At 40.9% G+C, this 72,089-nt stretch overlaps 1 protein-coding gene across 2 annotated transcripts; it reads right to left on the bottom strand.

Annotated features, from left to right (window-relative positions):
• Positions 1 to 15,521: 15,521 nt before the first annotated feature.
• MYL10 (myosin light chain 10) lies at positions 15,522 to 66,500 on the bottom strand. Of its 2 annotated transcripts, XM_056326480.1 has the most exons (8): positions 66,353 to 66,500; positions 48,438 to 48,618; positions 29,605 to 29,691; positions 26,782 to 26,857; positions 25,200 to 25,304; positions 21,588 to 21,666; positions 16,514 to 16,562; positions 15,522 to 15,761 (listed from the first exon to the last, which is right to left on the bottom strand). In XM_056326480.1, the coding sequence occupies exons 3-8, from the start codon at positions 29,638 to 29,640 to the stop codon at positions 15,663 to 15,665; spliced, it is 444 nt and encodes a 147-aa protein (XP_056182455.1). In that variant the 5' UTR covers positions 29,641 to 29,691; positions 48,438 to 48,618; positions 66,353 to 66,500; the 3' UTR covers positions 15,522 to 15,662. The 2 variants fall into 2 exon arrangements, with proteins under 2 accessions (XP_056182455.1, XP_056182454.1); XM_056326479.1 differs by lacking the exons at positions 48,438 to 48,618; positions 66,353 to 66,500 and adding an exon at positions 37,550 to 37,596.
• Between the last annotated feature and the right edge of the window lie 5,589 nt (positions 66,501 to 72,089).

The following is a 72,089-nucleotide window of genomic DNA, read 5'->3' as shown; positions in this document are numbered from 1 at the left end:
CTACTGAAACACTGCACAACTTAAGTTTAAAAAGTTTAAAATTTCCTTTTTTTTTTAAAAAAAAAACCTGAAGTTAGGCAGGTCAGGCCTGGAACATTAGCTACGCAAAGATTTTTAGAGGGTCTTTTTTTAAATGCTTTAATTGTAAAAATGTGTCAGTTCAAGCAGCCTTTCCAAGACATACATGCAAAGTACAGTAGGAGATACCTCTTATTTGATTAACTTCATACAGGAAAGCTTTTGAAACTTATACTTTCTTCATCAGACTAGTGGATAAAAGCTAAGCTAGGCAACTGATACAGCACTTCAGAAGTTTATTAAATTAACCAATTAAACTGAGGCAGTATACAACACACAGAGGCCAAGGTAAACAATAGAAGGTGGAACGCACTCCTGGGGCTGAGACAATAGTGTTGTGTCAGCATTTCCATTATGAAGTTACTTCAGTTATCGTAGGAGGTGTGCAATAATAAAAAAAAAGCTTAAACCACTGATTTCAGTCATTCTAAGGGATTCCCAAACATGTCCAGGCAGATGGAAGAGCAAGGCACAAACCAGTTTTTCACTAATTTTGTCACTTGAATTAGAAAGCAGGTTTGGCCTGGAGAAACAGGTTGGCACATTAAACAGGAAACAAGGCAAGGCTGGGTCGCTGGAGCTGCACAGTGCCCAGCACATGGGAGCCCTGGGTTTGGTTGCTTGAAAATATGACCATAATGAACATGATTAATCAAGTACAGCATGTTTGCATGGGCTGAAACACAGAGCTTACTCAGTAACAGAAGGTCTTTGCAGCAAGGCTGGCACCTTGTGTAGCATCTTACCCTCAATCACAGCGGCCCTACACTGCAACATAACACAAATTGTAAACCAAGACAAATCACAAATACAGCAAAGCTGTTTGTATCGACAGAGTTGAATCACAGAAGCATACCTGACTTGAAGATTTGTCAACTATTCAGTGCTATAAAGAAGAACCAAAGTGAATAGTTTTCACAATACGGAGACTCGAGTGTGAGCTGAATTCCCACAAAATTTTGGGCGTTCAGCATCAGGTTCAGATCCAAATTTTGAAGGTTGCTCCTTCTTTGGGCAACAGATTCAGTGATTTCATGTTACATTTCTCAGCACATGAAAACCTCCCCATGAGGTACAAACCTTTTCACAAACTCACTGGTGGGGGGGCAGGGGGAGGAGAGACCAATATGATGGAAACACTGACACATTTACTATAACAGCATGATCAGCAGCAACTATAATTCTCTTTCAGAAAGTTACACCCATAATGCTTTCTTTGGCCTCTATACCTTGTATATTGCCTTGTTCTAACTGGTTAACTTAATAAGCTTCAGAAATATTTAGTTGCCTGACTCAAAGTTGGACACTATTTAAAACTGGGTAGCCTGGTTTGTAACCACAAGTTGTTCTTGGGATGGCATATCATCATGGTTCAGCACAGCACCCCAGCTCTGCTCTAAGGGTAGTTCTGCTGTGCTCCATTTAGTCTCCGGAAACTAAACAAATCCAGCTCGGTTCCCAGCTCTGGATATGAAATCAGCTTGACAAACAAAAGTTCAAACCCACTCAGTCCTCCAGCTCTGCAACAGAGTTTAAGAGAGGCTAGGGAGCACTGGGAAAGCACATGGGTGTTCTAGAAGAGACAGGATTCCATGGCAGGTAAGGACCAGAAGACCCACTGCTACTCCTGCCTTTGCCAGTGACCTACCACATGACACTGAAGAAGCCACTCCATGTGTTTTTCTTTCCCCTCTTGCCCTTTTTCTGCTTTGATTATAAAGTTTTCAAAGTGATTGCATCATCCTGTTTGCACAAAATATGCATTTGCATAACATCTCGTACAACAAGGCCCTGATCACAGCTGGGGCTTCTAGACACTAGAGTTATAAAGAAAAATATTAGCACATTCAATGTGTTTAAATGCCCATTATGGGTATTTTGTAACCAGCATTTCTTCATTAAAGATTCTACTGTGTTGTTTTGCCAGACGACAAAGAATAGAGTCCTGCATGGAAGATTTTGGCTAATGCTATTCCTTGCAGGCAGAACCTGAGGGGCATCCTAGAGATGGAAAAGGGATGGACTATTTGCAGGCTAACAGCAAAAATCTAGAACAGCTGCATAGCTCCGACAACCTGACAAAGTTGTTTCTTTTCTCTATCCTGCGCTCCAGTTTCACTAGCTCTCTTCATAGGATGTTGGTGCTTTCAAACCAAAATTCATTGGTTTGGCTTCGTGTGGACACACAACTCAGTCCTAATCTAAGACTGTGATCCAAAAAATGTTTTTTTGGATTTCTGGGTGGACGCAGAAATCTGGCCTTACAAAGTGAAGCGGGGAAGAAAACCAGCCATAACCTTGATCCCCTTCCAAAGCATCACAAATGTCCTGAAAACAGAGGCAGGAAAATGAGACTGGCAGTACATGCCATTTAACAGCAGGAAACAAGCATCAATGTAAATGCTGCTTTCCTACACTCATTCCCAAAGCTTGGATTTTTGATATTTGTCTTGTAAACTTATGCCAACTGGGTTTGAAGGAGATGACTGCACACAGCCCAAGAAACAATAATGGATACTCAAGTTATCATCATCTACCTTGTAATTCCTGTGGGTCTTGAAGACTCCTTCTGCAAAGTACCCACCCATACAGTGCCAAGCATCCTAACAAAGTGCCAGGACTAATCCAAAGCAAATGGAGATGGGCAAGTGCAAAGCAACTTGTTCAAGAATTCTTTAAGCCAGTGACCAAATTTGGCTTTCTTAATCTTCACTGGGTGTCCTGCCTCCCCACATTTGATTCCTCAGTGCGTCCTGTGGCACAATGCCAGACAGCACGATTCAGCTGAGAGTCAGTACTGACCAGCTCCTGCAAAGCTCGATGGAAATTCCGTCACAGTTTCTGCCAAACTTCCAATTTAGGTTCTTGCCAGCCAAAGCCGTCACATTTCCTACACAAGTGTCATAGCACAACTGCTGCATCAATAGCACTCAGTCTGAGAGTTGGAGTTGTAACACATAACGCTGTGCAACACACAGGTACTCCAGCCGCCTGGAATAAACCCGTTCACATTGAACAGACCTTCTCTACATGCTTTAGCTGAAGTTGGATGTTCTCTTCTTGATCTCAGGACCAGGGTTTGGTTTGGGTTTTTTTCCTTTTTCTTTTTCTATTCTGAAATTCTTGGAATTAAAATGCAAGTGTTTGCCCTTTTAAAAGGGAATACAGGCTGGAATGAGCAAAATACCCGTTCCCTTTAATGATCTGCTGCACAGCCGGCTATGACGTCAGATTCCTGGTGCTTTAACACAACAGGGCCGTTTTCCCTAACTATTTCTCTAACTAAGCAGAACTCAAAGATTTCCTTCTCCAGCAAACACCTGAGCAGAAATGACTCACCCACTGTGTCGGCAACTGGCACAGATCTCTCAGCCGTAGTGCCAAGCCTACTTATATTGTTGAAATACTGAGAGGGGAATTTTCCTTCTGTGACTTCCAAAAAGGTTTGTCCATCTATATTTTGCACAAATAGCAGCCCTATGCCCGTTTTTTTCAAGGGAGGGGAGATAAGTTGGGGAAAAGCATATTTGTAAGACCAGCCATACAGCAAAGTCATTTTTTCAAGCTCATGAAGCATTAAAATGCATCTATCTCTAATCAAATCACTTTTTATTTTTTCTGCCTGACTTCCCTCAAAAATAATGCATATATGATCATGGTGTGCATGAGCATGCATCTCTAATATGTTTTGAATGAGTTGGTTGCTTTCAGCTCAATTTGATAGAGACACAGGAGTTTCAGAGCTGTCACGTTGCTACAAGTTTCATGAAAACAGGCAACTGCATAGAAAAGAGAGATCCAGAGGCTGGAAAGCTGTAGCATGAGTTCACTTAAGTGTCAGGCACCAGAAAATGACATTGTCAAGGCACTGACGTGTGGAATAGCCTCAATGGAAGGTTACAACTGGCCAAAGAGATAGAAAGCAGCAGTATGCCAAGTATTACCTGAATATTTAGAAGGACATTGTAACAAAATTCACCAGTCAAAAAATTAATGGCCTTCAAGATACAGCACTCAAGAGCTGACAAGACAGCCAAATACTTCAAAGGAAGCCTACAAGCAAAAGTACTATTAATTTTAGCTAAATCCTGGGCTGGACACTCCTCTTACACCCATATAATCATTAATTTCAGAAGAGTGACTTCTGATATACCTCGCGGTAAGCCCCAGATCATACAAATCCACTCTTTATTGCCTGAGTAGTGCTGTTTAAAATCAATAGGATTACTCATAGTGGTAAAGTTAAGCACCTGTGAAAGTGTTTGCAAGACTGAGGCCTAAGGCCTGGTCTAGGCACAGCTTTTGTACTTGAAAAACTGGTTCACTTTGTTTGTTTTGTTTTTGGTTTTATTTTTAAAGAAAACAACAGAATAATTAAAGCCATACAACCACTTTAGAATGGACGCATTTTTATTACTATAACGGGAACTTCCAACAGCACAGCCATTCCCAGGTCAGTTACCCTGCTCCAACTGTACTCACTTTGTAGGGAGTTGCATCCATGCTGTTAAGAGCAGCCCCAAGTTTTGAACTTTGAGCAGCTCAACAAGGAGATGCCAGCCCACCATGTCTACTCAAAGCTCTCCAGGTAACTCATCCACAGAAAACACCTGATGGAACAAGCAACATGGGTAAACCCAAGCTGAAAAACATTTGGTCTGGAGTTCAATCAAAAAGCAGGATTTTTCCTCCCCTCCCAATAATTTTCTTCCTATCCCACAGGAGGAAAAAAAAACCCCCAAACTAACCCAAAAAACATGATACCACCATGTACCTAAAAAAATTTTGGAGCTTAGAATTTCACATTTGCAGATTAAGGAAGCTGAAAGAGGTCAAGATTGCCTCACAAGAGGACAACAAAAAGGAGCATCCATTCTAACAAAAACACCCCAAACTTTAGGAGATGCTAGCAGAAAGAGCGGGTGGAACAGTGAACTAACATGTTTGGACTGGGAAGAGGTTAAAAAAATTGTCACACTTTCAAAGAAGAAGAAAAAGACAAAAGACATTAAGAGTAAACAGGAAATTCGGGAAATCTATTTCACTCAAAGTAGCAAACATCTGGAATAAATTGTCAAGAATTTAAGACCATCAAAGCAAAGTATTAATGAGGTTAAGAGGCAGCTAGACTGGAGGAGGAGACTGAAGAATACAGTTGCAAAGGAGAGAGGTGGAGCTGAGATAAACCTAGAGGCAACAGGCTGATTACCCTGAAGGGCTTTGTTTCTCTCTCTGCCTAATACTTCCTTATCTTCTCATTGCTGCAGGCTTAAAATGCTTTTTTTTTAAAAAAAAAAAATGCTTTTTGGTTTATGGAAAGGAAACAATACTTTTTTTCCCCCCCCTAGGAATTCCATGCTGGGATCTGTGACATAGTACTTCATTGTTGAGCCTCCAAATTTCCAAGTTTAACTCAGAAAAGTACAGCTGAATACACGCGACTCCTTCCACCAAGTGGAGCCTTCTGAAGTCTGGAGTATTCATTCCTCCCTTTCACACTTCAAATTAAGAATAATTCTTACTTTTGTTACTGAATGTTTCTTAAAGAAGAAAAACCTCATCCCTTTAATCAAAAGGATTTAGTAAACATCTCCATGGCTTCAAGAGCTGTTTTTTAAAAGACTCATTTGTTTTAAAGTAATTCAAACCAGGCTAAACAACACCTTTAAAGATGACAAAAAACAGTAGGCATAAATTAATAAGGAGTCTAAGAAGGAAATACTTAGCATGACTTACCCCTTAATATCCAGATCCCTCTCTAGAAGGGATAATCAGAAAGCTATGTTGGCCTTTATTCAAAAGAAGAGAACGGTCTTCCATCTCTGCCTGGACTGTTACTAACTATATTGGTTACATTCATGGTCATTAACATCCTTTAAAAGATGATCTTGGGATTTCATTTTCCACCTCCCGTTATTGAGCAATGGAATATTCATAAAACAGTAGACAGAAACAACTCAGAAGAAAGAGAAAAGAAAGCCTCCCAAGTTCCCAGCTCTGCCAGTTAAATTAAACTAAACTGAGGATTCAACATGAAATTGATTCAGGAGTGGCAGTATATATGCACACACATTAAAAAGCACACTGGGGGGGATACAGAATAATAAAACATGCGCTTGCCTGTCCTCTGCTCTAATAACCACATGCAAACTTCAGCCAAGCCTGACAGTGGGAGAGGTTTCAAAGATACGAAGTTCCTGTGGGTTTCACAGTATAGGCAGCTGGGTAGAGGATGAAGATGCACTTAAGAGCCCCACTGAAGTGCTTATTAGACATAAGAGAATCCACACCAGTCTTCATTACTCATTTAATAGCACAGGGCCCACTCATGCTGTTTCTTATCAGCCAAGCACCCACATCTAAGGAGTCAAAGTTTTACTGGGAACATCTGCTCTTGTCTTTGCAAGAGGCAGCTGAGGCTCTGCTTCAGCCTCAACCGCTTCTCCATTAGCTGTTCTCAAACCCCTATGTGCACCTCTCCGGCCCAAGAGGAGCCCACCAGGGCGGTCAAGGGGCCACCCAACACTGGGGGGGGGATAGGCAGGGGGATGGGGGACTGACTGGCACTCACTCACAGAGAGCCCCATGCTGCCCCACAGCACCGGAGTTGTTTTTTTTTTTTAATCCAAAGCAAAAGAAACACACCTCAGCAATTGCAAAGAGCAATGAGGTAGATCAGAAGAGTTTTGAATGAGTGTATGCATTCAAGTTACCCACATCTGCTGGTGAATCTAGCCACCAACTAACACAACACTCACGAGGGGAGGGTTGCCTTCTTCAGGAGCCAGTTCAGACCCAGTCCCTCACTTCACAGGCCTGAAGTGTCCTCTGGGCCATCCCTCACCAGACTGACCCTCAAGAAAGCACCAACCCCCTTGTTCCTCACTTCAGCACTTCAACAAGACTCCACTGATACCCACAGCAGTTAAACTGGCCAAGGCCTCTTATTTTTCTCCCAGTTCTAACACAGAGAAACAATGATAGAGGGGCTTCAAGGCACTCTGCTCCGTTTTTCTCCGCTATGTTTACCTTGCCATTAAAACACAACTTTTAAAAGAGAAAGCCATCAGGGGGTGAGGGAGGTAAGAAAAAAAAGGAATTTTTTTGCTCCATCAGCCAGACCCGGCCAGAATGCTGCCCAGCACCTCAGTCCCCAGGGCTTAACCGACACCAGCCTGACACACACAGGCACAAAACACAGGAGATCTTTAATACTAAAAGCAGGCAGTTGTTTTTCCAGTGACTGAGGGGTGCTTTAATGAGCACACTGCGTTGTAGTGGCTGGAAAAAGGTGATAAGCTTTATATGTTATATGAAAAGCCAGGGGGTTACTTTATATAATCAGACACAGCTGACTAAACAGGGCACTGAAAAGTCAGTCACAGCCAAGGTAAGACACAACAACAAAACCCCCACAACCTTCCCAACCCACCTCTCCCACAGAACCAGCTCCCCAAGGACAGACCTGGGGCTGATCCGAGGCCCCAAACACCCTAATTAACACACCGCTTGGAAAAAACCACGCGCTTACCTTGGCACACCAAGGCCTTGCCTCCATGTTGGCTGGGCAGGAGAACGAGGGCTGCCTGTGGACATGGAGCAGCCTCAGTGACTGAGCCCAACAGCCTCCCCTCACGTCCTTCATCTGTGGTTCCTGGGGGGGCAGGGGGAACCCGTTAGTGTTACTGCCCACACCTGTGTGGCTGGAGCACCCGGCTGCCCTGCCGGCCCCACACAGGTGTGGGAAGGGCCCAGGTGCCGCCATCTTGGGGAAGGGCCAAGCTCGGCCTGATGTGGGATGGCAGGGCCACGGCCGGGGGACAGCTTGGCTCCCGGTGCCTGGGGGTTTGCTCCACTCCAGCTGGCTCGCTTGCCCATCTGCGTTTAACCCAGCAAAAACCTAAACTTTTCTATCTTTTCCAGGAGAAACAGGGCAGAGCACAGTATTTCAGTGTTACCTGTGTGCTGCTGTTTGTACAAACTTGGGTGAACTGTAACAGCAATTTAAAAAGAAATCACCAATATTTCCTAAAGGAATTTCACAATTCCAGACAAAATATGGATACTTGTACTGCTTCAGCACTTGATTCACACCAGTATTATTTTTCCAAGCATTAAATTCTGTCACGGCCTTTATACTCCTGGCCCAGGTTGGGAGGGCAGAGATCCTTACTGGAACCAGCTAATTCCTGTTCTACAAATAACTTTCTGGCTGCTATTTAAACTGCATCCTTTTTACATGCGATAGCTTAAAGGCACTAGCTTACTAGTAACTTGTGGAGATTTATCTTTCTGGCCTGTTAGAGGAAGCCCCCCGCCCCGGCCCCGCTCTCTCTGGTAATTAACTTTCTACTCACCACCACTGTGGGGGTCCTTGCTGCTTGCAAAACTTGGAGGGATGAGGTAGGATAAGTGAAGTTACCTGCCGTCCTCTTCCATTTTCTTTAAAGCAGCTCCTTTTGGAGCCCTGCCAGCCCGTGACATGAGCAACACCAGTGTTCAGTGCAGTGCAGTTCATGCAGGAGGGCACAAGCCATGCAAAGCAGCGACCAAAAGGGTTTCAGCAGCACTGTGCAAGCCAGCTGAAGGAGAACCAGCTTCCCCCCTTCCCGAGCGAGCAGCGGGACGCGGTTTATCTGTGCTGTACAGGTACGTACAAACCAGCTGCTTGAGCTTGCTGAGTAGCACTCACTGCTATCCAAATAACCACATTTCTTCTCCAGGGACAGCTTTTTGTGCTGCTCTCTGGTAATGAAAAAGAGAAAATCTGTAACACCTGCAGCAAATACCTGACCAACCCCATCAGGAGATTTGTTGGGAGTAAGCTTGCACATACAGTTTTGCAGGATCAGCATCTGGAAATGCAACGTAGCTTGTGGATACTGGTCAGCAAAGACACGGCTGATCGTGACTACCCACTTGCTATGTGACCTCAGCCAAGATGGTTCATACCTTACTTTTTTCCACCAGTCTTGTAGGTGTTTGGATCTCCCTTTATTTGCATACATAAGATCTCTTAACCCATGAAAGGGCAGCTGCTGTAATCGTTGTAACAAAAAATTCCTGCCTGGCCTAGCATCTGAGCTCTGTATTCCTGCTGAAGCAGCTGACCAAACACCAAGCTTGCTAGTATATTTTGAAAAAAAAAAAAATTCAAAAAAATTACCTTCCTCAGGTCAAAAGGCACATTAAACAACCATTTAAACTGAAAGGGACAGTAACAAATGGCAACATTTCCCCAGATAAGGACTCAAGGAGGTATTGCCACGCTTGACCTTAAATACCTGAGCTAACATTCCTAGGCCCCTGCTTTAAAATTAAGCAGAGTCAGACAGATGTTTGCAGAGGCTGAATCAGAGGAGAAATGAACTTAAGTGCCCTGAAATGCCTATTCAAAGACCTCTCTCCCTTCAGTCACTGAAGAGGAGTCCTGCAGAGATAAGCCTCCTTGAATATACACTAGATTTAAGTGGCCAAAGTTAAGTCAATACACAAGAATCCCCCAAGTTATCTAACTCTAACAAAAGGTTCCAGGTTTGCATGTTAGAAAACTAATATTTCAAATACTGTGCCCACATGTGCTTCAAGGATCCAAAGTCTGGCTACTTCAACGTGAAACCCTTCTTAGGCCTTTTGAAGTCTCAAATCTGGAAAAGGGCATAACAACCCATTGAAAGACAAGTGACCTTGGATAGTGCAGCTGTACGGACAGCATCGACATGCCCAGAAGTGTTCCTCTGCAAGCTGTGAACCCCAGCCATATAATCAGAACTGTGGGAGTTGGAGTCTTTTTTTGGTACAAACCATGGGCTCACCTTCAGGAATCCAAGTGGATTTGTGCTTGCATATAAACCAGCTTTGTTGAAGTTGGTTTTCCCCTGTTCACAGTGGGAAGTCCATTCTCATTGGATATAAGCATTACCATAGGATGACTTAAAGAGATATGGCTGGCTGTGGTTCATAGATAACAGCTTGCTGATAACCACAGGAATGTAAACAGACTGATGGGGCAAGGCCCCAATATTTGCTGTATTGTTGCCTACAGGCAGGTTAAAGACCAGTGACCTAGCGTACAGTTAAAAAACATGTCCAACATAACTTACCACTGCTAAAATCAGAAGGCATTTCAAGGATGACAAGGGAGGAGGAAGAGGAGGAGACTGTCCTAGGGTCAGATATTGTTCAATATTGACTATTTGGAGGGCAAAACAGAGAACACTTATACAGAACTTGTGGATGATGGACAGTAAGCTAAGGCAAATTATGTGGAGTTTGGAGGACAGGGATAGAATTCAGAACAGCCTTAAATTTAAGGTAGAAAATCAACAAGAAGGAATTAAAGATCAGTACAGACCATTACATGTTAGAACAACGGCACCAGTAAAATTTGGAGAATAACTGGTTAGGCTGCTCAGGAAAGGATCTGAGGTTCAGAGTGCAGCACAGATTGATCATATGCCAACCCAGTAAAAGGCAAGTATCATTGGAGCTGTTTTAACAAGGCTGACATATGTAACATCACAGAGTCACAGATTTATTGAAGTTGGAAGGAACCTCTGGAGATAGTCTAGACCGAACCTCCTGCTCACAGCAGCAGTAGCTAAAGCAAATTTTCCAGGACCGTATCCAGTTGGGTTTGGGATATCTGCAGTGATAGAGACTCCACAACCTGTCTGGGCAACCTGTTCCAATATTTGACCACCATCACAATGAAAAAGTTTAAACGGAATTTCCTTCATTTCAATTTGTGCCCATTGCCTCTCATCCTGTCAATGGACACCACAAGGAAGATTATGGATTTGTTGTACTCAGACCCATCATCCAGGTCATCAATGAAAATGTTAAACAGTACTGACATTGTATTTTCAGATAATCTACAGCATTTTAACATTAGTAAAAATACAAGGTATGTCCTCAGCTAACCCATGCTGGCACGTTACCAATGTAACAGAGGCAGAGGGGAATCAGATCTAAGAAACTTTCTGGGATAGAACAGGCTACAGGGGGATCAGAAGCAAGCACTTACTAATAAAGAGAGTTCTGGAATAAACTTTTACCCACATTGCCTAGAAACATACATAAACTTGCCTGCTGCTGAATCACAGGGAAGGTGGGGCTGGGGGCTGAGGAGGGGGGAGGTTATTTGGTTTTTTACAGACAACCAACCCCTGAAATAATTATTCCATTCTGGCTGGTGCTAGAATTTTGTGTCCAAGCTGGCATACCATTTTTTAAGAAAAATACGCACAAATTTAAGGTAATCCTAAAGAGAGCAAGAAGAATTAGAAGCGTAGAAAAGATCACTGAGAGAAAAAGTTGGCAAAAGAATGTTGGAAAAAAAGAAAACTAAACAGTCTTCCAGTGTGCTAATGTTCATTACAAAGAGGATGCAAGGGATGAAATTGGCTTAATCTGCAGACAGAAAGATTTAGCTTAGATGGTAGAGAAAAGAAAAAATGCATAAATATAAGGCTAGCTTTGGACTTGAGGCTACCTAGAAAGTTTAGGCAGGTCAGACAAACATTTCTAACAACAATCCTGCCTCCAAGCAGAACAACAAGCCAGGGAAAACTCATAAGAACCTTTCTCTGACTTTTATAACAGTATATTTCAAAAGCTGCTCTACCCATTCACAAGGTTTCAGAAAGGTTTACAGGATTAAATGTTTAAGAGTTAATAAAAGACATTATCAATTCTACACTGTTTCTTTGTTTTTTCCCATCCAAATAGTAATTGTTTGTGAAAGGGCTGATGCTAAAGAGCAACTGCCAGGGTTCATGCAAGTTCAGTTCCCAATCTGATCATTTTAATGATGCTTGGTAAGAATCTCTTTTTGTGGAATTAATCTCAGCTCTTTGTCCCCTTTAGTTATTTGAATATGCATCCAAAACCTGCAAGAACAGCCCTACATCCACAAGTGAAAATGGAGATTGACGCAAAATTGGGATTGATACAGGCTCATTCTAAGAATCTTTAATATTTTCATTATATTTATCTGAACATCTATCCTTTCTCCTTTTAGAAGGGGAGGATTACAGCTCCAAATTCTCTTGCTTGATGGTCCAAGAACCCAAGGTGCAGAGGTCCAAATGAGCAACAAGCTTGGTAGCGCAGCCCAACCGGAAGATCTCTTCAAGTAGTCCGTAACAGGTACACCTGCTGTGCTACCCTTGAAATGCAGTAATTCTGGGGAAACAGACAGGGAAAAAAGGGAGAAATTTATTTTGACCAATGAGGAAAGTGCAGCAGAACTGCAAAAAACCTGAAAAGCAGTAGGTAGGGGCACATAGGAACTGGGGCCTTATGTAGCCCATGAGCCATTTCAGAGTGTCATGAGAGCTCTGGGTGGTTGAGAGCACTCTAGTAGTGCACGAATGTTTTGTAGCTACGGGAGGACCTCACAGCCTGCGCCCGTTTGGTTCCCATCAGGATCTGGTGGGAATTTCGGCTGAATTTCAAGCAGAGCCTCTGGTTCAGCTTCCTCCAAGAAAACCTACCTCGGTTGCTCAAGGTAAGTAGGGGCAATCAAGTGATTTGCTTCAAAACTGCACTGCTCCAAAACAAATTGCTCATCTAGACAAAACTTAGCTCAACCTAGACTGCACCAAAGTGATCCTGTTTTCCATCCTCCCCACAGCTCCATGCTTCTACCCCATCTGCAGCTGCTAGGGAGCAGCTGCTCCCTAAAGAACAGGGAGCCTGCAGCAGTGTGTGGTAACATGTCCAGCAGGAAAACAGCCTCACCAATGTCCCAACAAGGAAAGCACAAAGATGGTAGTCAGGTTCAAGAGTCCAGATCACCAGGCAAGTCTATAATGATGAGGCAGGTTCAAGATCAAGCTGAAAAATCAAGCTGCAGGTCAGGGTTACAGCCAAGGACAGTTACTGGAGCCGTACACTGTCAGTGATCGCTAGGCAGGTTCTCAGTGATATGGAAGACCCAAGAAGTAGCGCAGGTCCAAGAGTGTAGCTCAAGAAACATTTGAAGGCCATGGGCTGAGCTTGAATGGGGCCCTTGGACCCACAGAGAGCAGGTGTGAGTGGAGTTTCCAGGTGATGCTTGTCAACATCATTAAGGCTTATTAGTACACTCAGGGCCCTAGCAGCTGCAGACAGACAAGGAAATTTAGGGAGCCAGGTGAAAGGAGAATGTGGAATGGCTCAGACCAGGCCTTCATCAGCATAAGATGCCATAGAGCTGCAATTGTGACCAGGCAGTAACTGTTGAAAAAGGCCCCACCAGAAAGTGTGCAAGCTTTGATGGAAAAATGTGACCTCATCTTTCAAAAGCATTATCCTCAAAGTTTTTGCTTACTAGCTTGCATGAGGAAAAATAAACTTCTCTAGACTGAAGGCCAAAAGTAAGCATGTATGTCATTTTATGTAGTCTTCAGTCTCATTCTGAAATCTTTAAATGGTGCAAAAGCTGTAAACAACATCTGATGCGTGAATGACTTCATCTCATGCTAGTGGAAGAGTCAGTACTCGTTTGGTTGGGTATGTGCTTTTGTGGAGTTCATACAAGGTAGTGTTAGACTTTGCATGTGTGTTTGCCATCATACAAGATCATTTTCTGGACCCACCACTTGAGCAATTCAAAATGAAATCTGTAAAGAAACATCCATTTTGCAGCCTGCTCCCATAAGCAGCTCCTTCCTTTGCTGGGAAGTGCTGTTGCTTGTTTGGGTCTGCATAAGAGCCTAAAGCAGAAGTTCATAAATCATCTTTTCCACTGTGCCACCAAAAATCCTCTGCCTCTGTGACCTCCCATTGCCTATCTACAACTCCATCCCATAAGCAGTGGTCATACACCTATGAAGATGACAACATTCTGGGGAGAAAAGAGCTATCGTGTGAAATAGAGGTAAGAACTGTGCTTGAATGGGAAAGCTCAGCCTCTGGTGAAAAAGCCATGAGGTGGGAAAAAAGAGTCATGTAGACTGTTGCGTTGCATGAAGTATGACTAGTCCCCAAAGCCCAGTCAAGCTGCATACCTTGTAGGGAGGGAGGGTGGAGGTGACAATACCATTTTTTCAAACGTTACAGGAACATATGGCAAGAAGTGCTAAAGCCTTTCTGTATCTTTAGCAAGATTTGTGCAGGAAAGGGCTGAATTTTGCTTCTAGCTGTGTCCACTAATATTTTTAAGTGAGATAATTATGGGTAGATACAATTGGGAATCACCTACTTACACTAGAAAAAGCATTGCTGATACAGGAATATGCACAATGTTTCTGGACATAGGTGGTTCCACCTATGTGGACAAGAGGTGAGATTTATTATATCAATTTTGTGTCTGCTAAAAGCCTTCTCATTTCAATTGTGCTACATTACTGAAGTGCCCCCAGTGCAGGGTTTTGCTGGAACAACAAAAAATGCAGGTGGGGATGAATGTCATGTCCCCAGGTCATGCAGATGCTAAAGCTTTTTCATGTGATTCCTGCCCCTCCTGACGAGGGCAGAATTTGACACCTTGCCCTCAAGTTCTCTTTCTACAAAGACCAAGATGGAAACAGAAAATAAGCGACTTGTCACTTCCTCTCAGTGCCAACAACACTGATGCAAAAGGAAACCATTTTCATTAGTTGTTAAAACAGCAGAAACTTGTTTTACTTTGGCTGCAAGATCCTTCTGACTCCCACGCAGGAGGTATTCATGCCATATTCCACATAGGCAGAATAAGTCCAGTTCCTAGAAGTCCAAATACAAGAAACTGTAGCCTGTTTTAGAAACCAGGCTGATCTTGGACTATAAAAGTGAGAGGCAGCCTGTTTTCATGTGTAACCCTGGTTACCCCGTGTGCAATCCTGAGTTTTTTTCTTGTCTTTGTCCCTAGACCTTTGATGATTTTTGACAAACATCCTTCCAGTGTGCACCTCACCTGTAAAACAATGCTAATTATCAACAGGCGAAAGACTAGGTGTTATTGTTATTTCATGGACAACTTCCTACACATAATAATGGTACCCTTGAAGGGGGAAAGTCGTTATTACTGGGGTCTAAGTGCACCTAGGTGAATTTTACTATGAGGAAAATAGCCACTGTTCCACTATTTCTGTTCTTTTGCACCAAAGCAAATGAGTCAAGTGGCTTATGATACTGGCCACACCACTGAGACAGAAAGGGCATATTGCATATTCACAAGAGCTTAAGACTGTTTTATTTACACTTTCATTGCTAGGGGCTGTCAAACGGAACAGAATTCTATTTACCAAATACTCTTCCTGGTGCAATAAGTTAGAGGATTTCTCAATTAATACACGGAGCTTATGTATAAAGAGGTTAAGCAACACTGCAGTGCGCAGTGGACCATCTGGTGAACATTAGGATTGTCAATAAATCATGAAAGCACCAGTTCATCAAGAAAATTCCATTTCAAACCACTGACAGAAAAAAATGGTATTTTCATCTTTTATAAAAACAGGAGCATTAAACAACTTTAATCTAATTTCAATTGTTTTATTGGTTCTCTTCTGATGACCACATGGCTTCACATACTGAATGTTTAGCCCTTCGTCTTGCACACAAAAGCATTATGAAGTAACTTGGTGCACCATCACAGGAGGAGCTCATCTCTTTCCTCTTTAGTCTTTTTCCTCACCATGGGTGATAACGTAACAGAGGTTCTTATAGTCAAGATTACCAGAGACATCTGGAGGGAAAGCAGCAAACATCTGCTTGATCTGCCAAGCAAAGAGGAGACAAGTGTTACAAACGTAGGACCGTGGGACAGCGACATATACTGCTTTTCATTTTCAACCCAGTTCAGCTCCCTTCTGTCTTGATCTGTTAACCACTGTGGAAACTTCTTCCTTAGCTTCAGTAAAATTGCAATAGGGATTAGGACACAACTAGTTAATACAGTCCTGCCAGAATCCCAAGAGGTTCCCTGTTGCAAAGAGCTCTCCCTGAAATCCAGGTAAACCCTGGCCAAATATCGTACTATAGTCTGCCCTCCAATCTGTTCTTGCCACAAACCAACTTCACTCAAACTCCTCCTCTGAAAATAAAGTCTCACTAAATTCCTCCCAGCCGGCAGAATCCATGCTCAGTCTCACACAAACCACAAAGTCAGTACCTCATTTCAGATTTCAAGCAAAATAACTCTCACAGAAATGGAAACCAGATCACAGTCCCCACCCAAACCCACTTGGACTATAGTAAATTCATTGCCCAGCTTGCCATAGGAAAGAACAGCAAGAGATAGGCCACGCTTACACTTGGATGGCAGTCCAAAGAATCTGTTTGACTTTGATTTAGCCATGGAGCTATTCAGAAGAGATGCTTTGAATTGTTCCTAATTGCTAGAACTGGCATCGACCTTCTTTCAGTCTGGATTTCAGCTGAATTCATGCATTTAAAGAGGGGCAAATACTTATGGTTGAATAGTAGCTGGAGATAGATTCCTATTTTGAATAAAGAAGGTGGTCCTTACCTCTTCTTGACTGAACCGGTCTGCCTGTGTCATAAGCATTTCTTTGATGCTGTTCAAATAAAATGAAATAGCCTGATTAAAGGGTGATAATGGCACATGACAATTCAGATGGCAAGATCCGTCCTGAAGTTGCATGAAAGAAAATCTGTGTGACCGCATAAATTAGAGCTGTTAATCCTTACATGATATTGTAAGAGATTTTCTGTGGGCAGCCATCAGTGTCAATGCCTCGCTCTGCCAACTTATTTTGCTTTTGTCACATTTTATAGAGGTTTAAAATTGTTTAAGGTTATTACTCTAATTGAAATACAGCAATTTTGTATGCTTATCTTAACCTAAAATGGTAGGTTTTCTTACTTGCTGTTTAAAGTTTGGATCACTTAACAAAACCAAAAGAAAGAATATTTTCTGTAAAATCTGAGGATGAAAGGAACGGAGCATGAAATGAGAAAGAGGACTTGAAAGAGAACTCCAACAGCTCTTCCGAATCATCATCTGAGAATCCCTTTATTTGCATGCAGTCATTCCCAGAGGAGACTGTGAAACTGCATGAGACCTGTTGTATTTCACGGTACAATGTCTTGATCTGGAGTTACAGCACTGTAACACGGAGCTTATCCCACACACAATCTGCATCCTATGCAACCACATCAAAGAGAATATTTTTTGGGACAGACTCTCAGCTGATTTATTCTCTATTTTCAAACCCATTGTGGGAAGTCAGTCAGGCATGTAATTTTTTTACCTAAGTTTATAGGTGAATAGAAAAGCTAGGAAAAATGATTACTGCTTCTAGTCTAACCTCTTTTAGTTCTTTCTATTTCACCCAGTTACTCATGTACTGAGGGCAGTATATGCGCAATGTGCTAGAACATCCACCAGTATGAAGTCAGTTATATCACATAAACATCCCTTTCACTTATGTTAATAATTTCCCCTTCCTGTAGGAGTATGCCTATATTAATCTCAAAGAGCTTGCATTCACGCTGAAGAGGTAGAGTTGTCTCCTGTTGCTACTGCCAAAGGTATTTATACATTATCAAGATTTTTTCTAGATTGGTAAAGCAGACTATAAACCTGTGATAACAGGTTAGCAGCCTGTTGTACAAAAACAAAAGCTGAAACAAGCATAGAAATCTGGGTTTAGGTTGTAGGTTTGAAAAAAGGCTGCTTTTTTGGAAGAATTGGCGGGGGGGTGGGGGGCAGTGTGTGAGAGCAATAGCTTTTCTGGAAGCAGCCCTTTCTGCTTTTTAAAGTGAATATTTAAAACTAACTATTTACAACAGAAATTATGCCTGCACAGCAACACTTCCATGTGAGAGCAAAATTCAGCCGCTGTGGATGCAGATGTTTGGGCAAAATAGTGAAGCTTCTCTTTCTGTTCCCATGCACTATGCATCTCAAGTGAAAAAAGTCACGCAAATAAAAGTGTAGTTTTGATGGCAAAGCTACAACTGTACTTCCTCATATCTCTTACCCACATATTTTTTTTCCAGGAAAAGGCTACAACAAAGACATCCCAATTTGCGTAAGAGGCATATACACTTCTGAATCTCTTTCTTGTTGATGTTAAGTGCTCATTTGGAAGGACAGAAAGGGAAAGTGAAAAAAGAAGTTTCTGGATAATGATTAAGGATCTTGCCCACAAGAACAAGGGTGAAAATATCCATGCAAGTTCAGGAAATACTCTGAAGTCACAGACAGAGCTTAAGCTATTGTACATATCTTTCTTGCATTACTTTACCATTCCCTTTACTCAGCAAAGTCTTTCTTCAGCTTTTTCTCTCATATTGTTGTTTCTGTTTTGTTATCCTGGCCTTTTGTTATGTGATTGCATTTTTTGAAGTGGAATTCTCAAATGATGAGTGGGTGCAAAAGTAGAGAGATCATTCTCATGAGCATAAATGGATTATTGGATATATGTGCACTGGGGCAAACAGCATTAGCAAATGTAAATAGGAAGTGTGATACAGGAAGGAGCCTGGTGAATAGAAGGAAGCACTTAGAGCAATTTTGTCAGAAGTCACAAATAAACTTCATCACAAACAGGCCTGAATTAAAAAGAGATCCGGGCACTCTGTGTCTTCCACTCACATGCTTAAAGTATTTAGGGGAAAAGAAAAGATCAAATATCTAATTATAATCTTCTGATGCACAGCCCAGTAGGCTCTGGCACACTCATAAGGAAGAAAGACTGAGTTAAGCATCTATGCACGTTTTCCATTATTTATTTTATAGGGAAATAAACACTCACAATTTCCAAAGCTAGATATTATGCACTCTTTTCTTTGTGCATCTTGATTTCTTTTTTAAAGACTATTTGCTACTCAAAAAAAAATAATCAAAGTCTTGGGCAAAAAAAGGTATCTGTTTGCCTTGACATGGGAGTCTAACTTATCTCTTGTCCTAGATGACATCAATTCCTTCTACAGTTACAAATACTCCATTGCATTCTTATATTTCAAAAGCTGTTTTAAAATTATCTGTGAAATCTCTGGGACATTTTGGTTTTCCACAGGGTTTGCCCTTTCTACAGTGCTGTCTTGGAAAAAAACAGGTGAGTCAAAACAAGCAGCGCTCTACAAATGTGATTAGAAACATCACTGGCTCAGCCAAACTAATCTCCGAAGGTCCGGCGCGCACGTAAACTCCCTGGGTCCATTTTCATCTGGTACAAATCTGCAAAGTTTTGTTGGCATCAGCATGAGGCACAGTTGCTGTTGGCCTGACTCACTTTGTCCAATGAATGGCATTTAGGACTGAATCATCTAACCTTTCCAAACACTATGCCAGTTTACACCAGCTGAGAATGTGACCTAAAGCATTTTCTCTTTTTGACATCATGCTATAGGAAGGATTTTATGTGTGGTATAATGATGCAGACAAACAAAGTTTGTCATTGAAGTTGGAAGTAAGTTATAAACTCCTGGAGCTTCTGGAAAGGTTAGAAGACTCCGTCCCAGCTACCATCAGATGGACTAAGTGAGTCATTTCCAGACTAGAGGTGAAAACACGCAGAGGGAAGAAACGTAAAAATCCCCAGAAGGATGTTAACTCCATGAACATAAAAAGAAGTTCTGATTAAAAGGTCAACATGGCTCGTTTTGGAAAGAAACATTCCAGGATTTTTTAATATGGAGAAATATTATTTATTAACATTAACTGTCATATTGAAATGGCTGTATAAGCCAACATAAAAATTATTTCAAAACCTTCAAATGTCTAAATTTTGGAAGCATATGAATAGAAGTTAAACCTCAAAGACATTCACGGAATTGATTTAATGGTTTGTTCTGTAATGATCAACAATACCCTCGGGTCTAATAAGTAAACATTATGCTCTGTTGTGGTGACGAACTAAAACAATTGTCTAATGTTAGCAGTGCAGTGGGGGTGGGGACAAAGTTGACCTTTTCCATCAAGGAAAAATAAAAGTATTTCTCTCTCATTTTCATTTTGGAGTGTGATACTGCATTCCTAATTTGCCCCAAACTCCAATTGGCTTCCAGCACTCAAGGATTGTAGAACTGGGCACAGGGTGGCAAGCTGCAGATTTTGTATGCAATATATTGTTACAGAGAGTGGTAGGAAATATAACATTTCATGGGGTTTGTATTATCAGAAGGTTGTATTTTCATGGTTGTGATTTCACTACCATGTGATCTGGCCTATTTGGCAACAGGCTACATTTTATTCTGATGGTTTGAGTCACTTCTGATGTGTTTCTCAGACTGTTCTTCCCAAGCTGCTTGGATAATGCTAACCCCAAACCAATCAGGATGATTATTAACCCTCTGTTTCTTTGGATTGTTTGCTACATCCACTTGTTGTGTTTTAATTAGTTCAGAAGTTCTTTAGTGAAAAGACTGTCTCTTTGCTTTTATTTTGCTTATTGCATACCATAATATGACTCCCATACCCACTGGGGTACTGTCAGCAAAAAAGCATACTGGTAATGGTAAGAAATACTGTACTTTTTTGTACAAATTCTGTATTTTCAACTAACTTTCATTGGTAATTTAAGATAATAACATAGAAAACTCCACCTCAGAGGTTCTGGTAAGATGTTTAGTTTTCATTTACTTTATCACAACATTAGCAGAATTAATTGATGCAAATACTATTTTGTAACTCATGGTTCCTTAATAAATTTACTATACGTACTATGCTTTGTAAAATCCACCTGAAATAGCTGCTGCAGTAAAATTATAGACCCCCAAATTCACCAAGGAATATAAGCATATGCATAAACCTAGGCACATGTAGCATTCCACTGGAGCCATAGGTCAGACCTCCTTATCCACTGCCCTGATTTGATATCATTTGTCTCATTTAACTGATGCCCTTCTTGCACCATTTTGGCAGTGCAATGAGAGTTTAAATTTGTGCAATTAGCACTTAAAGTCCTTTTACCTTGCTTTGTTGATGTTACAGGTTATGAATACAAATTAGGACTTGCCTCCTTCTTTAAAAAATAGCCATACCGACAATAATTGCCATATTATTAGCAGTATTATTTGGTTTGGCTCCCACCATATCTAGTGGAATTTTACAGCAAATGATTGTCTCGAAGCAGAAGGCTCAAATGGTAAACACATAACAAGGAAAATACCCTCACTAAAACCATGTCCCAGAGTTAATTAAATTGATCACTTTTTTAAAAAGGAGACTAGATTTCCCATTTTAGTCAAGCACTCTGAGAATTAGGCACCAGACGTTCATTTTAATTTACATATGGAGTTAATCTACAAAGAGTCATGTGTTGATTTATATCCAGACCTTCAAAAAAGGCTATCTAATGGCCTACATGTGATTATATTTCCGTTGCCTCTTGCAATGTCTGAAGACAATAACATCTCCTTTTGGTATATAAGCACATTCATACAATAGTCCAGTCTTTTAACTCTGGCTTACAAAGCTAAATGTTTTTCCGCCTGATAGTTCCTCTGTCTCTTAAAACACCATGAAAAATACAGCTTTTAAGCAGTTCTTTAAACGTGTGCAATTATTATTATTATTATTATTATTATTATTATTATTATTATTATTTTAAAAGGATTTGAAATAAACTTACTAGTCTGCCTTTATGTGGCCTTTTCCTTCTGGGTCAAAAATCTTAAAAGCATTCAGAATGGTTTCTTCTGGGTCTGTGCCTAAAATTAATGAAATATAATTTAGAAGCCTGGATGTATTTCTATAGCAGTCGAATACTTGCTAAATAATTGCATTCACTTGAAAACAGTGCAAAATGGAGAATTCTGCAGTTGTAGGTCTGATGACAAAGGTTCCTTAAGTCGGCAGCATTTGTCATGTCAGATAAACAATAGAGGTGAATAGTTCAATGCTCAGAAGCTTAAAAATAATAACTCATATCTATTCTATGTCTGCAGGAGAGAAAACTTCCAGGAACTGGTCTCCAATATCAGTACCCAGAGGATTAGTGGCTTTCAGAAATGAAAATATAACAAACTGTTTCCCTCACTGGCTTCCTTTAATCTTGTTCTGTACGTTCCTTGTAAAAACACTTTTTGATGTTACTCGTTCGTCACTGTATAGAAAAGAGGTTATTTCCCTCACCAGAGGAAATGGAGCTCATCATAAAATCAGAATGTCAACGCAGTGGAAACAGGATGATCAATGGTTAAATGGTGATCTGCACTTACATTCTGTAGGGCACTTCCACTAAAGTACCTCCTCATTAGGTGTTACCTACAGAAACAGGGTGGTTTAGAGCACTAGACTATGGCTCCAGCATTTTGCTTCTGCTCCTAGCTGGGCCACAAACTTTTGGTATGACTCTAATTTCCCTGCTCCTCTGTTCCCAGCAGTAAAATGATAGGAATAGTCTTCCTCTTTTTCCACCCTTTATCTGTTCCATCTATTTAGACAGAAAAAAAATATTTGGGTCAAGGACTAACTTTCACAGTGCCTTAAACTTGGCTGGGGTTTCTGAGTATTCTCTAATACTGCAGATTCTGAGTATACTCATGGTCAGTTTTAACCCACACCAAAGGATACTCTAAATACTGTGTTTCTGACTATTCACCAGTTTTTCAAAATATTACAGTAGTATATATAATATAAATCATTATTCATAACTGTAGGAAACCAAATTTACAAGCAGATAGACTGACCCATGGAAAAATTAAGCTACTTAGGATGCTGAAATGTTGAAAGCATCATCAAAAAAGGTAGTTACACAAAGAACCGCAGTTTCAAAGTTTGGCAGAGAGAGAACCAGAATAGAACCCAGTCAAGGTTCCCTGCTCTAATGACTATGTACACTCCTGATACCTTCTTAGTTTTCTTTGTTTAAAAGGTTTCACAAGGATTATTAGTAAGATCTTAGTGGATATAACAGTGAATAAACCTAAGGCTATAATATGGCCTCCTCCTTGTCACACACTGGCCACATAATTTTGCCAAGCTGTAGGCGCTATATTTGAACTGCAATGAATATATGATCAATACAAAAAGCATTGGTATTTAATGAGTGTTTTGATTGTCCCATGAAGAGAAATGTCTTCCAGCTCTGAGGAAAGGACTGCATTTTAAGTAGTCACCACTGTGTGGGGGATTTTTTTTTTTTCCCTTACTGTGTTTTACATTTTCTACTCTGTCATATCCTTGGACTTTGGCTTTGAAGAAAAGCAATGCAGCAGGCATTCTTTATTGATTAGCTGGTAAATAAAGTGGTTTCTTTGATGTGCGGCATCTCTGTTTTCTGTACAAATTGTATTATTCTGACTCCCTGTAGAAACAGCTCCATGTGGTTGGCATTAACATAAACTGAGTTTTGTTAGCTGTTCATCTGGCATCATAATCTCAATATACAAAGCTAAAGCTCATCCTGAAAATCCCTGCTTCCCCTTTATGACAGAAATCAATTATAGCACAACAAATTTTACTTAGAAAGCACCTTTCACCAAATTCTCTGAGTGGTACTTAGCTAATAAAGAGTGTTGCAAAATTGCCATATCCACTTCCTCTAGCCCTTTCTCCCTTTCTAATTGCACTACAAAGGCTCTTCATCCCAATTAGTTTTGATTGGGAATGTGCAGTCTTTTGGCTCTGCTTCCTTTGCATGACAAACCCAACCAGAAGGGCATGACAAGCACAGCTGTGATTTTCCCTTCACCAAATGGAAATTAAAAAAAAACCCACCTCCTCCTCTGCTAGTAGCCAACAGGAAACCTGCAGACAAGAGGGTTATGCTTTACCATTCACCTTCCTGTGCTGGCTCTGGGTTTAGGCCACACAATTGGCAGGGCCACGGATTCTTTGCCAGCTTCAGCAATCGTAAGAAACAAGAAGGAAGAGGGGAAAGGGAGAAGAGCTCATTTCCACGCTCTGTGTGATCATAAGCATCACAAATAGACAGGAATGGGTAGCAGGGCACCCCACTGGAAATAGTCACATCTCCCAGAAGGAAGATGATGGAGGAGGGCACTACCTACTCTGCAAGATAGTATCTGGAATGTAAAGGTGCAGATACCACTGTGACCGAGACAGATTGATGTCTGGGTAATAAAATCCCCTCCTCAGTGTTAGTCTACAGCCTTCTCCATCAGCTCTTACGTTTCCCAGACATGCTGTGCTCCTTAGCAATAGTGTATTTCTTTGAGGACCAGCTACATTAATTCTTTCTTTCAGACCTTTCTGTTTTCTATTCCAACCCTAGAAAGCACTTCACTGAAATTGTGCTCAGCTATATAAAGCCAGAGTCCAGCAGCAGTACAACAAATGTTTTTAAGAACATGGGATCAGCTTTTTCCATTTTCCTGTTCATTAGTTACTTTAACAAACTTCTGGAATGTGCTTGGCTAAGAGCAACCTTGCTTTGAAGGCCGAGGCTTTCACCTATTTTTAATGTGTATAGGAAGATGACTAGAGGTTTCTACTGGCCTCACACTCCCTCTCTTACAGTTTCTAGGCATTGACAGTATAGGAGATACAACTAGATTACTAGCCCCCACAACAAATATAGTACCCACATTTTCTGAAATCTACAGTGATCCCTATGTATTCTGTGGCAATGGACAAAATCCCTCTCCCTCATCATTGTGAAGCTACCGAGATTAAATTATTTCAATTTATCCATTCCGTTAAGAGTTATTCAGTGAAACCTTCATCCAGTGGCAAAATCACTATTGACCTCAAGTGAAACCAAGGCTGGGCCACCGCGTTACAACTACTACAGCAAATGAGGGATGACCACGTTGCTCCTTCAGGCCCTGTAACTGCACGGATGATGCAGAGGTCATGTCTGCATAATGAGCCAAAGGAGTGCAGAAAGATTTTTTGTAGAAATACTGAAAATACCTTTAAACCAGGTAACACTGGGAGTGATACCACTACAGCATGAGCAACAGTTTTCCGCCTAGGAACCTACTGACAGTGAATAACTCATCTGCACTGTGCTCCAGGCTGCTGTGATTTCATTACTTTCTGGACCTCAACTTACCACTTTTATGTTCGCTTATGTAAGCTGAAATCACACCTTTGAATTGTCCTCTGGACGGTCCCTTAGCCTTTTCATACTTCAGCCCTGTCTGCAAAAATGGAGATCACTCCTTGCCTTTAAGCATTGTTCTGTGTATACATTATTATAATTTGCAAGGTGCTGAGATATTTCAGTGCTGAGGATCTTTGACAGATACCTCTCCAACCCCCCAAAGGTACTTACCTTTCAGCTTTTCCCCAAACATAGTAAGGAAGACAGTGAAGTTAATAGGACCTGGCGCCTCCTTCACCATGTCTTCAAGCTCTTCATTCTTGACATTCAGACGACCTGCAGCAGAGATCATTTTTCATAATAAATCACAAATTGTGTTTCAAAAAACTATTCCCATTCATCTCCTCCCACTGGGGAGCTCAGGGCTCTGTGCAACTTTGCTAATAACATGGTAGAACACAACTCCAGAATACCCCAGTGTAAAACAAATTGGCAGAGCTGGCTCTAAGATCAAAGGGTGACTGAAGGAGTAAGAAGGATAAATAACACGGATGTGGCCAGCAGTGGACGAAAGAAGGGGCACTTCAAAATAAACTGTTTTGGTTTTTGTTTTTTTTTACCTCAGGTGAAATACGGGCCCCACTGATATTAATATAGCAGAGCTCAAAGTGACTGAAGTGAATCCAAGGTCTCAGTCTTTGCCCTCCTTTATATTGAGATGCCTTTCTGAGTAGAGGGCAGATGGATGAGTTGAGTAGTCTTATCCCTCCCCCATCCTTGTGCAGTCCTATCCCTTCCCCATCCTTGCGCAATCCTATTGATGAGAATTAAGACCCTGGCAACCCCGCTCAGACTGAATGGTAATTCCTTGTGACTGTGCTTCATAGGCATTGAGGGGCTTCACTGAACAGGAAAGATACCAGAACTTGGCCTTAAGAAATAAATATTCCAGGGTAACAGTAGCTACAGGCCAAAGTTTGCAAACCTCGTTGTCACAATAAAGAGTTCAGGAGCTTCTGCTCTTTGCACTGACTCTGCTGGCATCTGATTCCACCCCAGGGAGCACTAAAGATTCCTATCAAACTCTTTTTAACAAGATCCAGATGGCAAAAGCCCAAATGCCTACATCACTGTTCAAGCCTCAAATGTTGCAACAAGGATACAACTCCAGGTCTAGGATCATGAGCATCTTGATTTTTCCTTTCCTTGGGAAGATTTACTTTAATCTGCTTGATATTATCAGGATTGTGATGTGCATGGAATGGACAATACCTAATCTCATGACATGCACATTCCACCCCACATAAGGGCACAACAGCACAGAACCTCACATGAAGCCCTCCTACTTTTATGTGGGTGGAGGGGCAGCTAGACCATGACAACAACGTTAATTGGTAGATATTGCATGGATCCTAGATGAAAAAGGTGCAGCCTGTGAAGCCTGGATTCAGAGGCAAATCAGAAATGCCTGGCATGGACCCCTGCTTGGGTGGGCTTTTTATGAAATAGTTGCAGGGGAGGGATCAGTGCCTTTGGAGAGTTGCCAGCCGCACAGCTCTGTTGCACCCGCCAGCGAGTCCCAGAGAGACCTTCACTTTGCTTCTGAAAGAGGCTGCTCAGGAAACTTTCCAGCTGGAGCTATATAGTAAGACAGCAACTACCGTAAAGGAGGAAGATCAAACCAAACAGGTTTCCTTTTGCCTCCTGTGTATCTCATTACTTCCCCCCCTGTAATTCTAATACAAACTTCTTTTATGTGCTTGAAATTTAAACTGCATTTCTTTTAAGTATTTAATTATTGCTACCAGTTTACCTAGTGCAGCAAATGTGTCTCTCAAGTCTGCTTTGTCAATAAAGCCATCCCTGTTCTGATCCATGATGGTAAAAGCCTGTTGGAAGAAAAAGGAAAGTTTACTGCCATTGCCCTGTTGCACTGGACAGTGCTACAATCTCACATTCCAGTTCAGGGGGGTATTATATTCATACTGTAAAAAAGAATATTTAACTTCCTTTGATTCACCCACATCATGCCACATCATTGCACTTTCCTCACTTTCAACACATTACTGTATCTTGGCAAGGGGCTTAATTAAACCCACCCAAACTTCCTCTTACTAAATTAATGCTCAGTGCAGCATGTAGCTGGGCTGAAGCCAGTGCTGGCAGCTCCAGCCGTTCAGGCCTTAACCCATAAAAGTTTGAATTAGGGAGGCTTTAGTTAGGGAGGATTTAGTCAGTGGTTACTCTGTGTGGTTTGTACCTTTCCTGTACCTTGTTCCTTTGTGCAGCAATCATATTCTGTAAAACATTTAATTACTCTAGATATCTCTCTGTTATCAAGCTAAAGTCAGTTTCTGCTGTGTCTTAAAAAATGATCCATCACAGCTGACTTTTCAGAAGTACAGAGAAGTGTAGGTTTCATTGTATTATTTATTCAAAGTTTGTTTCCCTTTCAAATAAATTGTATCCTTCAGACTGTGTTCTGTGCTCTAAGTGACCTTGATGTGTTGACCTTAAATACTTCTTGTCAGGCAAAATTTAACTTTTGATAGAAGAAACCCACTTATTTTTCTATTTTCAGCCAACACAGAATTTATGTACTCTAGCCATTATTTACCAAGCCAGCTAACTGCCTATCTATCTGTTTACCTATTTGCATGTCTGTCTATTCACTGCCATCACACTTTTAATGTTTTATTGATTTTGAAAGATTTTAATGACCTGAAATTCCCTTGGTCATACTATGGGGAATATTAGTAGAACCAGGGATGTCTCTGAAGCTGGTTATCTGTCTGACATGCACATCAATATGAGAGTCTATCTTTACAATGACCAGAAATTATTCCTACTTCAGTATTATAATGAAAGACAATGTTCTCTTGAGAATACAGCTAGTCCATTGCAGCTACAGTAACTTGCAGGGTTTTAAAGTCTACTGCTCTACAGGGAGCACGTCTTTCCATGATCATATTATATCAACACTTCTTCATGTAGTTTTACCTCCAGTTTCTTACAAATCCCCACTACTCACATTCCAGTTTGCCCATGTGATTACTTGCAGCATGCATGATCATAACCCTTCATTTACCTGCCAAACCATCACCATATAGAAAACTAAGCCCAACTCTTTAGAATTGCTTTCCCTCCTTCTGGGGGTCTTGCTTTAAATAGTGATCCCTACAATTTGGAAGCAAACCAGAAGAAAATATGAAGAGCAAAGCAGAGTCCAGCAAGCTCACAGAAGACAGGAAAAGCATTAGGTATGTATTGTAAAAGATGAACTTAAAATAACCTAATAACAGCAATGCTGAAATATTTTCTGATGAGCTGGTTGAAATCTCTAAACAAAAATGTTGTGATTGAAACTTTTCAGAAATACTTGTCCTATGTATGCCATTTTCAGACACAACACGGTCTTGGCTTTCACTGGACCACTCCACTGCCTCATGCTTTTGCCATTATTCTGCCACCATCCTCCCAGAAATGCTCCTAGTACTATATTACTTAGAATACATCAAATACAGCATTCTGACTAGTCCTTCATTTTGTTGGTACATCTTCAAACAGTGGTTTTTGGAGAAAATAATACTGGAGGTTCTTAGGATACGGAGAAGTGGGAGAAGGGTGTTCATTAAACATGTTCCCCTTAACAGTAGGGAAAAGGTTACTAGTTTCAATTCATTTGCCTGGGCCATACTCATAAACCTTTGCATGGGTTTTTAGTCTCGTTCACCACTGAGCTTTACTGGTGGGAATCCTCATGAAAAGTAAAGTTGAAAGCCACAGGCACCGAATGAAACTAGCTATATATCACATTGGAAATGTCTTTGGAGATGTGAGTTAGCAAAAAATGGGTGATGGCCTCACACACATTCTAGAATGTCTGCTCAGCAAAAGATCATAAACTCATCAAACAGATTATCTGTCATCCCATTAGATTTATTTCCTCACAGGTAATTGGTCAAAGAATCTACAATGCATGGTAATACCAAATTCTTTGGGAGCTAAAAGATGCTTACATAGCTGATTTCAACGTGTTGTTTTGCTTTATCAGCATTTTTTTGAGCAAGTCAGCTGACAGCTTCTTGGTATTTTCTTTTCTAGTTTGTGGGCAGTATTAGAAAGACACAGAAGAATATTTACTATTGCTATTGTGGAACAGTCCACTAATTAAAGCCCTGGTTCACTAAGGCATCTCTATTCAGGATAATACTTGAGCATAACAGACAATTCTTATTTAAAATACCACTTAAACTTAACTTTAAACATGTGCTGAATCATTTTCCTGAACCAGGGCTAAAAAGGATGAGATAATAATTTTCCTTTCTGTTGGGGCGTGGGCTTGTGGGCTTTTCAAAAAAGTCTAGAGCTTGAAACAGGACAGTGAGAGAGGGAGAAAAGAATGAAAGAAAGAATGAAAGAAAGAAAGAAAGAAAGAAAGAAAGAAAGAAAGAACAAACAAACACACAAGGAAAATGATATACCAGCCAAAACCACAGAAATGATTCAGAAAACAACTGTGTGTTCTACTAAAGCAGATGGAGGATTGAGTAAGGAAAAAAAACAACCAACCAACCCCTATGTTACCCATTAGCAATAACAGGAGACTATAGAGAAGAGCAGAACAGTGACCAACCTCTTTGAACTCCTGGATCTGGGTTTGTTCAAACATAGAGAATACATTGGAACCACCTTCTATCTTCTTCTTGGCCTTTTTTGGAGCCTGTAAGACAAATAAGAAGATCAAATATAAATTACTTTGTCTGTTAGGCACCCATGAAAATAAATTCCATCTTTAACAGAAGGTAAAACATATACAGCCAAATAATACAAGAGGATTGTGTTTTGTTATGACAAGGCTTTTAGTTCAATCAACTGTATAAATATCTAAAACATTTATAATATACATAATTCTATATAATATATATAATAATCCACTATAATAGATGTATTATATATATATAAAAATGGGATTTAAAAATGCTTCTTTAGTAACAGATGAATCTCTCGCTGAGGGGTTTTGCCTTTCCCTTGCTCCAGCCTAGAACCTGACAGCTCAGATGAACAAGGACAGCTTGTCACTGTGCAGCCTTAAAAAAGGTGAGGGACCTGAAGAGTGACACCGAGTATCAGCTGGTCTGCTGCTTGTTTCCTCAAGGACCTGCATATTCCTTGGGTAGAGTCACCTATGCCAGACCCTTTGACACAGGACAATATCCCCCCTTCTGCAGTGGCTTTTCAGAGCCCTGTACTGCAGGATGAGTGTTGTAAGCTCATCACATCACAGTCTTACTCACAGATGGAATTACAACTCCCAACCTGCTGTTCTCAGGAAATACAAGCACTTCAGGTAAGTGGCTACAGGTACTCCTTCTTCCCAGCTCCCACGCAGGGACACAGCCAGCTGCAGAATGAGGCCCTGCACGAAGACTCAGCTCAGGAACCAGAAAGGGAAATTCTATCGCTTCAAGTCTACTCTGTCTGGACCAGCACCGACTGAATAGATTCTTCCTATGTATGAATACCTTCCACGTTTGCAGGGCAGTCTATATTCTTGCACCAACCTCTGACACTGCACTACATTGCCTTAGTAGCTCGTATAATTTTAATATTCAAGACAACCACCTTAACTAAAAGAATGGGCCTGCTTTTATCACTGTTCTGTAGTTCAAAGACTGAGACAAAGATTGAGGAAAGAGTTACAATGATATTTAAGAATCTAATGCCCACTAACAATCAGTCAGAACTAGACTTCACTAAATATCCTTGAATAAGGGCCCAGCCAGCTTGCCTAAGACAATACAGTCCTTGTTCTGCAGTAAAGAATAAAATCTGTGATTCCTAAGTATTACAGAAATGTTTTAACCACAGCATTATCCTGACTTGGGGCAGGATAATGAGATACAACACCTTCTGAGTTCCCTTCCAGACAGCTTATTTTTCTTCTTTTATTTTTTCTTTATCATTTTTACTTTTAAACTTCATCATCATAGTCCCACCTGGTTCTCATGTCATGGAAAATTAGTCTTACTTAGTTTGGGTTATTCTGCGTGAAACAGAAGGCAACTTCTACTGCCTCCTTTCATCAAAAGAAAAAAGCCTGTGAAAGTTCAAATTCAATACTGATTTCAAATATCCTGAGGAGCAGAGTAGCTCAAGGAAATATTCCCACTTGACTCTGTTTGAAGTATACATTGTCTGTGATCAGTTTAATTTGCCAGGCAGATTTCTGCACTCAGCCACCCTGGTTTAGATCCCAGGTCGAAAATTAGGGCTATGGTAGATGCTCACCCACATACCCACACTCCAGACCTGTCAAACTCCAATCAGCTGCCACAAAGCACTAAAATCTGGAAATAGGAATGGAAATTGAAAGAAAAATGCATTTGTAGCGAGGATAAAAATAAGGATAGAATGCCACCACAAGCATGGGGCTGGGGGGGGGGGAGGGGCAGAGAAGTGAATAAGTGGAATATTTAATGAATGTAGAAATATTGATTTTGGAATAAAAAGATTCCCTCCTCCTCCTACACATGAAATAAGTGTTATTTTGAGCAGTAATGGGCAATCTTCCATGTAACGTGAGGTGCTTGGTGGAGGCTTTCAACACTTCCAGATCGAATGGAAATATTAAGAACAATCCTACGTATTTACATGTATTTGTTCCCTGAGGTAAAAAGAAAGCAGATGTTACCCAGCCGAATGTGTTGCAGGCTGGCTGGGGGAACCGACCACAGGACACAAGGTTGGCCTCAGCATTTTTGGATGAGGTAGTAGAATTGGTTCTCCCGTGCTTGTGTAGCTGGTCTTTATGAAGACAAAAAGTGCTTTTACCGTTCTCATGCTCTGCTCTGCTGTGATCAAATACAGCATCCATATTCAACACGATAAACATTCCCCATGCTAGCAAACAATCTGCAGCTTTCTAAGCTAGCACCACATGAAGGGCAGTGGGGTCCAGCTCCAGGTTTTCTTAACTTTAAATGTCAAACACTGGCAATACCTTCATTATTCCTCAATTTACTGGGCTTTAAGCAAGGATTGTGGCTATAAGAAAGAATGAGATAAACCCAAAAGCTGTGGCTCGGTTATCTATTAGAAACAGACCAGCAACACAAAAAAACCCCAAAAGTTTCTTTACATCAGTGAAGTCCTATTCAAGGCAAAAAAGACTGAAGACTAGTTATCCAGAGAACAATCACTGTACTAGGAGAAATTCATCATAGCATGGTATTTATTCAATGTTACTCTCTGGTTAGTCATCCCCAGGGATGATAAAGGAGATCAGTGCCCGTGCCGCTCAATCTATCTTTAGTTTTTCTGCTGAAGCTCTGGGTGTGGATCCTATTTATGATCTGCTCACTTGTGGAATGAGGCTAAGACCACCAATACATTTCACAGGGGCCAATGAACAGCTGTTGGATAGGAATGGCTTTCCATCGCCAGTTTCAAGCCAAGTCTTTTGGTATCAAACTTAGAGAGTATCTTGGGGTTTTGTATATACTGTATTTGAAACATAATTTTTCTGCTCTGAAAGGCTAGGAAATTAATAATCACAGAAAGAAACTGCACCTTGATTTTGCATGTCTGGTGGGTAGGCAGGTGCTGTGAAGGGGGAGGCTGAGAGATAAGTAGATGGAGCAGGAACCATCGTCACTGAGCTCCTGGTGGGTCATTCAAATGAAATGGCAGCTCTACAGTAGAAATAGGTCTGTGCTGCTGTCTGACAACTCCAAATGCTCAAGAATTTTTTAATTAATAGAATCAGGATTCTGACTCTGGAGTATCTCTCTGGAAAAAACGGCACAGTAAAAAGAGCAATACATTCAAAAAACGTGTGGTTTCTAAACTGTCAAGGATTTAGTAGGTGACCTACAGTGGGTGACTGACACACCACTTCTGTCTGCCTTGATTTCCCCATTTGTAAAATGTAAAGTGTGCCGAGCTGCACTTTGCAAAGATAGCTGCTCTATCTTTGCAACATGTGCTTTGAGACTGACATACAAAACGTGCCAGATGAGAAACTGAAGAGCTGAGGGTCCCCTGGGCTGGGATTCCGAGGCCTCAATAGCACAGCAGTGGGAAGAATGTTGCAACAACTGAAAAAGCCTATTAATATTCCTGCCTGAGTGTATTAATCATCCCATTGTGAAGAAAACAACACTTCACTTTAGAAAAGAAACCACAGGCTTGTTGCATATCACTCATTTGTGTTACTAGTCTTAGCACTCTCTCAATTAGTCTGGATTTTAAAGGGTCTTTTTTTGTTTTTGTTTTTATTTTTGTTTTTGTTTTTCTGTTTGGTTGGTTTGGGATCGGTTTGCTTTAGAACCTTTAAATGAAAAAAATGGAGCCATACCAAAATCTGGTCCCAAGAAAACTGTGCTGAACCAGGCATTTGCTTTGAGCTGAGCTTCCCTCACTGAGGGTCTTTATATTTCTGCCTGGCAGTGTCAGGGGGCCGGAGAGAAAAAGGACGGTGCAGTGACACAGACTGGCAGAAACAATGAGTGTGCACTGCCTTTGCCTCTCTGGATGAAAGAATAGGGATTCCTTATATGTTGCTTATATGTCAAGTGAATCGGACTGAAGAAATGTCTGATTTCAGGGTGACCTAAAGGAAAAGAGGGCAGGGAATCAGTTTATATCTCTATATGCAAAGGAGGAAGGAGCTGAAAACACTTGGTTCTTACTTCAGAACATGAGGCATTGTTTACCTTGATAAACTCATAAAAGGCTGGTGCTAGAGCAGGTTCATAACACCAAAGATACAAAGGAGTGACACTGGATTATTGCAGAACTTTATCATCTCGGCCCCTCAATGAATTTGGCAGACAACCCCGAAAAGTATGGTAAAACAGACAAATTGCTGCCAGATAAACAAAGGTACAGCTCCACAACTGGCGCTACTCTGCACTGACTCTCAGGTGCACACTTCTACCCTTCAGTAAGTACGAAGTAACCAACCCCTACTTCGCATTTTCTGCAGAGCCTGAACATCTCCACTGGCTGTCAGGTAAAATGGGCAGCACTCTGCCAGAAGCCACAATTTTGGTTTGCAGAGGTCAGTTCCCTGTTCGATCCACCATGCCCTAAAACACTCAGAAAACACTCTAAATAACTAAAGATGACACAGTTTGATATTCCTGACAGCCAAAGTTAAAACACAAGCAGGAACACTTCCCCAGTCAGCATTTTGTTGTGTCTTCTTTTAATTTTTTCACCGGAGAAGACACCAATGGATAAGCAGGTCTCCTGGGAGCGAGTCCTTCGGAGATAAACAGCACCGTACATTATTAAGAGCCTGATTCTGTTATCTTGTACCCTTATGTGTTCATTCAGCCCAGGGCAAACTAGACATAAGATACTACCAGCTTTAAATTGCACCATTTCACATTTTATACTTCCTTCCTCTGCAACTACGTCCATGACTACAGAAAAGACAGAATCATCCATCATCTCACTCAAATTCTGTCCCCTACTGTGATCCACAGTACGATGTTAACTCTGAGTTACTATTACTTTTTCATCCATCACACTCTCTCCTTGTTTTTCATCCACTCTGGGATCTCAGTGCTGACATTTCCCGTCTTTTGAATTTTTGTTATCATTGAATCCAGCTTCTGAATCAAAAGTTACATCTGAGTCCCATCCAAGGGATTCTTGCCACACTGGACAGGATTTTTTTTGATGATTGTCTCACAAGTTTGCTCTGCTGAGATAATTTATGCTGCATCTGCACCAAAGAGCTCAGCGATGCTCAAGCCACCCTTTTTTTAGTGTGGTTTAGGTCCTTTTCATGGCAGGTGAGCTGCATAAGGCCAACCCAAGTGCATGCCTTTGAGGGAAGTCTAGAGGAGTAAGCAACATAAACTGCTCTAAGGGCACAATTTGCATTTCAAACAGGCAACAGCCTCAGATCATTCAAATAAAAACCCATGTTATCAGAACTGAGAAACAGAAGATCTTTTTATTACCTACTCTGCACTCACAAACAGATCCCTCCCTTCTCATCCTCGCTCCATTTTATACGGAGCCCCAGCCTCCCACACACCTGCACAGACACACACCCCCCTTTGATCCCTGCTAGGTACAAGTATCTGTTGGACTGCATCCTCCCTGCTTCACACTCCTGTACACTGAAGCATTCTCCTTTGCCCCACATAAAATCCCTTCCCAATCACAGTCGTCTTTTTTTCTCTCTCACAGATACACAGAGAGAATGCATTATCTCCCCAAACTTATCTGGGAACAGCAGATAACCTCTCCAACCGCAGACTGCTCAGCCTCTCTCTACAACCCCAAATCCGCCAGCTGCTTTCCCCACCCAGCAAATTTTCTTCTCTGGCATATACATACATGTCCTCCTCCCTCACATAAACAAATGAACAGTCCCTCTGTACACACGCAGTCCTCCAGGCTTACAGACAGACACATATGCATGCACACACGCATGTGCAGATGCACACACACACATTTCAACAGTTAAACAACTGGCTGCATTGTCAGCTAGTGAAATCGGCATTGCTCCACCGTGGTCAGTACTTGTTTCAGTACAGGTGGTACATTCCAGAAAGTTAAGCAGGCTGCAAAACACAGTCGATCAGAATGCAATCTATTTTGGGGTACGCAGTTCCCTTCAGCATACAGCATTTGCTACAAGGTGTCACTCAAACTGAATAAACAGGAATGTTTTGGGAATGAGAAAAAGGCTTCTCCCTCCTTCCTTCCGCCTCTCTTCCCTTCCTTCTCTCCATCAGCACAGAGCATGCGGGGACACATCACAGACCCAACTTCACTGAAATTCCCTGGAATTAACGGAGAGCCGTAGACAGCTCTCAGAACTCCATTCCACAGCACTTGTGTGGTCTGCTCTTGTTAGAAAAATTATCTCCCTGAACCCTGCCTCTCTCACTCTCATCAGCCCTGTATGTCAGAGCCTAGTAGCACTGGCTGACTTGTAATTATTTTTTACTATGCTGCTTTGTCTGCACTAATCCTTTGAAAGTAGCTTTACTGCACATCTGAAATATTATGATGCTATAAAACCTCTGTAATATTTATAAATCCCTTAAGACATCATAAAGAGAGAAAAAAACCTCCCTACAGAGTTCATCTAGCATAATTACATATACATTTCCCTCTGATTAATAAAAAATGATCACTTCCTTATGTAAAGATATTCTTCAGCTTTCTTTCATTAAGGCTATTTTTTTCTTTCCATTTTAAATCTGTTTCATGTGTCCCTGTATAGTAAGGTATCTCAGAAGCTATTTTCCTAAAACAAAAGGCACAACGAAAAGAACCACCACAGACAATCATCAGTTGAACTGGGAGTGAGGAGACAGCCTAGTCTGTCACTCTATTTTCATGTCTCTTAACTTAAGCAATTTCATCACAGAATGTCCTGAAATATCTTCAAACATCAAGCAGTGTGGTGTGTCATTGAACTAAATAGGAGGGAAGAAAACTGGTAAATGAAATTTTTTAAGAGGGGAAAAAGAGAACCGAAGACCCAGCACTCATCCCCCATCCCACAAAAGGGCTGGCTTAGACTTTAGCAAAGATTAAAGGGAAACCTCTAAGTCCACAATTGAAGAGGCAGAAGCAGCACAAGGCACTGCTCACTTCTAAAACAGTGGTGAAGAACACGATTAGTGGCTTGCGTGCTCAGTGTGAAACCACTGACACTGGCCTTGCACTGACTGAAACTGGAACCTAGTTTTGTGCATGAATTTTAGAAATTACTTTGAATGTGGTTTTATCCTGCTCAGAACAGCACTTGGATCATATTCATCACGTGCTTAAATGGGATCAGGTTTGAACTAAGCTTTGAGAAAGCTTTTCATATACAAGTGCCTCTCCGGTGTTCTCCAGAATCAAATATTCTGTAGCCCCAGGGAGCCATTGGGCAGCCTGAAAAGGACCTACAAAAAGGAGAAAAATAAGGAAAGAGAAAATCACCAGATTTTTTTATTATTATTATTGTTGTAGTCATTCCTCTGAATTTGCAGAAGACAAAGATAGAGCCTAATTTGCCCACTGCTTCTTAGGCAGGAGTTCTTCTGTGCTCCATGGAATCACATCAAGTGCACCTTTGGTGCAGAGGTGGCTGCTGGAGTCCCAGAGCTAAAAGCTAACGGTGAGCAGGGCAAACACAAGATACAGAAATTTCTGCAGTACTTCCTACTTCTCCCGGCAGTCTCAAGAGCAATACAGTTACAATTATACAGATACCCCTTTCCCTCACTCCCCATCACACCATAGCAGACCTTAGCACTAATTAACACCAGCCGTGCCAGTCATTGCTGCCCTAGTGTATTGGTCTTGGAAGAAGATTCACGAGCTCTTCCCTTCAGCAACTGCATCTATGTTCCCTGCTTTATTCATTTGTTAAACACATGCAGAAAAGTCCTTGGAAGTTCACAGCTCACTCTATGGGATATATCTTCGTTCTGGATGTGATACTAAGTATGAGATTTCATGGGGTCCAGTGTAATCATTACTGCTCTGTTTGAATTGTTATAGTTAGGAAGAAATACAGAGATAAACAGACAGACACGGGAAAGAATAAAACCTACCATACTGCTGCTCCTTCAACCCCTTCTCTGCCAACCAGTCAGCCAGCAAACACAATGCCAACTGTCTCTTTATATAGTGTCACCAAGGAATAAAAATATGCCTGCTCCAAGTTTAGACAATAGATGTAAGGTTGGAAAAGTGCAGTAATTGGATCCCAATACCATTCCAAGCATCTGTTCCATGCACGGCTTTTGCTTTCACAGAAATAATGCAGTAGATAAGTAGAGTAGGCAGTTGGGACACAATTGTACAGCGCTCACAATAAGGTAGAGCTGAAGGGGCTTTCCCATGCGCTTCTAAATAATGAATACAGGGCACGCACTGAAAAGATTTTAAGTGGACATGGCATCCTGAAAAAGCAGAAAGAGAAACACAATCCTTGAGAAAATACAGAGGAAACCAGCAATAAATCTGCACCACTGAGATGCCTAGTAGCTCTAGAGTCTGGTGCATGCATTCAGAGCTCCAGAAAAATGACTGAGGTTCTGCACAGGTGCATCTGTAACTGGGAGGTATGCTGGAAAAGCGCTGCTCTGCAGGTGGCAAATGACTGCGACCAGGTCTGTTTTCCCTGAATCTATCACACATGCCTGAAGTCCAGGGGCCAGATCTCAAGCTACTGCTTGAGAAAATAGGAAAAAAAAAGAGATGTGTAGGAAAAAAAGAGATGTGTAGTAATGAATATGGTGCTGAGAGCAGGAGGGAACAGAAGGCAGCATAGGAACCACGAGGGCTGTGTCTCCCAGGGAATGCTCATGGACATTAATGCATACACATTCCATTCGATTCATAAATCATGTTTGGCATTATCACAACGGGCCAAAATATTAACCAGAACAAAATGGCATAACTCCACGGACATGAAATCATATTTCCCAAGGGTCTAATCTATGTCTGTGAAAGCATCTATACAGGAACACCAGTACATTAAAAACAGCAGCAACAACAGGTTTTTCAGGAACATACGCTAGCGTCTGAAATACTTGCCTACATCAGTCACACGAACCCTGAGTCACGAAAGTGCTCAACGAATCAACTGAACTTTGAGACAGACATATATTTGAGTACCTAGCTGAACAAGGACCTTGCTCCTTCTCCAGGTCCTGCCCTCTGCAGTGCTGTCATCTCTAATCTTAGATTTGACTGCATGCTCTTCAGGGCAAGGACTGTTTTAGCTGTTGTGAAGTACCTCGAACACCTACAGGGATAATTAAGTAATAAATAAGCGTAATACAATTCATCTGGCTTTAGCAAAATTGTCGTGGATACAAGTTGGAAGTTAGCCTAGTGTTCATCATTCTGACTTCAGTGACATTATACCAATACCTAGTGTAACGCAGCATAAAAATAAATCCCTCGCTCCATTTGCCTGCCACCGCCTGCTGGATAGCAGACCCAGGGCTGTACACTGGATTGAGTTTGTAATCTGAAAAACTCAAACTTTTTTAGGAAAATTTTACAGAATTTCAAAGGCTCATTGCGATAAAGACTTACCGTGTTCACTGGGTTAGATCCTGATTCAGCAAAGCTAACTTTAGGGAAGGAATAGTCCCACTGAAATCAACATAATAGCTCACAAACATACATTTAAGAATGTGCTTACTCGTTTTGCAGGATCAGTGCTCTACTCCTGAGAAGACAGTCAAATGAGCAGCAGATTTGTCACTGAATTCACTGGGCCCAGGATTCCATGCTGTGAATTTTGTGTCCTTTTTTGGAAGGATACTTATCTTTTCATCCAGCCATTTCATGAGTTTGTCCTTACAGCAGTGTTAACAGTTGCTTTGTACTGTTTCTTTGGGAGTTTTGTTTTTTCTTATCTAGTATGTCATCAATCATCATTATTATCATCAATTTACTCCTTAGTTTTCTAGCTTGATCTGAAGGCATTTTCCAATAGTGCATGTATTTTCTACATTGATCTTTGTCTTTTCACACAATTGCTGTATTAAATGAATTCTTCCAAGCTCTTTTTAAATGACATGACATGTTAGGATAAAACCCACACAATACTGTGTGTTTGCAATGCACATGTCCTGAGAGACCAGAACCCTCTCTGCTTAGTCTATAAAACAAATCCACAGAGGAATTAAGGGAGACATACATCTTGGCTTTAAAGGTCTGCTTGCTTCTGCAACTGCCTCCAAATTATAGAAAGGCTCCAGACTGGAGAGGGGAGGGAGAGAAGGGGGGAATAACGTAAGGACTGAAAAAGAAAGGCTTGAATTTAATTGCCCTAAAAATTTCAATCATTCAATCTGGTAATTAGAGAGCTGGCTGATTCAGAAAGCAATTTCATTTGGAGGAGAAAAAAAAAAAAAAAAAAAAAAAGAACCCAACAAGATAATTGATGCTAAGTGAATATTTTACCTGAAATATTAAATACCAAACTTAAGTCTGCCTCTAGGGCCCTTTCTGCTACCCCTTTTTGATCTGTCTTTCTACTCCTTTGTGTTTTCCTCTCACATGACTCAACAGAACAGGACACTCCTTCAGAGAATCAGATTGTCACAGGGACAGGTTTATTTGAACTCTGTGCTGTGAAGGAGACAACATAATGATTTATTAGCAAAGAAAATAATAATAGGAAGTCTCCTGAGATCCAGACTGGCTGCAAATCTCAGTGAGGTTTTCCAGTGTTGAGTCTCTGTGTCTGTCTGGCCATAAGCAAGGTTTGATATCCTACCAAGGGTAACAGCTTTCTTTACGAGCTTATCAATGTTTATGTTGTTTACGAACTTAACAATTCTTACCAGAATGTTTCATGCTTAATTCTGGCCTGTCTGCTGCTAAAAAATGATACTTAAAGGTAGATCTCTGCAGTCATGCAGGGCACTGTGGATACCAGTGTCACAGGGGTCTGATTGCACAGATCTCTTTGCAGGATAGAGAGCAGAGCTGGTTTATTGCACACTCTTCAGAAGTAGTTACTGCTAATTCTCTAATATTTAATAGCCTGACTAACAAGGACAGCATCCCATACACATCTTAAAGGAATGCTGCATGCCTGGAATTTAAGTAGTTATTAACTTATACTACATTTATAGATGGAGAAATTATAAAGGAAGTGTATGTGATACACATTAGATTCTGGTATCAGGCGTTGTTCTAACTGCTCACCTGTGTGCCTTTTTCACACAAAATGCTACGCTCTATTCCTGTTAGCAATATTAAATTTTAATCTTAAAACACCTTTTAAAGTGAGATTCCACATCTATTATTACTCAGGAAGACCACATCAAATGTATTCAGATGGCTTTGCAGCTTCCTGATCATGAAAATGTTTGACCCATACAGCATTCACTACCTAAAAAGTGATGGACTCAGTGACAATTCTTATAGTGAGATGGGATGCCAAGTGGAATGTGGCCTCCTCTCCTAGTTCAGCGGGGACAAAGAAAGCCACTAATGCTGAATATGTTACATAGGAAATATATAATAAGTACCTCTGTAAGTATTCCAGCTATTGCAGACTGAATTTTGAGACCAACTTCATACCACAACATTATACTTCTGCACACAGATAGTTTTCCTTCACGTCTTTCAGTGGCATGCCTTCCAAAGAAGCCACGTGACAATGAATCATATTTGGGAAATGAAACCTTCGATATCCTGCCAATAGTTAGGGACAATCCCCAAACCTTTAGAAGAGATGTATCCCAGCCTTCATACCAAAGGACTCCACTTTCTATGTACTGACCAGGCTTGATCTCTCTGTCTGATATCTAATTTGGTGCTGAGGGTAAAGACAAGGCCAGTCCTTATCTAAAAATAGGATTCATATGAGCCCCATCCTGGCGCTCTCCACTCTGGTAAAATGTACCTTGTGGAATTGACAACTACTACTGTTCTCTGGCCATGTCATCTGTTCTTTCATTGCTATGTGCTCCTAACACCCTCTAAGTCACAGATGTTCGTTTATTCTACAGGTGGGGAACAGATATACTCAGTAATTTATCCAAATATAAATAGAAATTAAAAGCAAAGCAGCAGACTGAGGAATTGTCTTGCAGGTCCTGGCAGGTGTGCAAACCATGGATCAGGAGCAGAGACCAAGCGCCTCTCAAGTAGGCACTAAAGTGAGAACAGCAGCTTATTCCAGCAAAGCCACTAGCAAGAACTACCACGCTGAGGTGGATTTCAAGTCCTACAGAGAAATCAGCAACTTCCCTTGAACCACCCACTTTTCCTTAATGACCTTAAATTGATTAGGAGCTCCCCTTCTCTCCAGAGCCATGATGATTCCCTTTTCCTTTCTCCCTACAGTAGTTTTCTTAGCAGCTGGTTGAATTCTTTACACAGAGGACAGGTTACACAGTGCTGCTCAGAAAGTCCATTCGCTAAGCTTGGTGACTACCGTATTTTGGAGCCTGGCAACAAGGCAAGTCTCCCAAATATATTCACTGTATATGGAGCTCCTACAGTTCAGGTATAGAAAAGAAAGACCTATTACAGATACCTCTGCAGAATTCTAAATAAATTAAACAGTGCAAATGCCACTGAGAATCTTCTCTTTCTGCTGAGCACAGACAGATACACCTACTTGGAAACAGCCAGCGCTGCTGTAACTGTTAATTAAGTTCTGTGCATTTGTTGTTCAGGACACCGAATCCAAACCTCCTTCTCTCCTTCTCTGACTTACCCCTCCCTCCCTGAGAATTCACATTCACTATCTAATCTGACAAAAACTCTGCTCTCTTTTATACTTGGAGGTCACTTTATGTTACTTACAGTGTGTTGCATAATGTCGAAATGCATAACACAACATAATGAAAAGCAGACTAATATAACTCAACCTGACATCAATGACATAATATGATGTGGCTACTGAAAAATGCACTGTTGTCATTGTTTTCTGTTTTCATCTGATACCTACTTACTATTCCAGCATGGGGCATTTGTCGCAGAATTTGAAGAAGGTTACGGACTGAGCATGCCAGATTCTGCAGTGGCTCCCACCATTTTGCACTGAGATCACTTCATTGGCTTTGCCAGGGTTCCTCCTGATTTACTCTAGCAAGGATCAGGCTCTGAAAAATCATCACATAAAATGCAATTACGTTAGGAAAGCCATCAAGTTGGAAAATGCAGCTCCTGGGAGTAAGGAAATAACAACACTGTTATAGTCCCTGTAACCTTAGCTCTGCCCTCTTGGGTAGTAAATGAGCCTGTACTATTTTTCCTGCAGGATGTCATTTCATTTTGTAGAATTGTGTAGCAAAGCAGCTGTTCAGTATTTCTCTTAACTTCATCACGTAGTCTGTGGTCCCATATCTCATTTGCTGCACATCAACCAAATCCTTCTGTGGGTTAGGTACTTTTCTTCTTCCTGTTTTGATTTGCTTTTGTATTGTTCTAATTACCACAGTATATGTGTATTTCAAAACCAAGGCTGAATCTGTCTTCCCAGCATACCCACAAGGTTGAAACACACTGTTATTCCTTCCTTGTTCCATAGACAGAGAGCAGAAGCACAAAACTGGATCTTACTATAGACCCAATGGGAAGTCCATCATAGGCAGGACTAGAATGCAAGGCAGCAAAACCCCAGCCTTTTGCATTAATTCTTCTATTTTTTCTTCTCTGGCTACTTTATACTGCCCAGCTCCCCAGTGGAAAAAGTAGACATGAGCCTTATTTGTGAACACCTCAAACAATAATAATAAATGAAGATGGAATGTTCCGGTGATGTTATGAATCCCTATGCAACAGCTCTGCCTTGCTCTCCATCCAGCAGAACCAATACAGAAGACCCAACAGTAACCAAAATAATTGAGCTGATGGACTACAATGAAACTACTGCAATTTCCACTGGTTTTACCGATGAAACAAAAAAATCTCTAGTCACTTCTGTCTAACACAGGCCCATAGCATTTTACACATCAGTTGCTGTATCAAGCCCATGTCTTCTGGCTGAGCTAGAACATGTTTTTATTGTTGTTGTTATCTTACGCTGCTAGTTGCTGGCCAAGACAATTCAAGCTCAGCGACAAAATTCAGCCCCCATTGACTTTGAGCCAGGCTGGTTCATAGACTTGTTCCCCTTGTTCCACACTTTGTCACATCTGCAGTTTAGCATATCCTCCACAGCCACCTTGGACTGCAGGACGCACAAGAGGTGTCATCTGTCCTTGAATGATTTGAAGGCACTGGAAGCAGTGGGACAGACCACAAGCTTTTTGCTGCAAGATAGGATTTGATGAGAAAGTAATTAGTTTCTACCTACAATGCCTGTTTTTTCTGGCAGCAAGATACCCTGCGGAGAAGTTAGGGTTTAACAAAGCCGAAGTCAGGAACTGAGAGAGGCCAGAGCAAAGCTGGAGAGCTCTAGGAAAGCAGGTGAGGTTTAGACATTTGCTAACATTTTGGCCAAGTATCTTCACAGAAAGACAGGCTATATTCACTTAAAACTTTTGAAGAATGGAGGGACAAGCTCACCACTTGAGAAATGGTTCTCACTGTCAGAAATTTTGTCTGAATGTTTCTGTCTTTCATTTAGCTTTTGATGAGGTCTATTTATGCCTTTTTCTGTTAGGATAAAATCTACTGTTCTAAATTAATCTGATGCATTTCTAATGTCTGTCTGTACACACATACATGCACAGTTTCTGAAAATGTTAGGAATATGTATGGCATGGAGCCTCCTAAAATTTCAGGATAAACAACTGGAATTCTTCACCTAAAATCTAGCTATACCAGGATGTGATAAATATAAGGTTCTGTCTCCTCTGTCAAGAACCCAGCATAGAAAGAAGTCCATTTTTTTACAGAAAAGAATATCTGAATATTGACCCAGTGGCTAAATTCATGCCACGTATTTGTGGTTTAATTGCAGATGAATCCCAGAGTATGTTGGAACACATCATACTGAGGTTTGGAGGCACTAAAGTTCCATTGCAGGTTACAATGCACACAAGAGAAGATAGGCAGGAATACTACTTCAGAGTACAGCACAGATTTTAGGCTATACTGTTCATAACAGCACTAGCAAAACGACTGCTAAATGAGGGATAATTCCAGAATTTAAGTGCAGTGAAAAGACCAGCTGAAATAGTCACTGTGAAAATTATGAGTATAGTAGCTTGGCATTGCTTTGCAGATGTTGAATGTAGGACATGGTAATAGGGCCATATTCCACCAGCACAGTAGCTGTAAAAGCTGGGAACCACAAAGGCATTTAGCAACAATTTGTAAATGTCACAAGTTCCTAATTAAATCCTTTGGCACTTTCCTAAAAAATCATTATGAGAGAATCATCACATGGCATAGTAACAAACCCTCTTGTTTGTACCGAAGAAACAACCCATATTCATAAACTTGGCTTAAAAGTATGAAAAGGAGCACAGCACCTAAGAAAGGTGCCATATTCTGTCCTCACAAACAATATCATAAATCCATTGTCACCTCTTAGAATGAGTGGGATTATCTGGGATTGACCACCATGTAGCTGAGGACAGGATCTGGCCCAATATAATTTTACTTTGTAGATTCATAGAATCATAAAATGGTTTGGCTTGGAAGGCACCTTTGAAGACCATTTAGTCCATAATGCTGGAAGTCCAGGAGCTGTACGTGGAATGTGCAGGAGTGTGGGCTGGACTGACAGGGGAGGCTCAGTATGACAGTGGGTGACAGAGCACCCTGCCAGCACAGCGAGTCAGGGTGGGACCCAGGCTGGCCAGACAGTGAGCATCTGTGGGACAAGCTGAGCACCTCACGTATCAATCTTTTGAAAGCAAGCAGACACATTCACAAGGATGATTAAGCAAACTGAATCCTCAGACCAACGCACTTGCGACTTGGTTCCTAAATATTTTGGTGATTGTGGATAGAACCTTACAGGACCCTAAGCTATGTCTGAATATCTTTGCTCCTGTTGTTGCCATCTGTGGTAATCTTTACTTTCAGCTGAGATTAATCCAAGTTCTTTTAATTTAGGACCCCCCAAAGCTATCCTCATTCTGTTGGATGAATTATGCTGTTGTGACATGTCTCGACCTGCTGTTCGACACAGTTAGCTAGCTAACCCATTTTACATTACTGGCACTTCAAAACACAGACATTAGTTATGTATGCATGCAAGCCAACCTCAGTGTACTCAGAAATGCAACACAAAATCCCATGGTAGTTTGAAAACAGACAGTACAGTCACTCAAACAGCAGGAAATGCAAATGCCACGTTCAGAGATATTGTCATATTCCAATATACTCCATACAAGTACCCCAAAATCATGAGTCAGCACCCTAAAAGTAACATCTTAGAGGACACAAGGTTTGAAAAATAATAATAAATTGTAAGAATTGCATCTCAGGTGGGCTGAATCACTCTGTGAGATACTAGTCTTCCTCCCTTGTCTGTGAAGGAAATATCTTTAACCTGAGCTTTTTGGTTTAAAAAGATATGAAAGGGAACTGGGCTATGAACCCAACATCCTGGCCACACAGAGAGACTCCCTAAAGCACAAAGTCAGATATCAAACCATGACTACAAACAAAACTGAAACACTCTGGATGCACAGAGAGTTGAACTTGTGTAAGAAACAAATTTGACCTACATTGCACCTTTCAATCAGAAGTCAAGACAAAGGCTTCTAAAAGCCAAAATCTCTCCTGAAAGGAAAACCAGCGAACTGCTCATGGTACCTCCTTTGCTAGTTAGTTGCAGGTCATAGTGTGTATGTGGTGATACTGCTCTACAGGCTGGGGGTTGTACCCTCTGCAAGCATGAAAGCTGCTCCCTGTTGAAGAAAACAAACACAGGAGAGAACTGCTCTTGGCTCATCTTTTCCACTGAAACTCAGGCAGCTGTAGTGTGCACTCAAGCCAGCTTCCCACAAAGGGGTGAAACTAAGCATACAATCTATCCTCAAAATGAACTTGGGTCAGGCACTTCTGTGACACTGCCCAGCGTAATTATGGGTGGACATCATGTACCACCTCATTGAAAAAGTACAGAGCAATACAGGGAGGAAAAAGTCCATTGGGAAAGGAAAAGTATTGGGAATATAAACTGGAAGATGCTTATCATTAATCACTGTGGCTCCCAGTCAACCATCAGCCTAACTTCGGCAAAAAAATGGCATATAGGTAATAGTAGTGATTGCAGAGGTAGGGCTACCATGGCTTTCTACAGCAAGCCAAAAACTGAGAAAGCTCCTTAGAAGATGGAATTAAGGAATAGCCACTCTTTTGTATTTTTAATTGCTTTATAGGGAGTGAGTAATGCTCCCTCACCACTGGCAGACATTGAACTCCTGCTGTATTAGAAGGGAAAATGCATAATAACCCAGGAAATTCTCAGTGTTCACTTTCAGACCTGAGGATGCCATTCAGAGTTCAGAGATCACATGTATGTATCAGTCATAGAAAGCACAGAAGAAAACAGTCTCTCAGGAAAGATTCTGCTGTGAACTCCTAGCCTAAGTTTTTTCTTACAGACACCAGGCAGAAGAAAATCCAATTTTCATCAAGCTCATTAAATCACTCTTCTGCCTACTGAGTGCATACTTCAGTGAGGCAGGTAAATGTACAGTCTGTTTAGACCCTATTTTCATCTGTTGTTTAATGTGTTTATATGTGACCAGTCCTCTTCACTCATTTAGCCATTGTAGTTGTGCACTGTGCAGAAATTTATGTAGATAAATGTGAGTTAGTGAAGAAAGGTCATTTGCATTTTGGTATTTGTCAGTGCGACATGAAAACAGTTAATGTGCAAGGAGGCATCAGCTGCACATCATTCTGTATTTCACTTTTAGTATTTATAATTATTTTGTATAAGGAAACACAAAAATTCAAGGCTAATAGAGGTGCAGAGAGAAGTAACTTTACAAATCCAGTCATCACTCCACACTTGCAGCTTTGTCCTGGACAGTTTGCCTGCTTCTTACCAGTAAGCTGCCAGACCTTGGAAGATAAGGACTGCCTGAAGACAAATTATGGGTAGATTACTCCTGACCCTATTCCAGCCTTTAGGTCAAGAAGCATGTTATGTATCCTCAGATTTCAGTAGGACCTCTTGGATATTCAGGGGGTTTTTAAATCAACTCACCTATCTACTTGACAGAATGTACGATTTTAAGCTTCTTATGTGTAAGATAGGACGCCTAGGTGTCCTGCAATGTTAAGAGGCAAAAAACCCCACCCTAGAGCTCTTCAAGTAGCTCTTTCTCATTGTAAACCATGCTTGACTTCCTGATTTGTTTGTCGAAAAAGCCACTGAGTGTGTAGACGTCTTTCATCCCTCTTAGCCACAATTTCTTTGAGAAATCCAACAGCGAAGGTGGATACAATTATTGTAAATAATGTTGGATAGAACCCAGAGCAGATGAAGGTAGGAGGATACAGCTCAACAAGAACAGAAGTGGTTTCTAATGAGAGAGGGAATATTTCACTTCTCAGCATGGCTATTATTATGTCCTACACGTTAATTCAGCCGAGAAGTCTTGAAGTAGCAGAATGAGTTTCTGTTCACTAAAGTGGCAGGCACTGGCATGGTTGCCTTTATTTCAAGTCTTCAGTTAATACTTTATTGATTCCTCAGTGAAGAAGTATACGATAAGCTAAAACCTGTGAGGCGCTGGGCACCTAACAATGTCTCCAAACTTGCACTGAAGGCAAATATCCCAGTCTAGTCCATTCAAAGGAGCACTTATTTCACTTTCAGTTTTATTTTTATTATTTCTCTATTTTTACTAGAATTGTGGGACAGGATTTATCTTCTTGAAAAATAAGCTCTGATAATTCTAGCAGAGGTTCAGCCCAGGAACACCCATGGTTGGACAGTTTTGTAACCCTTCCCCTACAGTTCTCCTGGAGCTGTCCACTTTGACCTGAACTGTCCCGTTTTGCTGGTGAGTGACCAGCAAGTGAGTTGGTGTAGTGGTTTACCTTAAAATCTGGAGGTCTTTCTCTGTCATTTTCTATTCGGCACAGGTGGAGATCACTAGTCCTTCCAGCCAAAATGTGAGTTACTTCCTTCTTTCCCTACTGATGTCCTGCAAGGACTGCAAGGCAGGATTATTGTGCTGTTTATGAGGATCTCCTCTAACGCTGCTTCCCACGTCAAGAGCTGACAGAAAAGGAAGAGAAAGAAGACAGGAAGGGTGGGGTTATTATTTTCATGCTGACAGAGGTACCCATGAGTCACTTCTTTGGTGGTGGCACTCTTAAGGCCTCCATTTCCATATAGGAACTTTGCATTCCCATACCAGCTAGAATCTTGAAAGTTTTAAGTGGAACCCTGTTACGGTTACATTCAGGAGTTACTCTTTAAGTCAAATACAGCCCGAGTATTTGGTTCCCTAAAGGATCAAACTATAAATCATATATCCTTGCTACATCTCCCTTATCACAGAAGCAGCAAAAATGTCCCACACTCCTTTTTCTGGATATTTTTCTTGTCACTTGTCCTACACATACATTTGCAGCTTGCTGTGGCAGCAACTGCTACTTTTTCTGTAGTTGTACAGCACCTAATAGAACAGAATCTGAGCCCACAACCACACCTTCCAAGTGCTATTGCAAGGCTGATAAATAAATAACTACAATCAACAGTAAAAGCTGCTTTTAGGCAGCATACTACTGAAAATGAGAGCAAAATTCAGGAAAGGGCTGAGAGCCTGCAGTTCTCATTGACTCCTGCCCAGGCTGTGGTAGCTCAGCAGCTCGCAGCATCTCTGAGGATTTATTCTACAGCATGTTTGCTTTTGCCTCCAGTGTGCAATGTGAGGAAGCCAGTAGTGTGACTGAAAACCACAGCTCCCAGCCACTTCTCCCCTCAGTGTTGAGTGAGAGAGTGAAAGCTTGCAGACTAGCCATTACCTTTCTTGTGCGGGTGTCGCAGCGGGAATAAAAACAAAACATGGAGCTGAATTTATTTCTAGCCAACGGAAATTTCATATTGAGGGTTACAGGCGTCCTGTGCCTCTTAAAAGCAAGTAATAAAATGCTGCTCTCAATTACAAATTGTATTTACATTTTAAACCCCCATATGGTTTGGTGAGGTAGAGGGAGGTTTCAAATGCATTAGCAGCAGCACTGTGCTGTAATCAGTTACAATTTTTTGCCCTTTGTAATGAACAATTAATGCCTCCACCTTTTTTTTTGTCTTGCAAACTAACCCTGTGGCTACACCAGGTCAATAGTCAGTAGACAAGGCACAACTTCTGCCTAATGCCATGAACCAAAACAAGGAAATGCATTGAAATGACCATCTCTAAAAAGCCTCCTGTAATAGGATTCACACGTTAAGTACAAATTCAATAGCAATTGATTTTCTTAGGTAACGTCCTGGGCTAAGCTTTTCAAAATGTAGGGACACAACAGGAAAATGCAAAAATGCATGCGAATATGCACAGCTTCACCCTCCTGTGCTCTCTTCTCTCTGTCTTCAAGCAGTGATAAAGGCAAAGAACTCATTGTCTTACATGAGGTATAAGTCTTGTGGCTGATCCGTGGCTTTTGCAGGGCCCATGTGTGTGTTCTGGTGAAAGCATGTTTTCAGGTGCGGTTCTGAACAGAAATGGTCGACATTGCTTAGAAGGCATCAAATATTTACACAGACTAACTACTCAACATTTTAGAAAACCTGCTCCAGATCACTGCTCTGACAATGTTTTTTCTCTTTAACCAGGCTAAGCATATACAGGAGATCACCTGTAAAGATCCCTGAGACCACCTACCAGCTGACATCATGAGCTGCCTTCTCAGAAGCCTCTATTAGCAACAATGTCAAAAGGTGTTTTGATATCAGGAAATGTTCTGTAGAAATAACCCTGTTCAGCTTTATTCAAAATCTGACACGGATCTGATAGAACAACCCTACTCTGAGGTTTGTGGGAGCTCTTGATGTGAATAGGGACGTTTCCTTTCTGTGTTCATAAATGTACATCCAAGTCACTGGTCCTGGCCAATGTCACTTATTTGCACCAATGATACCCAAGCAGTGTAAGACTATTTCAGAAGGTATAAATGGGAAGAGTGTCTTTATTAGCTATGAAGTCAATCTGCAGTTCTACTGGGAATGGGTGAGGTCCCTGAAGGGAGCTAGTCTAGAAACATAACTAGCAAGAAAAAATCAAAAGAAATTGGGAGAAAACTCTGCAACAATGCTCTGACGTACAGAACAGATGGTTATCTCTCATTCCATAGGGATTATTGATGACAGATAAGAAGTAATAGGCTCAAATTGCAACATGGGAGATTGTAAATTATGGACTAGGAAGAATTTCTGTCTGGAAAGATAAACAAGCAGAAGGTTGTCCAGAGAAGATATGGAATTTGAAGGGGTTTGCTAAACATTAGCTAGTCTGATTCTGCTTTGGTGTAATGATGCTCACACCCAGGTATTGCTGACCAAGTGTCCTGGTTTCACCTGGGACAGAGTTAGTTTTGTTCATAGTAGCTGGTGCAGTGCTGTGTTTTAGATTTGGTGTGAGAACAATGTTGATAACACACTGATGTTTTCAGTTGTTGCTAGGTAATGTTTGTACTAAGCCAAGGACTTCTCAGCTTCTCAGGCCCTGCCAGTGACAAGGCTGGAGGGGCACAAGAAATAGGGCAGGGACACAGCCAGGACAGCCGACCCAAACTAGTCAAGGGGGATATTCCATACCATATGATGTCGTGATGTGCATATATAAGCTGGGGGAAGAAAAATGAGGTGGGGGACTTCTGGCATTATGGCATTTGTCTTCCCAAGTCAGTGTTACATGTGATGGAGCCCGGCTTTCCTGGGGATGGCTGAACCCCTGCCTGCTGATGGGAGGTGGTGAATGAATTCCTTGGTTTGTTTTGCTTGCATGCATGCTTTTGCTTTACCCATTAAACTGTATTTAAATCAATCCATGAGTTTTCTCACTTCTACTCTTCTGATCTTCTCCCCCATCCCACTGTGGGGGGTGTGAGCAAGCGCTGGCCAGGGTTAAACCACAACACAAAACCTGAGGCCTCAGAGGTGACAGGATGTTCCAGATGTCTGAAGGTGAGAGAACCCCTGCAATACTTCGCAGGCATGTCTTTCCTCATGTTCCTTCCTACACAGCAGTGACAGCAATACTGGAAAAGGCTGGGCCAGATCCATTGTTAGTGAAAATCACCTTTGCAATTAGTAGAATCAGAGAATCAAAGAATGGTTGGCGTTGGAAAAGATCTTTACAGGCCATCCAGTCCAACCCGCCTGCAATGAGCAGGGACATCTCCAGCAGGTCAGGCTGCTCAGAGCCCTGTCCAACCTAACCTTGAATGTTTCCAGGGATGGGGCATCTCCCACCTCTCTGGGCAACCTGTGCCAGTGTTACAGCACCCTCATTGTAAAAAATGTATTCCTTATATCTAGTCTAAATCTACCCTCTTTTAGTTCAAAACCATTACCCCTTGCACTATCACAACAGACCCTGCTAAAAAATTGTCCCCATCTTTCTCATAAGCCCCCTTTCAGTACTGACAGGCCACCATAAGGTCTCCCCGGAGCCTTCTCTTCTCCAGGCAGAACAACCCCAACTCTCAGCCTTTCCTCACAGGAGAGGTGTTCCAGCCTCTGATCATTTTTGTGGCCTCCTCTGGAGCCACTCCGACAGGTCCATGTCCCTTCTGTGCTGAGGACCCCAGAGCTGGACGCAGTTCTACAGGTGGGGTCTCACCGGAGCGGAGCAGAGGGGCACAGTCCCCTCCCTTGCCCTGCTGCCCACGCTGCTGGTGATGCAGCCCAGGGCACGGCTGGCTTGCTGGGCTGTGAGCGCACATCGCCAGAGCTCACGGCCAGCTTTTCATCCACTGGTACCCACAGGTTCTTCTCCACGGGGCTGCTCTCAATCCCTTCATACCCACCCCGCATTGATACCGGGGGTTGTCCCAAGCCAGGTGCAGGACCTTGCAGAGCTTTGAGTAGAGCTGTGTCAGTTTACCATGGCTAACCTGCTTTGCTTTTATTTATACATAATACATTTATGACACAGTGTCTATAAATAGTATTTCATTAATTTTATTGCTTATTTAGATGTTTCCCTAAAGGGCTAATACAGACTTACTGTTGTGTTACTATTTCAGCTTCTGTTTTTCCAGAAGTTTAGTTTGCAGCTAAACCATGCAGTCTACTTGGAGCTGAGGCTAAGCTCAGCAGCACGGCTTTGGATGAAGAGCACATTTGGTGTAATTAGATTTGTGGGTTTAAGTGTTTGGGGTTTATTTTTTTAGTGTATAACAGTGTAATAAAAAGAAATGGCTGTAATTTATAGCCCAGCATTTGGCAAGTGGCTTGTCTGGTCTAGGATTATTCTTGTTTTAATGGCAGAAATTTTAAATTTAAGTTAGAATTTCAAAGAACATTAGTACCCACAACCAGGGCAGATGTTCAGTGCTGCCAAGCTCAGGCATTCAAAAATCATGAATCAGGTGTGAAAATACCAATATTGACCTAAAATAAGAAGACACAGACACAAACTCACACTCATACACCCACATGGATATACAGGTACCTCTGAATAAGGCTAATGTTTAATTTTGTATCAAATTGACTCCTGAGGTAAACTTACTCTGTTTTCATATAGAATGTGATATTTGTGACATCGAAATGAATCTTATAAACAAAAACTTTTGATCTTCAATTAAGTATCCTTAAGGCAATAAAATGAAAATTATTTTTATTTTGCTTAATAATCAGCAATTCCCAGTGAGAACATGGGACTAAATTATTCCCTATGCCACAATATTGCATCAATTTAGCTTATGACTTTGGGTTTCTGTTTTTAGCGTTCTGGTATTTGCTTTCCATATGAATTTATTTCCAAGCTTTTCTCTACAATAATGAAAGCTCAAAAATTCCTATTTTGATTTTCACACAAACTAAGATTCTCTAATCATCTAGCTTCAGGGACTCTAGGCTTAGGAAGAACACCAAGCATGATAAGAATCACAAAAGAATCAGGAGAACTATGAATAAGGTGTGTTGTCTTCCTTTATCAAGAAAGCTCAAACTCTGCTTTCTTTGCAGGAGTTCAATCCTCAGCATAACAAATACCTACTCATAAAGAGAATCTCTTAAGACAAGAGCTTTCTCAAAACTATAATTGCGCTTTCAGGTGCTGAATGCCTTTGTAGAGCAAATACTCATTAGATGGTACAGACAAATACCAGCATAACAAAGAGAAAAATTTAGTCAAAACATATTATATGAGTTACCATGTACACTGTACTCTGGTACTGTAAACACATTTAGACATGGTGAAAGAGGGGCCCCTTTCAAACAGAGTACCAACCCAGCTTGATCCAAATCTACCCAGAAGCAACAAAACAGTGTGCCACTGACTTCCACTGAACCTTGGATTGAGTGAAGGTAAGCATATGAAGAAGGCTTTGCAGGACTCGGAAGCCTTTTGAGAGCATGTCTTGCATTCAGGCACAATGTGAAAAGTGCTGACTGTATCCCACTGTCCTAGTGCAGAACACCACAGCATAGACTGATTTACTCTGTTTTCTTAAAACAGAAGTCCACTTGCCTGTGTTATTGTAATCCAAAGAAGTGATGCCTTGGTGCTGAAATACAGAGAAGCAATGGCACATTAACACCATGTTGCTGGAATACATCAGAGCAATTGTGCTCTAGTGCTGTATTACTTACTACAGGGCATCTCAGTAACAACATCACAGTAATGCTGAGTACTCCTGCTGAGGTGAAAGAAACATCTTAATGGGAGACCCTGACATTTTTGCAGACCCATCTACATTCCTTCAAATCAACAGAGTGATTGCCCTAGCATGAGGTCAGAAAGAGCTGTGTAAAAACATTCAATCACAAAAAAGTCCAAACCCCAAGTCAAAACATAACTCACAGGGGTATGTGAAATCATACTGGGCTTTGAGCTAACTGCATTAACTTAGAAAAAATCAGGGGTAGTGAAAGAAGGGCATTTCAGAGTTCTTCAAGAAAAGCCTTAACAGTATTCTACTATCGTGATTCTACAGTGGTTACAGAGCCATTCATTTGGAAACATTAATGCAAAATGTCATTTGTTCTGGCTACTGGGTCTGAAGCTACCAAGGCGTGTAACTGTTTATTCAGGTTTTAAAGCAATACCAATCCTCCAGCCAGGCCTGGGAAAATTTCAGCAGACCCTCTAACAGAAAGAATTACCTATACAAAAGAATGGCACAAGATAAACTGAAATACTAAAAAAAAGCATGAGCCCATCATGGAAATTCTCTTTCCAGTTCCAGTGGCAAGCTGTTTGTATTGATTTTGTATAAATAGTGTCAGCTAGAGATTAAACCTTGTACCACCATAGTTGTAACACTGCAAGCCTTTCTTTTGTCTCAGTCAAATCTCAGTCAGTGTAAGAAGTCTACAACAGAAAGTCTGTGCAAAGTAAGCCAGAACGTAAATACACAGCAGTCATCATGTAGAAACTCAAAATGAGAACTAAACATACAACAGCCTACTCCACTTCCAAAGTTTGCACTTTGGGAAACCATGCATACTAGCCAGTCCGGTTTCAATTCACATTGAACAGCCTCTGCACTGAAAGCAACAGAGATTTTCAGTCATCTGGCCTTTAAACTGCAAAAGCATTTACATGGGCAAGGTCTGTCTTTTGTCTGCAACAGAAGAAAATACAGATTTTATTCAGAACTTCACATGGAGGTTTTGGATTCATTTTGCTTTAAAATTTGTTTCAACCTAAAACCTTCAGGCTTGATTCTTACAGCTTGTAAAGTCATTTACGTCTGTGCAGAGTGGAAGAAGCTTCCTACTGAGAGTGGTAGGTAATCCGTATTCACCTTTACAGGTGCACAATGGTTATACAAAGCTTATATCCCAGTGCCTGCATGTTACTGCCCGGTGTCTCAGTGCAAATCCACCTTGATCGGTAATGCGGGCTAGCATGCCATACTGTGAACATGACTGGCTAATGTGCTGGCACGTGTCCTGTTCTGCCATCCCTGCCGCGAGGCACATAACCTCTTGCAGACAGGTAGGGCAGACAATGCAGAATATTAATGTCTCAAACCACTTTAGTTAGAGCAATCAGAGTTCATCTGTAGAGGCAACGTGACCTGCCCAAGTTCTCAGCGAGCCAGTGACAAACACTGACAGTAGAATCTGTCTTCTAAGTCCCAGAGACCAAGCTCTTGCTGCTTGTTAATATTTTATGTTACTTTTATTCATTAGTATTTTTGCTTAAGTGCTCTGCTAGAGACATCTACCTCTAGCAAACTCAAGGCAATCTCTTTCAAGTAAACCTATGATGTTCACAACAATCCCTTTGCATTTAACTGGGATTTCATGGAAAAGTTGTGATTTCACTAAAAAAATGCAGAATATTTACAATGCTTGTTGGGGATTTGGGTTGCGGATGGTGGTTTTGGTGAAAAAAAAAAAAGAGTGAAATGTGATTAATCAAAACAATCCTGTTTCTGAAGGAAGACTTTGAATGTTTTCAGATTTCCAGACTAATTCAGAAAGAGAGCAAATTTTGTGTCAAAACATGTAAAAATATGACTGTTCGTATTTAAATGTCAAAAATAAATATTGTGTCAGTTTGTGAGGAACTGCGCACAAAGTAAACAGCAGCAAAATGTGAAAATCTTATCATGAAACACATAAATATTACTTTTTACCCAGTTACACAGTTCAGTCATCAGATGCCACAACACAGCAACAAATTCAATGAATGTGGATGGGAGAATCCCACCAGCAAGATGCTTAATCTCTAAAAATTAGAAATACTTTAAAATGTCAGAATGAAAGCGTAAAGGGCAAACAGACTGAGAAACCATGCTGATTCCAGTACTTCCTGAAAATGTTGTAACATCATCTGCAAAGTATCCAAAAGAGTAGTTACTTCTTTTTTAAAAATGAATGCACAAAACTTTGCCTGGTATGTTGCTGTTTTTTTCTGTTGGAAGTTGTTTTGCTCTGTGTCTAAAGGGCGATTCCCATCCAGTGCCCAACACACAGCAATGAGGTTAAATTGGTTTGGATGATATCAGCTATATGTAATTAAATCAGCAGCCCATGTCTGATCCTTTCTGTGACCATGTTAGGTGTTAAATTAAGGTCTGATTAAAAGTGTGCTGCTGCAGTTAAGGTCAAGGACTAAAGATCACAGGCTTTGTTTCATCTAATAACAATAAAGACTGTCTGGCTGCCAAATACCACAACAGCCCCGGTTCTCCTATCAGACTGCTGTCCAGCTAGAGGGATCTGATTTCACTGGTATCCCTTTTTAAACCCTACTTCTAAGAGGGTTTGTAGCTATTTCATCTGTATTAAGCAGCACTGTGTTACCCGAGGCTATACGGTACATTCTATATGATCAAAGCACAAATGCAGCAGTTTCTGATGAAGAGTTATCGTGGCTGAGGGGAAAAAAAATACCAAGGAAGGAGAAAAAAGATACAGTGCTAGAAAATACCAAGTCATGCCACCAAAGTAAACACCCACAGGTAAGTTCATAACGTGAGACCACACAGTGGTGGAGACTGTGCACATGTGTTTGCTGGGAACAAATCACAGGCTCACCCCACCAGAAGTCAGCAGGAGACATGTGTCAGCTGGGATAGATGAGAGATAACAGCAGAGTGGTGAAGAGAAAAACCAGCAACTTATTTGCAGGATGAAGACAAGAATTGGTGCATAAGAGCTTCTCCCTGCATAAGTGTTTTCCACAAAGATAGGTCCGGAGACATGACCGGAGCAGTGGTCTGTTATGTGAGAACAAAATTCCTAGTAGCCCAACAAAGTGTTCTTACAAAACATGTCCATATTAATCTCAAATGAATAATGAATAGACGGTGCTGGGACATGTTAGTTTCCTGAAAAGGAGGGTGGAGCAGAGTAAGAAACCATATGGCCCCAAAATAATCTCTCACAGACACATCTCATTTTATGTTTCCATACTTGGGGTCCAATTTCAGAGCAGATACTGATTCATTTTTCAAGAGTCATCTGAAGTGTTTTTCATTTGCTCCTAGTACTTAATAGACTATTAATAGAACACTCTTCATACCTGGAAGGACAGTTCTGCTATTCTGTGAGGCTGCGCACAGAAAATTCATCATAGGGACGCACTAAACACACTAAAGCCACTCCATGTTTAGGAAGTTCTTTGTGAATTGCGTTGTACATGTGATCAAAAAATTTCCTTGAGGTGTCTTGATGCTTTGCATTTCAGGATCTGAGCTATAACCTCTCTGTTTCCTAACAAGCTCTGAGTGAATCCCAAAAGATTCAATGATACTGTTCAACATGGATTAGCTTCCAACTCCTTATTGTTGCCACTGAGCTACAGATCTCTGCAGAACAGGCTTTGCTGTGTGAGTTCCCAGACTTCCTGGAATCTGAGTTGTATCAAAAATACAGTGAACACCACAAAACAGCCAGGTGTGAAAAATTACTTCTCCATGTCAACAGAAATATATTCACCATTGGGAGTCAGTGCTTGAACTGGAAAGTGACCTTTTGCTCAATTAAGAAATTCCTGTACACCTTATTTCCCACCTATTTGTGAAAACACTATGACATCGCCAGCAGAATTGTGTGATAGTTGTGGTCCAGCCTATCTTTCTAATGATGAGAAACTTTTTCTGTACCACTTAAACTTCAGAACACCAGATTTCCAAAAAATCCAATCAAGATAGAAGGGCAAGTTTGGTTTGATTTGATTCACCTCCTGATCATGCCTCTTAGTAAAATTTACAAGCAAATATTGTATGCAGTTTTATTTCAGTGTTAGAGACTGTGGTCAAGGCATTTAACTCAGTAATTTAAGACTGAATATACCCACATTGTCTAGATGATGGTGCTGAGCAGTCCTGAGTCACTGCTGCTAGTCAAAGGAAGTTGCTTTTGGAAATGATCATTAGTTTTGAAAATCACGCCACTGTTGATGGTGTTGATTGCTACCATTTTAGATACCTAAGTCTGCATCCAAATCAAATAAAAAGCAAAGTTCAGTGGAGGTGGAGGTCAGAACAGTGCAGCTCAGCCACTTGCTCTAGTACAGGAATGACACAAGAGCATCGTGTCCTGACATCTTTGGCTTCCCAGGCTGAATGACCAGGGACCCAGTTCACAAGCAAGTGGCCTGGCAACAGCTCTTACCATGAGTCTGGAGTGAACTCAGACTCCTGCTTTTGACTCTGAAGCTGTTGATAGAAGGATCGCTTTTGAAAACTTTCCAGCCTTGTCTTGGATAGCTGCATTACGTTATCTCAGTATCTGCACTATTCCCTAAACTACACTTAAGCCAGTGTAAGAGGGATTGTTATACATATTATGGTAGTGTCATTTATTTATTTTACGCAACTGGAAAATTTAAGGGCAACCGCTTCACTTCTGTGCTGTGCAGATTACAGTGTTCACAGTAACACCTGCTTACTGGACAGACAGAAAAAAAGCCCTTATATTCCTTCTTTATTGCAATTTATTATTATAGCTTGAATGGTTCCTAGTGACTTCCTAAGATTAATGTTAATATTCTGACTAATAGTCTTCCCTCTGGAGTTTTATTATGGGTTTTGAACATTCATTTCATTTAACATACACATGGGAGCAAGTCTGGTGGTTCCAAAAATATTTGTAGTTGGAAATCACAGTGATTTTTTGTTAGGCTCAGTGCCAAAGAAATCACAAATCAGAAGTCTGTTATAAAGTAGTTCCAATTTCTTGGCATCAAAATTTCTCTTTATGTATATGCATAGTGTGATGTTTTCCCTAGCTGTATGGCACTGAAGATTTACTCAAGAAATGCATTGCTTATCTATTTTTCAAGGTTTCTGGTGGAACTAGAGTTTGTCTAGCCGACTGGGGATTCACAGGGATTTTATGGACTTCCTGTGAGATACAGAGACTGCCCATTGGGTATGCATCTTTCTCTATCACAGCTGGTGTTTTTGAACCAAAGTGTGGAGTAGAAATTTCATCCCTGATTTTTTTGGCTGGATTGATTGTTTAGTCTAGGAGCACTCAAGTAGACTTTCTAGGTGCTGGAATTGCTCTTTTTCTTCAGTCAGCAGCTGATGTTGCATGGTGTACATCAGTCTAGATTCACATCTTAGTGAGCAAAGATTTATGTTTGTCCTAACGCTCCTTGGCATTAATGAGTATTACAGATTTGTATCCCCATGGATTAAGTTGAGAACATACCCCAGAGTCTGTGTGGTGTTTGTCATTAGGGCATCACGCTATTAAAACCAACAGAAATTCCAAGGGTAAAAAAGTAGGAGCTTTTCTCTGCTGGAGCACATGTAACAGATACACTTTAAATCTTACATTTCCAGCCCTCTCACACCAATTCCTGCATTCATTTTGGTTGTTAATGACTTCAAAGAAGAATTGATTGCCACTTTTAAAACATTTCCCATAACAACATTATGGGAAATATTTTGCTGGCAGAGAATGTTCCTGTAGCTCTATAGTGCTCTCTAATTAAGAAACTTCTATATAGCTGGGGGTGAGAAGAGTGTATTTTTTTTCCCGTCAACTAGCTATTTCAGGGATTGGATCAATACAATGGAATGACCCTGTACACTCCATTACCCAGGGATTGTGACTCCTCAATGAAACATTATGGATCCTATGGGATGTGCCAGAGACAGTGGCACAGACACGCCCGATAGCCATGCATCAGCTACCAAAAGGATATGCTAACTCTGGCTGCATCAGGTTAGGCTGGTTTCTGCAGATCTGCGTGGATGTGTTTGCTCTCCGCTGCCCATTGCTCCAGGTTTTGGGTATATTTCAAGTGCAGGGCTGCATGGACACAGCTATATTATCTGTACATCTAGGGGACAATTCAAATGCAAGCCAGATAAACCATACACGAAAAACAGACTCCAGGATGTAATTTCAGTCTCCCTTGAAGCCCCATGTAAAACTGACATTTCGGAGAGACTCAGTGCAGAATTACCACACCCCCATGATCTACCTACAACAAACAACTCTGGAGTCAGGATTCTTGGATTTTCTTTACAATATGCCAGCCATGGAGTAGAGATAATTACTGTGTGTCTTGGTTGATAGGAGTTTTCTAGGCTGACTATCATCACACATGAGGTTTATTAGCCTTGTGTAATCCTGCCTATATCAGCTAACTGCAACACAGAAATAAAAACTTTATGTTTTCCCCCAGAGCCACTTGAGAACTTTCGGAGAAAATTTTCATAGGAGAATTCTGATTTATCTGATTTGAAAGCAATGGTTCCCGGATCAGTCACTTCCATTGAAACATACCCATTTCTCCCTCAATAAAAGGGGGATAACAATACTAACAGAGATTTCTAAAATACTTTGAGTTCTGTGAATATAAAGGACTGTCTGTAAAATGTTTAGAAAACTTCAAAAAAAGGTGCTACATAAATGCATATTTATTGCAGTACTGACATCCTCGTGGCAGCTCTGAATGCAGAATCAAAAGCAGAGGGGGCAGAATATAAGTCAGAATAAGAAACTGTCAGCCTTTAGCCTGTATCTTAAACTGCTTTGAAACATTGCAGACATTCAGAGAATCTAGTTTGCCAATATTGTATGTGCTACAGTAATTACACCAATCTGGAATATAAATTTTCCTTGCCCCTTCTGAGAGAAGGTAAAGCTTTTAGGGATATACACAAATGGAGATCTAATCCTACAAACTCTAATGCCTTTACCTAATGTTAGGCAGCATGGTTGTCCCACTGCCTTCAGTGGCTCTACTCAGATGCATGTGTGGAAGTGTTTGCATGATTAGAAGTTAATACTAATAAATGCACAGCTCATACAAGATCCCTGTGTAAACAACCTATTTCTGCATGCAAGTGATGATTTTATTGCTGTTCTGTAATTCTGTGTAGTGGCTTTGTGAAGAAGTCTTATATTTTCTAAAGCAGTAAAATGTTTCTGATAGTGTTTTTCATTGCCAGCTCTTCGGGGACTAATTAAGAGAAATATCTGTTAAATTTATTCATTGCTTGGTTCCTTGATAGCAAGAGGCACCTGGTGTAAACATTAAAAAGAAAAGCAGGCAGCAGCCAGACCTCATCAAATATTAGATGCATTAGGACATTTTATTTATAAATATGAAATTGCTTCTAATGACTTCAAAAGGAGGAAATGCCAAGAAGAGCATAATATGAGCAAGCTCAGTAAACCTGTCATGAAGATGCCTAAACCCACAAAAATCTAGAAATTGTACTTTCTCTGCCTTTTTCTCTCAAATACTAAGTGGCAAGTCCAGCTGCAATTAGCGAAATTGTATGTAAAGGACTCCAGGACTAACCAAAACAAGCAGCAGATGAGGCAGAGCATCCAAAAGCATGGTCTGCACAGAAAGCACCATCAGTTGTTACTCAGAAAATAGCTCATTTATACTGAGTTGACTGATTCAGTGAAACAAATCCTGAATTTCGACCCCTGTGATTTAATGCAAAATGCTTAAGGATCAGAAATCCATCTTTCTTTTGGGACAGAATTTAAGCAGACATTTAACATTAAGCATATGCTTTATATTCACTTGACTTTACTTTCAAAAATGCTTAGCAGTGTTCCTTCTGTTCCCACTACAGGCTTCAATAAATCAGGAATGAATAGTGAGTCAATACTTGATAACTAAGAATGCATTCAGCACTGTCCCAAATAAAGATGCAATAAATTCAGTAGACTAACAATACAAGCAAGGAATAACAATAATTGTCTGAAAAAGTTCTCTCTTCATGAGGCAAAATTCTAAGATTTCGTCTTAAGGCACTGTACTGCAACAAGTTCATTCACAGTAATTTGAGAAAGGTATTTCACATGAGTGAATTTGATGTTGGTAAGATCATTGTCCAGTTTTGCTGGGATGAACCATAGCATCATTTCTCATTGTAGAGAGTTGAAGTTTTGAGCCAGGTGTAATACACATGACTGTGTCCAAAGTGGTAGAATGATTTGTGTTACAGGAAGAATTCTCATTCACTACTACCCAGGAACTCAGGAAAAGTGCTAAGCAAAAAGGAAGTTTGATGCAAAATTATTAAAGTACAAACTGATCTTAATAAAGCATGAATGAGAACTTCATTCTAAGCTAACCTCCTATGTGAACATCTGAGACAAGCCACAGACTGTATCAGGTCTACAAAGGACTTTCCTATTTAATTGACATCTTTAAGAGTCAATTGGACACAATTGTCCACACACATGTAGTAATTGCTTTAATCCTGGTTGGGATGAAAAACCTTTCAGTAGTTGTTGTCCTTGCAGAGAACAGTATCTAGATAGGGAGAGTAAGGAAAGTAGGCAGCAGCTGTCCCACCCATTTTGAAGCATCTCCTATTTTCTGTTTTAGCACTGTACAGCCTGATCCTGTGGGCAGGGGATACAACATGGCCATAGTGAAGGAGAGAAATTAGGAGACCTGATGCAAGTTTTCTCCAGAGAAACGGCGTTTCTTTGCTCTGCCCTGAAGAGGCTTTCACACTGTGCCAACAGAAACCACAGGCCCATTCATGGAAGTCTTGGGCTAACTATGAGCCATAATATTATGAAGACTGGTTTAGCTCATGCTGTTATTGAAGGAGAAAGGAGCACAACTGGAGGTGCTGTTAGCAGCTAGCACACTTTAACTGGATGTATTTCACCTGTAAACCTACCCTGTGCATAACCTATACTGACCCATCATGGTAATCAGGCTGGTGTCTTTGGCCTGCAAAGGAGGACATTCTTCACATAGACAGCAGAGCTGGCTCTCCACTAGCAGCAAGTCTAGAAAAGAATTAATTGGGCTTTTTTAGACTAGGGAATGGTGTTTTGTGGCCTCCTAGAATACCACAGGTGTGATCTTTTCAAAGGGTCATTTCCCAATTTTAAAGAAGCAGAGCTTTGTTGACTTCTTCAATCACATCAGAGGTGTCTTATTACTAGGGCAGGAACTTTTCCTCATGCCCTTGCAAACAAAACAAACAGACATCAGTTTTCCATCCTGCCCTGACCTTTGGAAGATGTCATCTCTGCCAGTACTGCACTCTCTGGCCCTGGAGAGACTTACCAATTCAATCCTGACTCTAAGGGAACTGAGCCACCTACTGAATCACCATCACACTTCCTACAGGCTAACACCTGTGTTTTCCTTGGAGGTTACCCCATCCAAGAACTAACTAGGTCTGACCCTGTTTAACTTAGGAGACCCAAGCAGCAGAATGGCCCAGACCTCCAAAATTAAATAGGAAACGTACCACAAAGACTCAGAGGAGTCCAAGAACAGGGAACTGCAGCCAGGGAACACAGTCCTAGCTCAGAAGTGCTGCTTGCAAGGTACAAGTACAGTATGCTGTAGCATGAATTCTCCAGTCCAGGTTTTAAGTGATTTCAGTGGCAGGACCTTGCTAGATGTAGGATGAGAACAGGTCCAGACGAGGGGGAGCAGCAGAGACTGTAACTTATGAAATGACTCATTCCTACCAGCCCTGTATGTGAGGCTTCTCCTTCCACCAAGCCAGGTGACATTTAACCACAAAAATATTTAACCTGCTTTTACAAGGATGTGTACCATTGACTATGATAAAATACAGGGATGTGGGAGAGTCAGGATGCAGCTTTTCCAGTGCAACTCCATATAAAGAAAAAAAAGGGCAATAAAAAGGAGGTCTTGACATAAGAAAAACATCCCAATGAAATCCTGCCTTTTAATCCCAGCCACAATCTCTCTTCTCATCATCTTCCCCACTTTGTAATCCTCTGCTGCACTTAAGTTTTTTGTACTCGTTCACTTTATCAACTTCACCTGTCTTAAAAGTCAATTAAAAGCAGAGGCCACAGTTTTAAAACACAGGCAAATGAACTGAGACACCAAACTTCTCCAGAGGTACTGACTAATCAGAATTGTCAGTAACTTCAAAGCAATCAATAGGTGATCAGTGCCTTTAAAAATCACTGAAGTGCTTAAAGAGGAATGAGAGGATAATACTTTCAAAAGGTTTTGATTAAAGAGTATTTTACTTTCAGAAGTGATTTAGGCACTTGGGAATTCAAGAACTACTTTTTAAAAAAATCAAGTGTCTTCTGAAATGCATGATTGTATTTGTGAATGGTATACACATACCTCTTCTGGTAACATATACTTACCCAGAGGTTTACAACATTGTGCCTTCAATGTACCTAAACGCTAGCCCAAGACTGGTCCACACTCTCATTTAAACAAGCTCCACCAACACTCCAGTGGAATATTAACTTCCCACATTTATTGCCTGAGGAAAACTCAGTTCAAGAATGACCTAAAAACCATCAGACTGATTGCCACTGAACACCTGAAGAAAGACTCTCCTGCATTTTACTAATGCCTCTGCTATGTGGAAGGCCCTTGTGGAAGAATACTTTTTTCAGACCTTCTCCTGTTACCGTTTTTTTCCTGACATCTGTTCATCACTAAGCCAACAATAGATTCAGTGTCCCACCATGATGTATATGAGCTTCTAGAACACTTTATGAAGAAGGAAGAGATTGCTAAGTATACAGAGAAACAGGCAGAGCTAATCATGTCATAGCTTAAGCCAGCTTGTTGATATAGGAGGCTTACAGCTGTCATTAGTGAAATGAAGAAGAGGGCCACTAACATCAACTCACACCAGCAACAGCTATAGATCAGGAAAAAAAAATCTAACACATGGCAGCATTTTACTGCTGAACTGTTGGCCTGGAATTCTGTTAATATTTATCGAATGTGCTGATCTTTAACATTTGGATTGCTGCTGGTAGCAAATAGTCAAACTGGCCTGAGGCCTTTACAAAGTAAGTGTGTTGACTAGCTCGAGTAAGATTAAAGCTTAGCAAGCCCTCCTACCGATAGTTCAAAGGCATCTGGAGCTAAAGGGGTCAATCAACTTACACCTCTTTGGTTTGAGCTATCTGGATTCTTTAGCAGCTACTGAAGGCAGTGGGGAGGCTGGGACACTATAGATGTGGTTTCCATACAGCATACATATACATTATGAATTTGGTCAGTGTCTTTGACAAAACAGCTTGATCTTGCCTGTGGCATAGAGTCTTCTAGGTCACGGCTTTTCAAGCTCCCAAGAGGTATTCCACCACCACCGTCGCTGCCCATCACTGCACACTAAGCTGGAACAGTTAACTATGAGCACAGTGGGGCTAGTACCTTTGAAACGCTGGTTTCAAGCCTCGCTCCTCCTTGGCAAGACACATTTTTAAGAGAAAAGTACACACCATTTTCTCTTTCGATGTCTCTAGTTAGGAAGAAGGCTTTCTTCTCTCTTCAGACAGTTTCACAACAGCCTAGCTCCTGTGACCTTAATGAAGCTATCCTCATACTGTCTCCAGAAGAAAAGGTGATTCAGAGCCACTAGGAACTTAGCACAGATGGCCGTGCATCAGATCTGCAGCACCGTAGATCTCTGCTGTGTGACGGTCAGAAGACTGACCTCTTTTGAGCTGGTTTTTTCATTAGTCTTTGAGTAGACTGAATCTGGAAATGGTGACAGCAAGCAGTGCTGGCATACTGGACAGTGCCTAGCATACCAGACTGTAATACTGGTTGGAATCTTAGATACTATGATATACCAAGAGAGAAACTATTCCAGCAACTGCAATTGATTTTTCAAGGTAAACTTCTTATTGCCCATGTTAAGCTACAGATTACTTTTTTTAGAATCTCTTCTTTGATTGAGTTGAACTCTTTCTTTGGAATAGCCCTTGTTTCCCTCCTTTATTTAAATAAGGCTTGAACCGCATATTTTATTGCATTCATTTTCTTTTGTTTTTCTTTTGCATGGAGAACCAGTTGGCTTTCTGTTCTACAATACCATACACCACTCTTAATACAATACTAGCAACCTACCTGGTTACATCCAAAATATTTTTTTCTCAGTATGCCTCCTGGCCTGAAGTGCTGCTTAGATCTCCCTCACTGCAAGAAGCTTTCCCCTCTTCTGCTATTCATCATAGCAATTTCACATGCTCTCTTCAGCTGTTCTCTCCATGGGCTGGTGAAGCTGGTATGGTTATTATCCTCTTTATCCTGCACAAAGTAAAAAAAAAAAAAAAATTATGGATAATACTAGAGACCACCCATACAGCAAGAAAATTTGAGAAAAAACAGTTGTTTTCATGCTTAGGGCAGTTCTAAGCATGCATAGCTTGGATTAGACAGTCCTTCCTATTTGACTTCTGTTCCTTAGTAAATATTTGTAACTTTGCTGATAAAGCAATGCTGGATTTCTCAGCTGTGTTTCCGTGTGGACAATAAGCTGTGGGACTGGAGTATGGGATCTCAGTCTATAATGAGCTTTCTTGAATAGTTATTTGTTTCATTGTCTGTCTTGGTCATGAAAAATCTGTTCAGGAATCAAATGGCAGAACAAAGTCTCTAAATACAGCTGCTTTGCTGTATTATTGATTGCTTGTGAGGCCCTTGGGAATAGGTGATCCAGGCTCAAAGGCATTAAAACATTTTTTTTTATTGTGACCTAAATGCAGACAATTCATGTATAGAAAATGTCAACATTGCAATGTTTTTTTTAAAACTATTATATGATTCCTATTTAATGCATACTATCTTTGCTTCAGTCTTGTTTTACTCATGAGCAAAACACATGAGTTGTTTGTGCCTGCCCCATCTATGCATACTAGAAGCTTCTGGGGACAGTCACTGCATACTAGGATAGTTAAGTGTTATGATCATGTAAACAAGCACGAGCAATAATAACCTGAAGGAGGGTGTAGTGTGAGTATGTGCCTACCTGGGGCTTTGAAGCACAGGGAGCTGAGATGTAGCTCAGGACAGCCCTCAAGCCAGGATACGTTGTGTGACCAGCAATAGAACAATTCTGGTGCAGGGCTGCTGACCCATCTGAATTCCAGCTGGGAAAAGATGTTTACTCTGAGGTCAGCGTGACTGGCTTGCCTCTGACCCAGCTTTCCATTTAGCAAAATGCATTTTGCAATGGGACACCCAGAGAATTGTCCCCACCTGTCACCTGTATATTACTTTCCAAATACCTGCATACGCCTTTGGTGCACATGATCTGCATCCTACAACTAAGCTACAGGAAGGTTTGATTCTTGGCTCAGAGGTCAAGACTGTTGGCCACTTCTAAGTTCACTAGTTTCTTCCCAACAGAAAAAAAAAAAAAAAAGCCCTAAAGGGAAAGAGACATAGGAAGATAAGGATGACTTCAAACTTCCGTTTTACAGCTTTTTCTCTTTCTGAACTAGTAACAACCCTAATGCAACCCTTTTGCCCACAGATCTCAAAGTGCTTTTACAAAGGCCACAAATGTCATTGACACCACTTTACAGCTAGGGAAACAGGAGCACAAAGGGGAAAGTTATTTGTCTAAGAACCCTTGGATAGACCTACAGCAGAGGTAGGAATACAAACAGTAATCTGCTAACTAGGAAAGCTGCCCCACACCCGCTGCATATAATAGTCACATTTCTAATGCAAATAAAATCTTTGTTTAGCATTCTTTGTCTTCCTGCTAGGGATAAACCCATGCAAGAGCTGTTTAGACCTCTCTGACCCCCTTATCTCTTCTTTCTCTCCCTTCTCAACATACACATTCCCAGCTAGTTTTCATCCGACAGTGAAAGTCTCTTTTGGGAGGGACTTAAGGGTTATATTACTAAAGTTTCTTTTTCTAGGCTTCTTTCTTACGATATTGGCTCTGATATTTAAGAGACAAATTTTATGTTTTGTGCAGAGCAGGAAGATTAGGCACGTGGGAGATTCAATGTGTTCAATAGGTAGTTGAGACAACATCTTCTATATAAAGATTATTTCAAAATTGCACTTGGTGCAAGCTGCAGTTGAATGCACTATTTAAATGCAGTCTTAGCTTTTTGCAATTTCCTGCCCAGAAAAGCTGCTGTCTAGCTGTTTTGAAATAAAAAGACATCAATGTTGGGAGGATGCAAGCGGTCAATTGACCTCATCAGTGCTCATGCTAGTCAGAAATTTTCCAACAAGACCTTTTTTTATTTTGTTCTGTTTTGTTTTGTTCTTTTGAAGGGGGCGCAGAAAATGCTGATCTCTCAGAACTGAAACTTTTTGTGGGAAACACATCAGTTTCAACAAAACACTTGCTGGGAAGAATCTTCCAGCCCATCTTGATGAACAAAACCTGACTGGGAAAGGATCCCAGCATAACCAGCAGTCCAGTGGTTAGCACACTCCCTGGTGAAGTGGATTTATACCATGTGATAAAGGAAAGATGGAATTGGCTCCAAATAAAGCAGAGGAAGGATTTGACATAGTATTCCTACAGTCATTGCAAATGCCCCAACTCTGGGTCATTGTCTCTCCTCCGCCCAAGGGAACGGGTCAGAACCAATCCAACAGAAGCAATTGTGCTTAACACATTGATCTTAGTTAAGAAGGTATTGTAGACCATAAACATGAACCCCGGTCTCCTACATCTTAAAGGAATACCCTCAAAATTCTGCTCACTTGCTCTGTCTTTAACAAGTGCTTTTATTTTTATTTTGATGAGATAAAAGTTCTAAAATATCCACATTTTTTCTGAAACAGATATTTTGCTTTGTAGCCAGCTTTACTCAGCATTTTGTAGAAGGGAGCCCTTCGTCTGATACCAGACATTTAACATTTGCCCAACTTAATGTCTTCCATTGCAACCATTTCTAAAAAAGCAACCGATATACACATAATGAGAAGCATTTTCTATTACCTCAATAGGCTGTGAATCAGACCCCAAATTCTTTGACAGTTCCCCAAAGTGTGCTGTTGGGTTTGTTTGTTTGTTTAAGAGAAAATAAAAAGATATGTTCTTTAGGATAAAACATCATTTAGAGAAGCACGGCAGGAGACCGCACAGGAAAGGTCAGTGGTCTGCTGTTTTGCCTTCCGTACATTACTGTTTCTTAACATCTTATTTTTCTGTTCTTGGTCTCAGAGAGAAACTGGCAGGAGTTGTGCAAGATCCTTGCACAGCTAGAATCAGATGATCTTTTTGCTACAGCTCTGTAGCTACTGGAGAACTGGTTTCCACTCCTTTCAGCTACTCACTGTTCCTCACTATGGTCTTAATTACTGCAAAATAATGTGGGATGTATCAGGTGAGTGAAAATGAGTGAGGTGTCATAAAAAAAGGTTTCAAATCACCAACACCCAGTTTCTGACAATGTCAAATGCTCCCCAACACAGATAGTAAATAAATTCAGGAAGAAGTGAAAGAAGGGAGAAAAAGGAGGAATGTGCACACGTGCTAAAGAATACTGTGACCTCCTAGTATTGAGGGAGGCAGGGACAGGTTTTCTCAGAGGGCCCGAGAGACACCTATGATGTAGGGAAGGATTGTGAAATACAGACTTTTATATCCCTCTCTTTGGCTGAGGCCAATAATTAGAACCCTCTTTCCAAAATGGCTCAGGCGCATAGAAGCAATGATACTGACAATTGTTTCTTTAACCTGTCCAACAGTTTCCATTTGTAAAGAAGCTCTTTTCCAACCCTATCAGTATAAACAAACACTTTAGTCAAAGCTAATTCTTCTTGCAAATTAGGATCTGCATCTACATATAAGTAACTGGTAGCTGGATGATAATCTAAAACATTAGCTGAAAGGTGCTGAAGAATAATACTATTATTCTTTCATTACTACAAGAAGAAAAGGAAACTGTACATCACATGAAAGGCTGACCAGCTGCTAGTATTACATAATGGATGGGTACACTGCTGATTCAATAAATGCGAAGAATACAGAAATTTATCTACAAAGTCAGACACTCTTGTGTCCACATTAAGAATTTACTAAAATGTATGGCACAAATATACCACATATTTCTTGGTTATTTCTCTTTGCATGCTGGTTTATTTCATATGGGTTTTTTCCCTCAATAATATTTTTTTAAAGACACTGAAAGGAGGGGGAGGAAAACAAGTGTTCTAGCCAGCAAGCGCCTCATCTTACCAACATAACAGAAAAAAATAATTTCCAGATTTGACAAGAGCTAAGCTATGCACAGCACCTACTGAATCTGAGTAAGATTTAAAACTTGAATACAGACAGCAGGCACATCACAGTCTACCTTCAGAAATAGCATGGCTGCAGCTGAAGGGGAAACTCAAGCACTAATGATTGGTTAAGTACTCAATTGCTTCTGTCAGTAAGTTTACAACGTACCACAGGGAAGACGCACGAAAAAAAACCTCCTTGGACAAATTCTGAGTGCATTGACAAAGGAAGAAAAGAGATCCTATAAAAAAAAAAGTCAACATTTGTTAAATAAAAAAAGACATGGTGCTGAGACTACAGCTCAATTCAAAGTGAAACTAGGCAATTTTACAGTTAACTGGAAGAAGTATTGGGAGAGAGAAAATTCATGCTTGAGACAGATACCTGGTGCTTACAAATTAGAACTGGATATTTACTGAGGTAAGATTACCTGATCCTGAACGATGTTTAATTTCTTGCCTCCTCCTTTGCAGAATTTAGTTCTGATTGCTGGAAATATAAAATACTGAAGTATTGCATCTTCATTTGGAAAACAGAGACATGAGGAAAAAGACAATCACATCTATTAGTTCAGGTGGGCATGTACATACATCTCTACATGGATATGAATATGTGTTTGGCAAACACTGGATGTAGATGGAAGCTTCGGGATGCCAAGGGTGGAAGCAGGGGCCTGACAGCTCTTTAACAAGTAAAGCCTCTATACAACAGATACACTCAAGATGCAAATAAAAATAAGAGAGCATATAGTAATGTACCTATGCTCTCTAAACTGTTTCTAGTTTCTTTACATGAGAAGCACAATTTCCAGGAGTTCAGGTCCCACTTAAATAGCAAAACAGACATCCTGATTTTCCAGAGATTATGAAAAATCCTATCACCACTCTATATCCTTGAGTCTATCAGCATAGCTAACTGTATTTCATTTGGAGCAGCAGAGCTACATCAATTTGCAGTAGGCAGGGAGCTTCTGTTTCCAAACAGACCATGAGGAGAGTTATGACCTGCAAATCAGGCCAGAATATCCTTGGCTCTGTTTCAGGATGCAAATACTGCTTTTTCTCTTAGAAATATTAAAATTGAATGATCTACCGAGGAGGCCTTTTTTACCTACTTTGGTTATGGGTCTTTTGGGAGATTGTTTTGACTATCAAGTAGCTTTTAGTGGTTATCAGTGACCAAAAGATCAATTTACACTCTTGGAAAATAAATGCAATTCTTGCTTACAATAAAAAGCAAACGTGCAAGTAGAGAGAAAAGGAAGACAGAACAGGATTAATAAATTACAATTGTTAGCAAGCACTAACATGTATCGAAAATGGCACATTCTCTGGAGTACAGCTGAGCTTCTTTTATTCAGGTCAATGACTCCTTTTGTGATTTCCTTCTCTAAAAAAGAGCATTTTTCAATGATTTATGTATAATAATCTCCACATCAGCATATTTTATTTTTCACTATTTGTTTGTTAAACATGCAGCAAGAATCTAACACTGAAGCCCTTAGCCTTGAAAAGACAACTGGGATAAAGGCATAAAAATATACATATAAAATAGAAATATTTATTACTAAAGCTTGTTTATGATTTAACATGTAGGTAAGGG

Source organism: Falco biarmicus, chromosome 1, assembly GCF_023638135.1.
Source record: "Falco biarmicus isolate bFalBia1 chromosome 1, bFalBia1.pri, whole genome shotgun sequence".
In the NCBI taxonomy this organism is placed as follows: Eukaryota; Metazoa; Chordata; class Aves; order Falconiformes; family Falconidae; genus Falco; species Falco biarmicus.
The sequence above is the reverse complement of the archived record's forward strand: the minus strand, read 5'-3'. Positions and strand labels throughout refer to the sequence as shown.

Bases quoted from the DNA above. Each gene is read 5' to 3' on its own strand.
- MYL10 (XM_056326479.1), bottom strand. The intron at 21,667-25,199 runs GTAAGTACCTTT...CATTAATTTTAG, and splicing joins GTTTGGGGAAAAGCTGAAAG to GCACAGACCCAGAAGAAACC. The intron at 16,563-21,587 runs GTAAGTTTATTT...TTATTTGAACAG, and splicing joins GGCCACATAAAGGCAGACTA to CATCAAAGAAATGCTTATGA.